Source organism: Dreissena polymorpha, chromosome 9, assembly GCF_020536995.1.
Source record: "Dreissena polymorpha isolate Duluth1 chromosome 9, UMN_Dpol_1.0, whole genome shotgun sequence".
Classification (NCBI taxonomy): domain Eukaryota; kingdom Metazoa; phylum Mollusca; class Bivalvia; order Myida; family Dreissenidae; genus Dreissena; species Dreissena polymorpha.
This window is the reverse complement of record NC_068363.1, coordinates 86,587,945-86,660,033: the sequence shown is the minus strand read 5'-3', so window position 1 is coordinate 86,660,033 and position 72,089 is coordinate 86,587,945. Positions and strand designations below refer to the sequence as shown.

General features: G+C 34.7%; 2 protein-coding genes and 1 long non-coding RNA gene across 19 annotated transcripts; 1 reads left to right on the top strand and 2 right to left on the bottom strand.

Annotated features, from left to right (window-relative positions):
- Positions 1 to 4,634: 4,634 nt before the first annotated feature.
- LOC127846518 (uncharacterized) lies at positions 4,635 to 6,487 on the top strand. Its single transcript, XR_008033537.1, has 3 exons — positions 4,635 to 4,745; positions 5,158 to 5,336; positions 5,963 to 6,487. It is a non-coding gene; the product is annotated as an uncharacterized LOC127846518 (long non-coding RNA).
- Positions 6,488 to 20,151: 13,664 nt separating this feature from the next.
- Positions 20,152 to 27,189, bottom strand: LOC127845080 (kielin/chordin-like protein). 14 transcript variants are annotated; one of them, XM_052375752.1, is made up of 11 exons: positions 26,507 to 27,182; positions 23,993 to 24,109; positions 23,607 to 23,723; positions 23,220 to 23,336; positions 22,834 to 22,950; positions 22,448 to 22,564; positions 22,062 to 22,178; positions 21,678 to 21,794; positions 21,290 to 21,406; positions 21,068 to 21,118; positions 20,152 to 20,445 (listed from the first exon to the last, which is right to left on the bottom strand). In XM_052375752.1, exons 1-11 carry the CDS (start codon positions 26,565 to 26,567, stop codon positions 20,270 to 20,272), a joined length of 1,224 nt encoding a protein of 407 aa, XP_052231712.1. In that variant the 5' UTR covers positions 26,568 to 27,182; the 3' UTR covers positions 20,152 to 20,269. The 14 variants fall into 14 exon arrangements, with proteins under 14 accessions (XP_052231712.1, XP_052231718.1, XP_052231717.1 ...); XM_052375758.1 differs by lacking the exon at positions 21,678 to 21,794 and having other exon boundaries at positions 26,507 to 27,188; XM_052375757.1 differs by lacking the exon at positions 22,062 to 22,178 and having other exon boundaries at positions 26,507 to 27,187.
- A 23,471-nt stretch (positions 27,190 to 50,660) lies between these two features.
- Positions 50,661 to 60,817, bottom strand: LOC127845315 (uncharacterized). 4 transcript variants are annotated; one of them, XM_052376151.1, is made up of 5 exons: positions 60,661 to 60,817; positions 55,789 to 55,936; positions 54,568 to 54,966; positions 52,228 to 52,284; positions 50,661 to 51,419 (listed from the first exon to the last, which is right to left on the bottom strand). In XM_052376151.1, the coding sequence occupies exons 1-4, from the start codon at positions 60,739 to 60,741 to the stop codon at positions 52,259 to 52,261; spliced, it is 654 nt and encodes a 217-aa protein (XP_052232111.1). In that variant the 5' UTR covers positions 60,742 to 60,817; the 3' UTR covers positions 50,661 to 51,419; positions 52,228 to 52,258. The 4 variants fall into 4 exon arrangements, with proteins under 4 accessions (XP_052232111.1, XP_052232110.1, XP_052232114.1 ...); XM_052376152.1 differs by lacking the exon at positions 50,661 to 51,419 and adding an exon at positions 51,472 to 51,551; XM_052376150.1 differs by lacking the exon at positions 52,228 to 52,284.
- Positions 60,818 to 72,089: the final 11,272 nt, after the last annotated feature.

Below are 72,089 nucleotides of genomic sequence, written 5' to 3'. Positions count from 1 at the left end.
GGGCGGGGCTTAATGTTTCGAAAATAGTTCCGAATAAATAAAGAAAATATTGCAGTAACATGCACGTGCTAAAACACGCTCTAAAAGAAATGTAATAAATGTAGCATGTATATAAATGTAATGAAACACCAAATTGTGTATTTGGTGATAAGTGGCATAACCACGCCTGAAAAGAATGTTATTTGTGAAGAAACGTAATTAAGAAAACATTTATAGCATGTCAGCTGTTCAGTGGGATCAATACGCGTGACTTCATTTAGTTTCTACGATTGTTGTTCTCAATGAAAGTGACGTCATTTGAAAAATATTTATCAATGAAAACGACGTCATATGTTTGTACAATTCAATGACATCACAAAATAGTGAACTTTGTACTAAGAAGGGCGGAGTATTAAAAAAATATAGTTCACGTCCAAAAGCTTAAACCAAATCAATCAGAACCGTGTTAGAATTGAAATAATATTTTTCTATGATGGTTTGTTGTCGAATTATCCACAGTAAGGATTATAGATGCGTGTTATCAAATCACTCGTGCTTCGCACTCGTGATTTAATTCCTACGCATCTATACTCTTTACTGTGGGTTATTCGACAACAAACCATGATAGACAAATATTATTTCTTAAATATAACTGGGACACTCAAAGATTTAATTGACATTTCATTCAAATAAGTTATTGTTGTACAGTTGCCAAGACGATTCCATAAACACCATCACGAGTTATTACTTCCAGATTGCAACATTTGTGGCCCCGCTCAGTAAGTATGTTATCGTTCCGTCCTTCATTAAAATTACATCTTGAGATTTATCATCAAGGAGATGGAAACATATTTCAGCATGCTGTAAATCACACCTGAAATGAAAACATACGATTAGAAAAATACTTATATTTCAAAATAGTAAGCATGTTCTACGTTTTCAAATGTTGACTTGCGAACATGGATTTGCTAAAGCCAAACACCAAAACTACTGTATACTCAATATATACTCAATATACCCCAGTAAACCTTCTAGTATTCGGATAGGCTATAATATTAATCAAAATTAAATATGGCTTAATGTCAAGAAACTAAACTTTTATATTCTTATTGTATCGAAAACAGATATATTTTTAAAAAGCAGTTTATGGCAAATTTTAATTCGTTAATTATTATAAACTGAAATATGCAAGCCTTACAGGTTACAATATACTAAAATATTTTGGAGTGCAATGCTATACTCTCTAAAAACATGAACATCATTTATAAGAAGACACAATTCTCTGTAGGAGCACTTGCCATGGCTTTATTTTAGAATGATTCTTTGTGCATGTGGTAGGGAAAAATTGATGTCTAACAGAAATTCACTCTTTTGCTTGAAGGTTGGAGATTACATGAGACTTTGACAGATGGCGGGAAACCCTTCTCAACTGGTACGAAGCCGGTAAATAGATGGCCATAAAACAGTGACCGCTGATTCGCGTCGAGTTCTTTCTTGCATAACGTATGACCCCCCCCCCCTTTTTTTTATTGTTTAAATCATTGCGGCTTGGAATGCTCTTTAAGAAAAGGTATGGTTATGGGGATGTCTATGCGCAAAAGTTTGACATTATTTTTAGTTAAAGTTATTGCTTTCACATTGAATTTGTGTAGGAAATCTTTTAGTATATTGTCACCTAAACTTACTCTAGGTAAAAATGAAATATCATCTGCAAGTGCCAAATAGGACTGGGAAAGCTGATTGTTGGTCATTTCTTAGCAAAAGAGAAGAATATAAGTGCATTAAATGCATGAATTTATATTATTTGACCTGGAATAGTTGTTTTTCAAGTTGACCCCCCACCCTTATATAGCAGAATAAGGGCTAAATTGCTTTCCGACATAAATTCAAAGGCATTTTGGTTGACCGTGAACCGTTAATGTGCAACATGAAGTCAGAATTTAACGTCAGGGACTCCGTGATCCAGACACGCAACAATAGCTTGTGCGTAAAGCATGAACATTCAAACAGAGCCCCATGTCACCGACATGGAATGGCGGACATTTTTACAGTTTGGACAGTGCAGCAGACGCTTAACTGAGCCAGCTTTCATATTTAGTTCAATCATGAACATAACAAGCTTTATTACTTGCTATTATTCATAGAATTACACATAAAATACATAAATGCATTTTCATTTTATACCTATTTCTATTGGGTATTTTGACCTTTTCAGGTAGAGAAAAGTCTGGGACTTAGCCGAGGGCAACTGGAGAAGGGTTGTTGATGGCAAAACAGGTAATAATACTAAATTATTATCATGTACACAAGCAAATAAGCATAGTTATGATGCTTAAGGTGTGAAATACTGTCATAATAAGGTTTGTGGTCACTCAAATCCTTGCCGTCGAGCAATTCCCCGTGCAGTTTGTATTGATACCTACGCGTCCTGACACGTAAAGCTCGTGCTTTGTTGGCAGCGGAAGTTGGCACTTAACAGGTTTATCCTTGTTCCCAAGCATGTATGCAGTACATCTGAGTTGATATGCTACTTGTAACCCTACAATTAGCTTGTGTTTGGTATTGTTTTCTCGCAATATGCTTACAGTCATGGTCCCGGCTTGAAAGGATGTGGCGTCCGACTTAAACATAGGATTGTTGTAGCAAGTGTCCCCTTCATCATTTACCTTAGAGGGATCTTTTTGCCAAAATTTGGCATTTCAGCAACCAGTTTTGTTTTTTATTTGGTACATGCTTCTCTCATTCAGTGATTTAATGGAAGTATTGACCTTATTCACTTGTCTTTGCATACAAAGGTGACATGGATCAATGATATGTGTTGTGTTGAGAATACTGCGGGAAGCTGTGTCCCCAGAAGAAGTACCAGAAACCCCTTTCAGGAAGCTTGCATTGATCTGAGCTGCCTTTCTGCCCCTGTTACAACATGAAACCTCATTTCTAAGCTTATAAGGCTTTCCTACATGTTTGTGTCTTGTTCATTTTAACCTTTCCTTCCATTCTAAACCCCCAAAATGAGCATTTTTGTCTTTGGCTCGGTTATGAAGCCCCATTTTACCAGATTGCCACCATAAAAATAGTCATAAGTACTTATTTTGTGACCAAAATATGAAAATTTGTATTCTCTTTGACCTCTTTATGAGAGCTGGCAGTGAATATTGACCATCTTCTGCAGTTTAAAGGCACCCATGACATTATATGCTAGAATATATCATTGGCAGCTGGTAAACAAATTGGCTCCTAGCACCAAGGCGCTTTGAAGATTTCACGCTTTTATTGGTGCGAAACAACAAGTTTTTGGAAGCTTATTGATTTCTACACTTCAACGTATCTTTGATCTCTCATTTTCACCAATTTGCTTATTGTCTGTGATGAAATTGGATTATTTTTTTTGCTTTGAAATTGACATTTTTGGGGTGATTTAAAAAAAAGAACAAAAAATGCATTATCAAAATTTCTTTGAGTGAAAATATCTAACAAATTCATTCTTTCCCCACCCCGCATAAGCCTCACGTGCCTGTCCATTTGGTTTGTTTTGGTATTTTGTTGCATATATTGAACACAACAACTTTAAATCTTAAAGGGACATTTAAGCTTTAACAGGCCTAAAATTGCCTTCTTCGGACCGAAAACACCCGCGTGTGAAAATATGATATAAAATGGCCAAATGGACAGATAATCCAGCCAAACTTAACATTTTGCTGCAATATGCATATGAAGATAATAATATGCAAGAAAAACACATTTTAATCAGAATAAATTTCTCCTTTCAGTCAAAATATCTCAGTATAAAACCTGCATAACACTAAATATAATGAAAACGAATAACACTTCGATGAATTGCGAACAGAAATTGATATAAAGATGGTAAACAAAACTTTAAAAGATATGTTTTGCTCGAGCAACAAATTGAGATATTTCATCACAAAAAGATGCTAGGAATATTTACTAAAAACCAATATGTTATTTTATATAAAGGAGGAGTGTTTAAGAACCTTTCTTGCCTGCAACAGGTGATAACGGTCTAACAATGACAAAAGATACCGAAGATTGGTATGACACGTCGTTTAGTACGTAAATTATGATGCATATCGTGATTATCTTCAATTTATTATTTTGACTGATATTTTTATAGTAACAAGGCACACTACAATATTATTTCTGAAGAATAGGTGTTAAAACCCATTACCAATCTGACAACGCCATAATTTTATCAAAAAAGGTTATCTTGTTCGATCTTTTTATTAAGATAACGAACAAGAAGATAATTTGCTCATTTAACATATAACCGACTACTATTTTACAATCTACCTCATTTAACTTAAGCGGTTTTAAATGAGTTTTAAAACGTTAAAGAGATTAAAGGCTCGTTACACATGTTTGGTCTGTCACGATTAAGTGTGTGTTTATATTAAAGCCTATAAGACGTTTTATATTGATCTCATTTAAAATGAGATTCTGTTAAAAGCAAACAATTTAATCGATGTCTGTAATATAATGGTTTATATTTTATCAGAATATACATTATGCATCGAAATGATGTCAAACTATATAAATGACAATGAAAAACATAGACAGAACATTAATTTCACAAATATAATGTATACAATTGTACAATAGTGGTTATTACATTGGTTAAAGGAATATTTAAATTTGTACGAAATAAGACGTTATCTAATAATAAAAGGCAACAAAATAATAAACACTGCGGGGAATCACGTCGTTTTATTTTGATATGAAACACGGTTAATGGCGGCGTCATTGTCTCGGTAAGAGTATTATTTTTATTTCTTGTACCTAAATGTTTGATTTTAATTTGCTAAGATGTAGCCTATCATATGCGGAATCGAATTCCGCGTGTAATGGTACCTTACATGTCATACATTACTGAGTACTTTTCTCGCTTACCCTTTGAATTTATTTCAAAGTGAATATTTTTAAATGATAGTTTTCACGGAATAAAGGCGTTGTGTAATATATTTCATAAAATTAACATAGGTCATACCACAAAATTGCAGGAAAAATTCGAGATCTAGAATATGTACGATATTCTTGACGCCTTACCAATCAATGTAAAAAAATAAACGCGTAAATAAAAAATGATATGTTACACGGATTAAAATATTTATGATATGTTTCACGTAACAATTGTTAAAGAGCTAGGTAAATATTTATTTCCAGACTTGGTTTGTGTAGAATATGCGGCAAGGCTTTTCAAAGCGCCTCAGGATTAAACGATCATGAAAGAAAACATACGGGGGTAGCGCCATACAGATGTTGTGGACGGATGTTCTACAGCAAAGCTAATTTTACAAGGCACATATTAGATTGTTTTGTGAAAATTAGGCATTTTCAGAAACGTGAGTTAGACAATTCTTTTGTATTCAAGTACATATGACTGTTACTGTTTATTGCCAATTATTACGACACATTGCAACCAAAATTGTTTCGAAATTGTTAAAATGTTTACGTTACAATTCTTGCAATTGCTGATGATGGTTCTTAAGAAATGTACATACCCATTGACAAAGCATGGGATGTATACTCAATTGGTACAATGTATTTTTGAAAAAGAAAACCAAAAACACCAGGTTAATTTTCGATTGTGTTTATTTTTGGTCATTAATGATCCAAAAAACGTTTGACATGTTAAGGTGGATCTATTTCATGGCGGGACATGAGTTTCAAAACAATACTCAAACTTCGTTGCACCGTTTGTAGTGCAGGATGTGACAAATTGCGTATCTTCTAGAATGGCAAAAGTTAAAAAACATTCGCATTGGATCAAGTTAAAACTACTATCTTTTGCGTCATAAAACGTCAAGTCACTCTATAAAATATGAAATACTTGACCAGCTTTTTAATAGTTTTTACCGCAATATTTTGTATTAAACTACAAAACTTTGAAGCATACAAGTCCGACCTGTACATCTGTTGTTTTTCCTTGTATGTTTTCTTTTGCAAACTGGTGTTTTCTTTTCTGTAGGTGCGCAGCACATAAGGAAACTAAAGAGTTTGCCTGTGAGACATGTGGGAGGTCGTTCGCAATAATGGCAGACCTAAGAGCGCACATGACACAACACCAAGAAGCAACGTTTAAATGTGACACATGCGGACATGAAATGAAAAGGAGAGACCAGTATGATGATCACATGGCAATGCATCTTGGGGCCAAGAAACATGCATGCAAATGCGGGAAGACATATACTCACAAGCCGAATTTGTATAGGCATCAGAAATTGTGCAAACAAGATAACAATACCAATGCAGTTGCAAGCAATAATACGCCATCAACTTAAGAAAAAGCTGAAACGTGTAAACGCTATTTGTGTTTTATGTTGTTTATTTTTATTTGCAAGTTTTTAATTGTGCAACAAATTTTAACACAATGTATAATAAGTGATTTACTTCAAGTGATTGTATAGGTGCATTTTTTACACAGCCATGTCGTCATGGTTATCCTCAGGGAGAGTGATACGCTTGAATTATCTTCTGTTTATTATTTATTATATTTTTGTGATATTCCAACGTTACTTTTATTTACCTGTTCTCATGATTAACACTGTGATTTAATTTAATTATCTGTGATATTGCTGATTTGTGAACACATAAACGCAAATCCATGTTTTTCCTATTATTGATTTGAAATAAATAAATCAAGTTAGCGTTTTGTTATTGAACAATCATTTAGAAACAGCAAATGATAAGACATCTTAATTACGACGGCAGTTTTAATTTGAACAGCTAAACTAAGCCCACACACTTTTGATTGTATAGAATTTAATCTTGCATACTGAGTACAGGACAATGTTACAAAATCCGTTTGTATGCAACAAAATATATAATAACATACAAGCATTAACTTGAACATCTGTTCAACATTTGGATGAATATACATAACCAATTGTCTTTGATATCAAATATCGCAGGGAATTTTTTTGTTCAGAACAATGCACACATTAAACAATATGCTGCATCGGCGGTAAGGTACGATGGCAAAAGGGGACAAAGGAAATGTTTTATTTCACTGTGTCCATCGCGTGCGCATGCGAAAACTATGACGTGCGCACGCGATAGCAATTACGTGCGCACGCCTTAGCTGACCAATCAGAAAAGGTATCAGATCAGAACAGGTTGCGCGTGCGAAAGGAATAATTGACTAATGAAACTTTTCGAAATGTCAGCCCATTTGTAACTAGCGCACTGAGCACATGGTGTGTTTTTACAGCGAATTATATCTGAATAATCACTTATCTGATACCTTTTCTGATTGGTCAGCTATGACGTTCGCACGTGATAACTATCGCATGCGCACGTCAAATCTATCGCGTGCGCACGTCATAGCTATCGCGTGCGCACGTAATAGCTATTGCGTGCGCACGTCATAGTTATCGCTTGTGCACGTATCTCATGTTGGTTGTCGTTTTATGTTCAAACCAATGTACAACTTCAAGCCAAAGTAAAAATGAAATATTTGTCAGTGGGAATTTCTTTTCTTTAACTTGCCGAAAAAATGATTGATCTAAGTCACCATGGGCGGATAGTTCTGCCATTACATCTGGTACAAGTTGTATTATTTCGGCGATTACTTTGTCTTCCTCAGAGCAATACTCCCTGGTATTGATATCATATTTGTCCGCTTCTTTTTATTTTCATCATTTGTTTCAGAAGCAGAATCTGTGTCCGATAGTAAATCTGTCGAGATATCGGTGTAACGGGTATCGTTTTCATGCTTTTCTGTTAGTGGGCCTCTATTAGTCTCTTTGAATAGACTTCTTGGTGTTAAGATCTTGATCTTTTTACACGCTGGTGACGCTCGGTACACTGGTGATCTAAATGGTGATTTAATTGGAGTTTTGGTTTAACTTCGTTTTCCGCAAGTTATTTTGTTTTCAACATGTGATCTTGTTAGCAGCTGGGTGTTTATTGTTTTATGCTTGGTCACAACGATCTTCTTTTTGTAGGCGTTATTTGGCCTCTGTAAGGTAAGCCCTTTTTTTTTTTCGTGTCAATTTCTGAAATGGACAATGATGTACTTATTAATTGCATAAATGGGGGGGGGGGGTAATAATTGTAAACGTTACGTTTTTGTATTTTAAGTACAGTAAGAGTACTATTGATATTGGCAAACTAAAAGCCCGTGGACTATTAATTGTTTTCACGATGTTCATTAATAAAAAATATTTTTACTAGCGCTTCAAACTATTAAAATAATTAGTATTTGTGCTACGTGTATTAATCTAAAGTATTTAAATGATATCAAACCGGATTTCACCAGATACAAGTATGTCATTTATACGAAAAATTGCATGCCTTGTTACATTTACCGGTATCACAAAAATATGTAATAGTAAAAATAGAATCATATTTAAATGTTGCATTATTCTGAAAATATCCGACGTTTAATTTCTCGCCTTTAGACAAAACGTGAAACATATCATACAATTAACGTGAAACATATCATTAATTTGTATTCCGTGAAACATATCATTTTTGTTTTGTGATTTATTATGCAGAAACTGCAAAGTTATCAGACTCTCAGGCGTATTGTTTGTAATGTAAAGAAACCCTGGTGTATATTTAATAAGAACGAGTTTAGTAATGTTGATTTTAATCATATTTGTAAAGAATTCATTTTAATCCGTGAAAACTATCACTGTCATTCATTCGCATGTGTACGAATTCAAACAGTAAGCGAGAAAAGTACTCAGTAATATGATAAAGCATGAATTGTCATTATACATTTATTTTGGAACATCTGTATATAACGTTTTACTGGTATATTATCATTTCATTGAATTCAAATTTGGGTCTCTTGAACATACTTTTTCGATTAAAATTTCTTTAACTAACCCTAGTTTTAAAAAATCTCGGAAATGATAACTTTGAATCCAAAAATTAATACTGAAATATGCAAGGAAAACCCATGACCACGCAAAACAGGTGACGGCGGGGAGTTAGATAATGCATCCACAATTAATTGATTCACTTTTACACATGATACACTTTTACACTCAACAGTTTTGCCAGACAATGCACGTGAATCCTACGGGATTGTTTAGTATATTGAGCACGTGTTGAATCTGTTTAAAAGTAATACATGGAAAAAGCACACACGCATAGAATGTATATTTCTTGAACATATTTATAATTGCACCTTTGGTTATTCAAAACGTAGTAATAGGTGTGTTATCTGCTTGATAAGCATTAGCTCATGAAATCAAAGCGCTGAAGGAACTGAAGTTCTTCGCTTTTGCATAATCTTAGACGCAATTTTCAAAATTATGTTATAGCTTTTTACATCGCAAGTTTGAAATGAAGAAAACCCAATCAAATTTATAAAGAGTGTGCCTTAAAGCACAGGTCGAGATGTGTGTGCACTGTTTATCCTCATATTTATGTTATAAAGATAACTTAGACAAAATAACAACAATATGTCTCTTTTTTCGCAATTAGTTGCTGCACTGGCAACTATCTTTAGTATTGTGGTTATCTTGCTAAAGAATAACAATCCTAGACTCATGTACATGTTGTATTATGTGTATCTAATACTTCATTTATTCTCTAAAAAATATTGAGCAACAATTTTGCCGACATGACAGACTTTTGATGCATCATGTCTTGTTGTGAGCCGGAATTGAATCATTTCCTAGGTCTAATTGATCCACAGTCGCCAATGTGTATTCTGTGTTTAATTGGATTGAGTTGTTCAAGCTTTAAAAAGTTGCCCTGCTTGTAAGTCTGAAGACATTAAAGGAACCTTTTCACGTTTTGGTTAATTGACAAAATTTAACGATTAAATAATTTGGAGAGCTCTGTTGTTGTCGTTGTATTTTTAAATACTACGAGGATTGCTTATATAAAGTATAAAATACATCTCTAATTGTATGATCACGGATGGCCGAATGGTCTAAACGATAGACTTTTAAGGGTAACCTTTTTTTTGTTTTTTTAATTTTATTCTTGTTTGTTTAAATGGAGCTTTTTAGATCCAATGTTTACATTTATCAATATTATGCATTTAATGACAAACTGTGAAAAGGTCCCTATAAGATGTTTTGTAAAAAATGCCACAAGGTAAACATTTAGAACTCATTTGTTGTTTATTTGATTTAAAAGTAATTTGCCTTGTCAGCGAGGTTACTTTGAAGTTATTATCACTTTTATTCTTTTTTTTTTCAAATAATTAATAGGAAAGATAATTAAAGCTTCATTTTGGAAAAACAGGGCTTAATGCAAATGCATGTATTGTCATCCCAGAACCAGAGACTCTCTTTAAGCGAAAAACAACATCAAATCAGAAAGTGTTCTCCTTGATTACTTTGTGCATTGCACAGGCTTATCAGTGTACACAGGCTAATCTGGGACACCTCTTATCGGACATGCATTAAGCCCCGTTTTCCCTGAAAGCAGCCAATAGATTTCAATGACAAGCTGGCCAATGTCGTCCCAGGAGCTGTTAAACACTATTGATTACATACACACACTGCTGTCTGCAGTGTACCAGTGGTAGAGTATAAACGGGCAGATGTGGTTATCGTTTCTAGTGTATTAAAGAGCAGAATGACTTGCAACGCACACTCATAACCTTAGTCCTTAGCAGGCAAAGAACTACAAATGCAACGTACTAATTTTTCAAATCAGCAACTTAACGGTTAAGCATGTTCTATTTAACTGTATGAACAAACCCATGGTGACGACATTATTGTTTTAAGATCAAGTGTAAGGCGTTACATGTGGGAACGAAAATAAATAATCTGACATTCCAATCGCACTTCTTGAAAATATTATTATAACTGTACTGTGACGGAAAAAAACGGTAAGGGTAATTTGAATACGATACAAAAAGTATACATGCAAAGTTCATATAAATATTTTTCGATAAGAATTTATTAACCTGCTTAAGTTGTTATGGCTTCATTAAAAACAGCCCTGTTCACTGTGAAATCTAATATTAAGTGCAAGTTTTGATGAGTATTGTTCATAAAATAGACTTTAGAGTAGTTGGTTCAATATATACTTTGACCCCCGAAAAATTTCTACAAAATGTATTTTGCAGATCATGGTATGGTAGAAAGTACTTAATAACATTTTAAAGAGTTATACCCAAATCGTTGATGTTTTCACTTGGAATTGTTGGTAGTTTTTTTAATTCAACAGAAGATCAAATGTTTATTAACAGAAGCAATTTCGGCATCCTAAAATGCTTTAGTATAGATTAATATTTATGGAAGATAACGAAAGATATCGCAATTTGAACCCATATGATATGATTTATTCTCTCTCAGAATGAATTTTAAAGCAACATGCACCTTTTTACCGTCCAAAACTTCCTTGTTTTGCACTTAAGGAATATTTAAAATGGTTTAAAAACAACTCTATAATGAAAGCATCAAAGCCACGATTTGCATGCCAGTCAGTTTTGCATTTAGTCATACAGTAGAAAACACGCCTTAGATGCATTTATTTATTAGTCTCTCTTAGAAATAGCTTATCACATGAATGGCGCCGGTTGGTTTTCCTTTGATCCGATTTTTCGGGTAGATAATTAGGACTTCAACTTATATTTATAGTTTAACATCGCATGGTAATTTATTAAGTAAATAAAGTTGATTTCATATGAAAGATAAATGTATACAACACGAACAGTTGATTGAATATGTCATTTCGGAAATAAAATTAATTTTGAAGGTGATTCTGTTTAATAGAATTTTTTTCTCAATTATCATTGGGTTACGAATTATTACATACATTATATTATAACGATAGGTCGAAAATATCGCTGCAGCATATATAAACCAAAATATGTTAGTTATTTAAAACGTACATTTTAATGTCAATGGGAATTTAAGTGTACAACCACACGAACCAATCACACGGCAATATTTATTTCGATTACGCAATAATCCTAAGGGGAAGTTCAAAGATGTGCGTGACGTGTGGTTGGGTGCCTATTTATTTTCCAAAGTAAGTGTTGTCGCAAAAAGTGTCCTCTCAGTCGCTTGATCTTTCGTATCAATAGTTGACATTTGTAACTCAGTGTTGACTGAAAATGTCGCGTTTTACAAGGAAAACAAGTACAATATATATGGGCTTATGTTTTGTCATTCCAATTAAATTGATCTCAAATATCATGTCAATAAATCAATTTTTACGAAACAAAAATGTAATTAGCAGTAAAAAGTAGTGATAAATATATTAAATGTCTGCCTATTTTGCAAAAGACTGCATGCTACATTTTGTTAGCTTAGCTTATATTTCATTACGCCCACCATCCACAGATCACAATTAATAAATAACCGCAACAAAATAAGCGTATGCTAAACTTAACCGCCTTTATCCTCATTATTAGGACCTACATTTGTTTATAACATAAATACTGTACGGACAAACTTAAACAAACAATTCATTTAAATATATAGGAAATTTTAGAGTACGGCAAGACTGTGTTACGCATTACACAACCTTTTGTACAACGTTTTGAACCGGTAAATGATAAGCAGATTTACAATAGTTAAACAGCTGTTTAAAGGGGCTTTTTCACAGATTTTTGGATGTGTTGGAGTTTGTCTTTAATTGCTTAATATTGATAAATGTAAACATTTGATCTAAAAGGCTCCAGTAAAAAATCAAGAATACAATTTTAAAAAAATAACCCTCAACAGGGCTCGAACCACGAACCCCTGGAGTAAAAGCCTACACATTTAGACCACTCAACCATCCTACTAATACAAAGAGGGTGTATTTTATACTTTATATAAGCAATCCTCGTAGCTTCACAAAATAATAACACAAACAGAACTCCCAAAATTATTCAATCGTTTCTCATTGCAACGCATTATTATTTTCAGTTTTTTTAATCGTCAAAAGATGCATATAATGGCTATTACAGAACAATGGTAAATGTTTAGTATTACTGTTTCCACACAAATATCATAACAAAAACGAACATTTGCGAATCTGAAACAACTTTTTTTACTTTTGTCAATTTACCAAAACGTTAAAAGGCCCCTTTAATTTCAATCATATATTTTTGTTGAATTCAGAGAGCGATAAATGCTTACGTTTTAATGTATACAGCAGTAATAATGGCATTTGTGAGTAATACAATTACTTCGGCTATTTATTTACGAATATCAAAAAATAAGTTAATGTAAAAGCCCTCATCAGATTACCTAGACATAAACTTTTGTTTAATAAGCCACGCGATGTTTCGAGACGTCACACCTGCATCTCGACTGTAACGCACTATGGGGATCTGCTAAGAATGGTTTAAAAGAAGCGATGAGGTATATGGCTTTAATTCATGACGCATTGAGAGCGCAATTTCTTTAAATACAGGGATCAGACGAACTGATAAATACAAGCACATAATCCTTCAATGCGATAAACACTCACCATTATGTGTGTTTGATCAGTATCTTATCACGCAATACATTGTTTGATCAGTATCTTATCACGCAATACATTGTTTGATCAGTATTTTATCACGCAATACATTGTTTGATCAGTATCTTATCACGCAATACATTGTTTGATCAGTATCTTATCACGCAATACATTGTTTGCATCTGAAGGCACATATGGTGGATGTGAAAAACAAAAAATTTATGCTTTTAATCATAATTTGATAATGAACATAACGGAAACCATTCTAAAATGTTATTGATACGTAAACATAAATATCGACGCTGTGTTTGGTGCGAGAACAGTCAAAGAAGACCATTATGCTTAAAAGACGTAGAAGACGAAAACGTTTAGTCAGTAGTCATTAATAAATCGTATGGTTAAAATGTTACTAATTGCCATTATATTTCACCAACTCTTACGCTGTTTGCTGATCAATTGCAATTCAAGGGGCCTTTTCACAGATTTTGGCATCAATTGAAGTTTTTTCATTAAATGCTTTACATTGATCAATGTAAACATTAGATTTAAAAAGATCCAGTAAAAGAATAAAAGAATACAATTTAAAAAAAAAGAACCACTGACCAGGGAGTCCTTGAGCAAAAGTACTCCGCTTACACCATCCGGCCATCCGTTCTCATACAATGAGGAATGTATTTTATACCTTATATAAGCAATCACAGATTTCTCAAAACTATTAAATCGTTTCATGTTGCAACGCTTTATAATTTTCAGGTTTTTAAATCGTCAAAAGATGCATTTAATGGATATTTTAGAACATGGTAAATGTCCAGTATTACTGTTTCCTCACAAATATCATAACTAAAACGAAAACTTGCGAATCTGAAACATTTTTTTTATTTTATCAATTTACCAAAACGTGAAAAGGCCCCTTTAAATAAGGCTTCCTTTATAAGTTAAAAATACTTATGAAAATTGTTACTTCGTTCGTTCGCTCTGATTTTCTTGAAATAAAAGGTGACAGTTACAGTAGGTCATCCCAAGAAGAACGCAAGTATACGCTTTTTTACTAGAAAGTTTGTCAATCCGTTTATCAGTTGGATTGTGTTGTTGATTATATAACAAATTGCGTATAAAAAACACTTTAAGCACATTCTGGCCTACCATAAATAAATTGCAATGATGTCTTGCACTAATACGCTTGAGGCTATCAAACTTAGATGTGGAATGTTAATCGCCTATCTGCTGCATAATTGAGTTCTTACACACATAACTGTATTAAATAGTCATACATATTCTATGTCAGGATTGTCATACTTGTTCATCCTCCAATAGTTAGTTCTTGTGTATGTTTTACTTGTCAAAAGACAGAATGATAGATTGACAATGAAATTTGATGAAATATGATGATCGTTTTTACACGATAATATTTAGGCACAGAATATCACATTATATGAATCTTCTAAGATTAAGTACGATTCCAAGACATAAGCTCCTGTCATCTAATATCAAATAAAATAATAAAACTAGTTCGTTTTTAAAAATGTATTAATTTTAATGCGCATTTGTGGCAACTGTAAGGTTTCGAACAGTTATTTGATTAATTGGAACTTGGAATGATTCCGTTGACACGCGCTCACATACATATATTTATTCAAAAGCATGATTGTGTTATTAATTGCAAAACAAAGCGCCCAACGTTTTTTAAATCACGTTTACAGATGTGATTTCATGATAACTTTCATTATTACTTGATTTAATGACATTTGCTAATCCGACAACAGTCCCGTTCTGGAGAATGCACAGGACATAAGGGTCCTCAACCTTAGATACAATTCAGTCTAGTTTTAAGGCGAAGTATGGTCCATTTTTATGATTGATATAACAATATGAATACAACTGGATTAATAATGCTACTTTTAAGCAAAGTAACTATACATTTAATTGATAACAATTTGTGTATAAGTTTGCCTGGCGAAAGAAGCAATGCAGTATTTGGTATATAAGATAAACATATACGTTTATATATTATAATCAAAAGTGCTCGTGTGAGCTTTCGAGATCGCTTTTTTGTCCACAATTAGCCAGGCGTCGTCAACATTTATTTTTTTAACACACTCAAGTCCACATGTATTGCCAAATCGTAATGAAAGTCGTTCAGAACATTTGTGCAAATACTATCTCGGCAGAGTTTGAAACTGGGTCAAGTTTATGCAAACAAAGACAATTAAGGACTAAACCCCGAAGATTCACATGTATTTCTTAATCATCAACCTTGCTCAGAACGATGCATTTTCGTTTCCTTTTATGGCTCAATTTTAAAGAGAAGCCATGCGAATACCCTGGACGTAACAAATCTTCATACAACTTGCAGCGACCATTTAAAGGCGAATGCTAGTCTATTTTGATGATTTATATAAAAACATGCATACAACGCAATTAATAATGCGACTTCTGAACAAAGGGAAAAAAACAAACAATGCAGTTTTTGTTATATAAGAGAAACAGTCAGGTATGTTTCTAATTATCAAATGGGCTCATGTGAGCTTTCGAGTTCGCTTTTTTGTCCACAATTTGTCATGCGGCGTCAATATTTTTGGAACACCCTCTGGTCCACATTAATTACCAAATCTTCATGATAATCGTTCATAATATGTGTGCAAATACTATATCGGCTGTGTTTAAAACTGGGTCAAGTTAATGCAAATAAGACCAATTCAGGACTAAACACCCTAAATAAAAGTCACATGTTTATCCCAATCATCAAACTTGCTCAGAGTGATGAATTTTCCTTTTCTTGTATAGCTCAAGCGAGGCCTAGTGAAGACTTGGAAGTAACCAATCTTCATACAACTGGCAGCGAACATTTGTTTCAATGATGTATATGCCTCCCGTACGTTGTAAAACATGACCGCAAGGAGTTGGGGAATGTTGTCCTTATATGACTATAGTAAAACATTTTGAAAACTTTAAAGCCACATGTTTGCGCAATCAACATGAACGTTGCAGACAAAATTTGTTCTAATGACAGCTCAACTCAGTTCGAAAACGATTATGGTCCGTTGATAAAAAATGCCACCAGGAGGCGAGTCCGTTTTCCTTATATCACTACATAATAATCGTTGTGAACATATTGGATATTTTTTCCTATTGGGATAAGACTTTCTCGTGAAATTTCGGCTATTCATTAAGTCCCCATTTATGTTCAGCATCAAAGTAGTGATTGGAGTTAAAACATAATGAAAATTGTCACAAATTATAACAAAGTGCATGGCGTTTATGAGTAATAAGAAGGCGTCATAACAACATGGCTTAAATATATGAACTGCCGTTATTTATTTCGTTATTTGGAATGTCGGTGTATGGTTACACATCATTTGAGATACGATAAACACTAAGTGAGTACCTTATAAAAAACATTAAATGCTTTTAACATTACCAGCACAGTTATATTATACTCAGGTCGTGCGATAATGGGCCTTAAAACATACTCAAACGGTGTAGTTCTAAAGTTAACTCTGCATCCGTAAGCTCTGATGTGATTTGAAAGCGAAAATAGTCCCACTTTTCACACACACGTTCATAGATAAAATGATGAAATCGTTAAGAAAATGTTCAAAACATCAGATTCAAACTAATGTATACAAAAAATGCACTTCGATAATTATAGAATATTTTAAATTAATAACTTATCGTGCGCAGGTGCTTCGTGCAAATTTCATTAGCAAAGATTTTACTTTGAACTTGAATTTCCAGAACCTCGAAAAGTGTCCCGATCCCAATCATCTTCGATTTTACAATTAATGATTTACTTACTGTTAATATACAAAAGGAACATATGGGCTAGGTAATCATTTAATAGATATATTAAAGCATTATTTATAAAAAATATACTGTATGACTTACTGATATTCCAATTTAACAAATTCAATTACAATATTATAAATGCTATCATTATAAATAACATATTTTGTATACCTACGGATATCCACCTTTAGCAACTTTATTTACAATATAATAAATGCCATAATTATAAATAGCATAGTTTGTATCTAACTTGGCTACCACAGTTTCAATGGATCGACCATTTACACAGGCATGGCCATTTTGTAAATACAGACGGATAATAATTAATACTAAACACACGCCATGATACAGACATTTAAAACAGAAGAACAGACTAATTCCCGATGTGCGCAAGTAATTCAATACCAGCTCTGTAAATCATATGCCTGCTTGTAATTATAAATAAACTGTGTTTATAAGCACCATGCAAAATGAATACGCTGTGCAAATTCACAGACACTCAATGTCGCAATAAATGCTACATGTATACGTTTGATCCATTCTCATAAGTTAATATCCTGCCATGCAAAGGCATAATAGTTTTTATTTTCTTGCTAAATGCACGCTTTACACTTTCATATCTCCATTTTTGTAATGATCAGTTATTATTGAAAACATATTATAAGGTAAATTATTAGATGAAAAATAAGTTTAGAATATAAATGTAGTAGAGAAGGTTGAATATTTAATGTGGATCAATTTAATTTATTAATAAGCGGGTTTATGCGTGTTCAAACACAATCCAATTTCAATCAACATTTAATGTTATTTCCTAAATAATTTAACGTATATATATATATATATATATATATGCACCAGCTAACACTACGTTACTTCGTTTACTGTTGCGTACGGTTATCGTGTGCTGCACACTGCACCAGAAGCGGCAATTACCTCGATGATCTGATTTATGCAACCAATTAAGTGCGGATGCGTCTCTGGTTTAACAATTTGATTACCTTAGTGACGACAGAATAAATGTAGGCCCGGCCGATGTTATTATTTCTGTGTGCTGGACAATTTTTTGGGAACGTATTTTCGTTTCATCTTGCCTGTGATGAAGGCTACATCAACCTCGATGCTATTTTTGTGAAAAAGCACAGATGTGTTTTTTTGCAATGATAAACGGCGGTTTACAAACTATATAGAACATAACAGCACATGTTAACATTAACAAAGGCTGACTCCTCTGATGCAGATCATTTGTTATGTTGGAATAATAATTATGGTCATAGTATGCGTGTTTTATGTTTTATTTACTTCATATTTAAAAATCTACTGTTATCATATTGGCAACATGTGACACCTTTAAAAAAGAGCATTTCGCAATGCTTGGATAACATGATCTGTGAATACGTGTTGAAGTCGTTTTTGGCAGCATATGCAGAACCGTCTTCGAATTCATCCAAGAAAATTCATTAGAAAAAATGTTCTGACGGAGTTTCATGAAGATTGGACTATAATTGACGTTTAGAGTGTTTACAAATTTTAACTATAGCCATATAATGCAGATTTACCCGCCCTCCGGCGGCATTGCATTTTAACAAACTGAAACCATTTTCGAAATCATCCAAAATATCATTAGGACAAATCTTCTGCCCCCTGGCAGCCAATTTTTCAAGCAACCGGAACCATTATCGAGATTATCCCAGCTATAATTGGATGATTTTTTTTAACCTAGTTTCATGATGATTTGATATTAAATGTGGCCTCTATAGTTTTAACAAAGTTTTAACTATAGCCATTTAAGGCAAAAATGCCCCGGCCCCTGGCGGCCATGTTTTTCAAGCCACCAGAACCGTTGTCTAACTCGTCCAAGATATAATTGGAACAAAACTGTTGTCCAAGTTTCATGAAGATTGGACAGTAACTGTGCCATCTAGAATGTTAACAAGGATTTACTCCAATCAAATATAGCCATATAAGGATTATTTCCCGTCCCCTAGCGGCCATAATTTTCAAGCAACCAAAACCATTTTCGATCGCGTCAAAGATATCATTGGGACAAATCTTCTATCTAAGTTTCATGATGCTCGGACAATAAATGTGGCTTATAGTGTGTTGAAAAGTTTTTACTTAAGCCATTAAAGGCAACAATGTCCCGCCCCCCAGTTATCAATTGTATTGATTCAATATCAGAAATAATTTTGATTCGAAAATATTAGAAAACATTATTGAACTTCGGTCTGGGAAAACGGGAAATAATGCACGTGAGTCCAAGATAAGCCTGCCCAATCGGCAGAGGCTAATAACTGAGGACACTTTCCAACTGAATTGAATTATTTTTAAACAGACTTCCTTTAAAAAAAAATACCATGCACGCGGCAAGTGTCGTGGCTGATTCAAATGTTTGGATTGCACAGGCTTATCTGAGACGACACCTTTTCCCACATGCATTTAGAACTGTTTTCCCAGAGCAAGGCTCAATGTTAAAAACCTAGCATGGCAATACAGTTTGTTTGAAAATTGGACGATACAATTATTGACATTTTCGTTTTAATTGCTTCTGATACAAATGACTGTTGTCAGTTTCCGGTATCTGTATGTTCGTGAAATATATTAGGCAAAATAAACATCTTGAAATTATATATTTTTAAACACAGCGGGAAATCTGAACTGTTTAAGTTTCTGACAAAGACAAAACCTTAAGTTTCAATTTATTTTCTTTGCAGGACTGTATTAACCATAGCCTGAAACGGGTCCTTTCACTGCGGCACAGCAGGTGCATGCACATTTGCGTATTAGCCAGATATGCACAATACACAATATCCCACATTTTACAGGAGCATGGCAATAAATAGTGTCATAAACTGGGCCTAAAGAAAAATGTGTCACTTACCTAAAATGATGACTATCGCATTGAAATGTGTTTGTAGTCTAACTATTCGTATAAATAATAATAAAACAATGAATGAAATACGTTAGTTATTTTAATAGCCGTAAATAAAACACAAAACACGGTTTCCAAAAACCTATGTTGTTTATTTAAATGGTAACGCGATCGTGATAAAAATGTTCCCTTTTGTTTTAAGGTTAATAAGCAAACTAATAAAACAACAAATTTAAGCTTTCTCGTGTTTCAAATGTGGACACAGTCACTTCCCCAAGTATCCTGAGTAAACCTGCATTGCGGACAGCACGATGTCCTCTTCTTCCCACCGTAACGCCAAACGACACGGCAACAATGCGTGTCTGGACATGGACACGTGGTGGGCAATGGTGTGGGCGGTGGATTGGTCGGAGGCTGATTTGCAACTATTGATGCGTGATAAAACGAAACATACATATTTATATCATCGTAGGGCAATGTCAGGACGAAGCCGCATTACTGGTTTGAAATGCCAATTTAAAAACAGTGGATGTGTATATTAATTCTAAGATATATAACGTACATTCAAAGTACGAAATCATTAATAGTAAAATGGAATACTATTAATAATACAAACTGTTTTATATTAAAATCATTTTTACACAAAATCGAGATTAACTTAAACAAAAGCAATCCAATAAAAAAAATTATAAATATATATGCGGACATGATAATGTAAGGAAATGTATTTCACTATATCTGAAGACTTATTTAAATAAATAAAAAATCAAAGTTTTTTTCATAAAAGCATGCTTTCAAACAGAATATATTAATCGAGACATATTTGCAAATCATATGCAAATGATTTTTTTATATAATTTACCAAACATTTTAAAGAATTCCTTAATATTAAAAAAATGTATATTTTACTAAAACGAGTTTAATGCAGAGACGTTAATCTGCGTAACTGGATTGTCAATAATTGAACTTTAAACTGAAGCAAATGTAATTATAACAAAGCGAACCACTGAAACAATGTATATATTCAAACTGGAAGAACTAACTTACTGGGACAAACGCGTTGAGAACACGTGGCCTTTTCATTGTCACATTTGCAGTCTATTGGCATTGTTGCACAAAAGAAAAATATAAGCCAACATACCCATTTACACTACAGGTTAGGGTAATACTAGATTGTCAATGTAGAAAAATGCAACAGAAGCAAATATAAAGATAATATAAAAACCGACTGATACATCGTTTGCATTTAAAATATAAAAAGTAACTCACTGGGATATGCGCGTTGAGAACATGTGACTTGTCCATCGTTGCATTTGCACTCGCTATAAACGTCTATGAAAGTTTGACCGTCCTGATAGTTGTTTCCTTTGTAGGTACATGGGTTCTCTGTAATTTAACATACATATGCACAAAGTGTAACGTCAGCTGCATCCTTAGTAAAAAAGGTGTTAAAAGCATCTGGGTTTTTTTAATGGCAAGTTGCCAATCTATTAGCATTGTTGCACAAAAGAAATATACAAGCCACCATACCCATCTACACCACATGTTTCGGTTATACTGGATGGTTGATGTAGAAAAATGTAACAGAAGCAAATATAAAGATAACATAAAAACGGCTGATACATCGTTTGCATTTAAAATGTAAAACGTAACTCACTGGGATATACGCGTTGAGAACACTTGACTTTTCCATCGTCGCATTTGCACTCGCTATAAACGTCTATGAATGTTTGACCGTCCTGATAGTTGTTTCCTTTGTAGGTACATGGGTTCTCTGTAATTTAACACACATATGCACAAAGTGTAACGTCAGGTTCATCAAAAGTAAAATATGTGTTTAAAGCATGTGTTTTTTATGGCAAGTTACCAATCTATTAGCGTTGTTGCACAAAATAAATACATATTCCAACATACCCATCTACACTACAGGTTAGGGTTATACTGGATTGTCAATGTAGAGAAATGTTACAGAAGCAAATATTAAGATAACATAAAAACGACTGATACATTGTTTGCATTTAAAATGTAAAACGTAACTCACTGGGATATACGCGTTGAAAACATGTGACTTGTCCATCGTCGCATTTGCACTCGCTATAAACGTCTATGAAAGTTTGACCGTCCTGGTAGTTGTTTCCTTTGTAGGTACATGGGTTCTCTGTAATTTAACATACATATGCACAAAGTGTAACGTCAGCTTCATCATTAGTAAAAAATGTGTTAAAAGCATCTGTCTTTTATGACAAGTTGCCAATCTATTAGCATTGTTGCACAAAAGAAATATATATTCCAACATACCCATCTACACTACAGGTTAGGGTTATTCTGGATTGTCGATTTAGCAAAAATGTAACATAAGCAAATATAAAGATAACATAAAACACGACTGATATATCGTTTGCTTTTAAAATGTAAAAAGTAACTCACTGGGATATACGCGTTGAGAACATGTGACTTGTCCATCGTCGCATTTGCACTCGCTATAAACGTCTATGAAAGTTTGACCGTCCTGATAGATTTTTTCTTTGTAGGTACATGGGTTCTCTGTAATTTAACACACATATACACTGAGTGTAACGTCAGCTGTATCATTAGTAAAAAAATGTGTTAAGAGCATCTGTTTTTTATGGCAAATTGCCAATCTATTAGCATTGTTGCACAAAAGAAATACATATTCCAACATACCCATCTACACTACAGGTTTCGGTTATACTGAATTGCCGATGTAGACTAATGCAACAGAAGAAAATATAAAGATAACATAAAACACGACTAATACATTGTTTGCATTTAAAATGTAAAACGTAACTCACTGGGATATACGCGTTGAGAACATGTGACTTGTCCATCGTCACATTTGCACTCGCTATAAACGTCTATGAAAGTTTGACCGTCCTGATAGATTATTTCTTTGTAGGTACATGGGTTCTCTGTAATTTAACACACATATGCACAAAGTGTTACGTCAAGTTCATCCTTAGTAAAAACTGTGTTACAAGCATCTGTTGTTTAATGGCAAGTTGCCAATCAATTAGCATTGTTGCACAAAAGAAATATACAAGCGACCATACCCATCTACACTACATGTTATGGTTATACTGGATTGTCGATGAAGAAAACTGTAACAGAAGCAAATATAAAGATAACATAAAACACGACTGATATATCGTTTGCATTTAAAATGTAAAACGTAACTCACTGGGATATACGCGTTGAGAACATGTGACTTTTCCATCGTCGCATTTGCACTCGCTATAAACGTCTATGAATGTTTGACCGTCCTGATAGTTGTTTCCTTTGTAGGTACATGGGTTCTCTGTAATTTGACACACATATGCACAAAGTGTAACGTCAGGTTCATCATAAGTAAAATATGTGTTTAAAGCATGTGTTTTTTTATGGCAAGTTGCCAATCTATTAGCAGTGTTGCACAAAAGAAATACATATTCCAACACACCCATCTACACTACAGGTTAGAGTTATACTGGATTGTCGATGTAGAAAACATATAACAGAAGAAAATATAAAGATAACATAAAACACGACTGATATATCGTTTGCTTTTAAAATGTTAAACGTAACTCACTGGGATATGCGCGTTGAGAACATGTGACTTGTCCATCGTTGCATGTGCACTCGCTATAAACGTCTATGAATGTTTGACCGTCCTGATAGATTTTTTCTTTGTAGGTACATGGGTTCTCTGTAATTTGACACACATATACACAGAGTGTAACGTCAGCTGCATCATTAGTAAAACTGTGTTACAAGCATCTGTTTTTTTAATGGAAAGTTGCCAATCTATAAGCATTGTTGCACAAAAGAAATATATAAGCCAACATACCCATCCACACTACAGGTTTCGGTTATACTGGATTGTCGATGTAGAAAAATGTAACGGAAGCAAATATAAAGATAACATAAAACACGACTGATACATCGTTTGCATTTAAAATGTAAAACGTAACTCACTGGGATATACGCGTTGAGAACATGTGACTTTTCCATCGTCGCATTTGCACTCGCTATAAACGTCTATGAAAGTTTGACCGTCCTGATAGATTTTTTCTTTGTAGGTACATGGGTGCTCTGTAATTTGACACACATATACACTGAGTGTAACGTCAGCTGCATCATTAGTAAAAAATGTGTTACAGGCATCTGTTTTCTAATGGCAAGTTGCCAATCTATAAGCAGTGTTGCACAAAAGAAATATATAAGCCAACATACCCATCTACACTACATGTTAGGGTTATACTGGATTGTCGATGTAGACAAATGTATCAGAAGCAAATATAAAGATAACAATAACAAGACTGATACATCGTTTGCATTTAAAATGTAAAAAGTAACTTACTGGTATATACGCGTTGAGAACCATATAGTCGTCCAGAAATGTCAGAACGAAGCCGTTAAAGTGGTTTTATATGCAAATGTTCATGTTTACATGGTCGTGTAGGTTAATTCTATGAAATGTAAATAACATATACTTTCATAGTATCATTAAATTAAATTATACATTAAAGTTTTATTTACACAATATTTAATTTACACAATAACATAGATTTACTTTCATAAAAGCATCTTTAACAGAAATAGGTTTACCAGTACTGATTAAGCTAGAGTATAGATCAAATACCATATATGTGTACTGAAATTACAATACAGAGGAACGTATTTCAATGAAGCAAAATTCTTATTTAGGTAAAACCATACATGACAGTATTTTTGTATATGTGTATTGTATTATGACAGTATAAGAGAAACGTGCTCAAAACAGATCGATCGAGATATATATTCATATTTTATGCAATTTACGTGTAGTAACTTTCTGTCAAATAAATTAAGTATTTAAAATTATTTAAAATGCAGTGCAAACATATATAACTGTAATTTATACTATACGACATGGTATTGTACAAGCGCGTGCTATTACCGGTAGTCGTTGATACAACTGACGCTATTTTCGGACACTTCAATTTTCGTCTCTTAGTTTTCGGAAACCTATATTTTGTGAATATTTTTGGTATCAAAGTTTTCGGACACGAAAACATAGAGTAATTACGGTAAAAGCAGTGTTGAAATATATAAGCCAACATACTCATCTACACTACAGATCAAAACAATAATACCTCTTGGATAACCGAATATAGCGGGCAAATACAAGCATTTGGAGTTCAAACAGGAGCTCAAAACCTCACGATCATCACGGAACTATTCACATCAATGGAGCTCTTATAAATTTGGCAAACCGAGACGGATGCAAATCAGAGAAAAACCTTGTATTTTTTATATGTGATGAAAGGAACCATAAACAATAATAAACCATCTCTCGTAATTGATAACACGATTGATAGACGTGCCATGGTGTATTTAAATAGTAATACAGTCGTCCAAAGATGTAAGAACGAAGCCGAAATAATGGTTTTAAATGCCAATTTACATGGCGTGGTCGTGTAGGCTTCTTCTATGAAATGTAAAATAGTATTACCTTCATAGTTTCATAACATTAAATTATACGTTAACGTTATATTTACACAATTATAAATTTACACAATATATAAATTTTCTTTCATAAAAGCATCTTAAACAAAAATAGGTATACCAATACTGAATAATCTAGAGAATAAATCCAATTATATATCTGTGTACTGAAATTACAGGGGAACGTTTATAAATGTAGCAAAATTCTTATTAAGATTAACACATACGTGACAGTATTATTGTATATGTGTATGATAGTATGACAGTATAAGAGAATCGTGCTTCTAAACGGAACAGATCGATGAAGATATGTTTGCATATTCTAAGCAATTTACGCGTTTTTCGAATTTTTACCAGTTTGTGTAGCTTCCCTATAAATTCAAGTATTTATATTTCACTAAAACAATTGTTAGGAAGACACGTTCATCCTGGGCACTGGATTTCTTATTTTAAACATTTTATCAGAGGAAAATATAAATATAAGACAAAACTACTGTCACATCGTTTATATGAATGCTGAATCAATCAACTTATTTTGACAATTTTTTAAATAGCCACTCAAGTGTTGATGTCGATTTACACTTTGTATAACATTTACATAGTGGGATAAACTCGTCAATCTTGTTTAAGTTGACTATTTATGAATTACAAATTCTTACATATGAACATACGTGTTTTTGCAATGCTTGATACAAATATAAACACGATTACTTTTCAGAACACTACACTTCTTTTATCGATGACATACTCTGTAATTTAAGGTCAATATTTAGACTTGTCCTTAAGACCAATTGTGATAATTATGATACATTAAATCAATAGATTTCGTAAACGCTTTCCATAAAAATGCTCTAAAATCTCGTACAAAGCAATGACTGTATAATCAACGCTGTCTTCATCATACACATTATACGCACTTTCCAAACATTCAACAGTGAGACTTAAAATGACATTCCATTTCAAAGGTAACTTAAGCAAATATAAGTTACACATTTTACTTACTGGTAGCCGAAGCCCGAAAGCAAAGGCTCGCTAATAAGAAAACGATTTGTATCGGCGTCATCTGAAACAAAAACCAGTGTCAATTTATCGCTGTTTTTCCGTCACCACACATCAGCTCGGAGTCATGGTAATAAGAAATTAAAGCATGAAGTAGTTGCTCTGAATTTTTAATAACTACGCATAAAAATGTCAATGAACTGTTCATTGACCGATTAATTTTATTACTTGCATGAAAAACCGCAAATATTAACACCATAGTATCAATATTGATGCAAAGGAATAAATAGAAATAAAGTAAACCTTCAGATGCACTATAGCATGAGAAACAATCCTTATAATACACTGCGGTCGTTTATTTGATGCAAATAAAACCAATCTCCAAACAGTGAGACAGAAAACACACGCTCTAAATAACACAATCATGAAAAATTCAAACGCACAAACAGGAACAAAACTGCTCTCACCGCATTGGAAAGGTAAATGAAAAGCACTAGGGGTTTAAGCTGGGTTTTTGGAGCTTGAAAACTATTTGAAATTGTGTATATACATTAACAGACCAAACCTTACTGACTAAGCTACGTGTTGTACTAATCTTTGTATTGATGTGAAAATAAAACTATTTTAATAATAAAAATATTAAATAAAAGTAAGTTTACTAGTTTACTAATGAAGAACATACAAAATTGAAAATCAAACGGGCAATGTATGGAATACATGAATGATTTCATGTAACCATATGTGTTATTTGGGACAGACAACCACAAGTTCTATGAACGAACTTGAAAATAAACATTTTAAATAATTGTAATGTCAAGTTTAGAAAAACAACAACAACATGAATCAAGTTTAATTAAAACAAGATAATCGCGTTACCTTGAATACCAGACGGCTCCTTTTATTAACATCGAACTTAAGACAAAAAACTGTGGAATATCGCTATTTATATTTTAGCGGCGTTTCAATTGCTTCATACTATGTCATCATCAAGCTGTTACCAAAAACATCAAGGGATTTCAAAAATTACATTATTTTTGTAATTCCACTTCTTATTGTTCTTGTTTACACGGAATATTACACGTATTCTTAAAATCCTTATTGTGCTATAACCAGTAAAAATATAAGTACACATAAGTGATATGCGCACTGTTAAAGATGCTTACCTTCGTGAAGTGCCCGTCTTGCGACCGTTGGCATAACAGTGAATTGTCGATTGAACCAAACAGTCCTCGGAGTTGGAATCTCAATAACATAATAAGTGGTCGCGCAAAGAAGGAAAATTGGGATTTTAAAATAAGCTGTTAGAGTGCCTACCCACTTTAAACTGTGTAAAACTATAATGATGACAGCAGTTGCAAGCGGTTTACACGGTTTACCGCTAAATAGGAATACATTTGCTGGAAAGCTAACTTTATTCGAGTCGAGACCAGAAGTTTATTATATCCATTCGCATCCCTGTTGTTACAAGATATATGCAGATGTAATTTGAAAAAAATGTTTATACGAATGATACTACCGTAAAAGTACTGGTATTACAAAATTGCATTTCATATATTATAATGATATTCCAACTTGAAAATAAAATAAGTGAATGGTAGTGAATATAGCGAATAAGATAAATAAGTGGCTGTTAATACATGTACATTCCGTCCATGTGATCTGCAACATGTGCTCTTATAAACAATCGATTGAAAGAATTACAATTCCTTATCAGTGTACCTGTATCAAATGAGAATTACGTAAAACAATAAATTGACCGTTCGGTATTTCATTGTTTTGATTGATATTTAGTCATGTCTTAGATGCGTATGTAGTCCTTTTCCATACGTTATGCACTTCGAAGCAATAATGAAAAATGCTCTCCTGATGCAACTGGAGCTTACTTTAATAGTTTATCTTCTAAATGAAAGAATAATTCAGAAACATATATTCGTATTGCACTAGAATGTTTCTTACTATTTTTGGACAAAACCACCACAGTTTTGTTAACGAATTCTTTCAAATGTACATACAGGATGCTGTATTGTTAGTACTATTTGAATAATGGTTGAAATGTAATGTAAAACAACATTAATAATAGTTAAAAAAAAGGACCACTTTGTCTACATTTGAATCACGAAAAAGCTTAAATATGGTGTTTTATTAGTTTACTAATTAACCTTAAAACAAAAGGGAACATTTTTATCACGATTGCGTTACCATTCAAATATAAAATATTCAACATAGGTGTTTGGAAACCGTGTTTTGTGTTTTATTTACCGCTATCAAAATAACTAACGTATTGAATTCATTGTTCTATTATTATTGATACGAATAGTTAGACTACAGACACATTTCCATGCGATAGTCTCCATTTTAGGCAAGTGACGAATTGTTTTTACTTTAGGCCCAGTTTATGACACTATTTTTTCCATGCTCCAGCAAAATGTGGGACATTGTGTATTGTGTATATCTGGCTATCCATATGCATATGTGTATGCACCTGCTGTGCCGAAGTGAAAGAACCTGTTTCAGGCTATGGTTAATACAGTCCTGCAAAGAAAATAAATTGACTCATAGCTCAGCAATGTAGCACAGCCAAACGATTTTATATATTGACAATAGACTGTGCGTGGTCTATATCACCGCACTATGGAGTATCCTAAGTCCGGATTAGGCATTTCGTAAAAAGGGCATGTAAAAGAGCTTTTAATAATGCTGTGCTTTATAAAACATCAGGCATTGCTCATCATCAGTCGTGATGTTGAGGTTAAAAAGTAATGAGCATAAGAATACATAGGATTAAGAAGTAATCCGTCTATTATTTACAATGTGTTGACAACTAATGATGGGATTATGCAATTTTACCGTGTGTAATATGTGTTATGTCTGGTTCATTACGTAAATATAATGTTAACAAAAACACTCCTGACTTGCTAACACATGCGAAGAGATTTGACTGGTTCCGAGCATAGGTCATATTAAATCTCTGTCACTTTTCAAACCACGCGCTGATGGTACGTAAAATACTTATGTTATTTTATATGATTTATGTTCGCTTTTCTCTTCGTCATTTCTCACGCCAATCCATATATAAAATACCTATTTTAATAAACATTTACACTGATTTTCATACACTTATTAAACCAGTTACAACAAATCGCTAGAGTAGATTTCAACCGATGCGCAGTTTAACTGCCGCCATAACATTCGAAGTAATGCTGGTCGATTCAAATATTATTGCCAGTAATTTTTATTTAAAATAATTTTATTTTCTTCAATATTATCAATAATATCAACTTTCTGACAATCTTGATTTAGATTCTGATGAAAATGCCACTGACGTAGCCGACTTCTTAATCTCGAGGGTTTCAAAACATAACTTAACCCATGCTGCTCGTTCTGACTTTCTTGCCATTTAGCGTCAGTATCATACATACTGACCAAAAAGATGAAATGGTATTTCTCAAAACACCACTCAATCATGAAGTCTTAAATATTGTTGTGGGTTGGTATTAACACGTTGGTGTTGAAATTTAGATTAAGTCTATTTGTGAACGCCAGTGTAACCAAGATGTCGTTGAGATTTCACATCACGTTAATATTAATGGTTTGCAGCTTTCTAAGAGCTCCGGTGTTCAAATAAGACACATTTAAGGTAGATTTATAAAACCTGCTGTTACCGAGCCTGTTGTTATTGGCTTGCATTTTTTTTACCTAAATGTGTATGCCTAGATACTACAGTTTTGCATTTTAGTGTTAACCATGTAATATAGTGTCTTTCTGGTTGATTTCAATGTCGATTTTCATTAAGGTCAGTATATAAAACTTTAAAAAAAACGGTTTCTTTCAATAATATTGTATTCAATTTAATAATATTGTTCATGAGAAAATGTTCATGATGAAACACTGTAGGTTAAACAATTCCCTGTAGATTGGATCAAGACTTTTAAAGCCTTGAAATTTAACAATAACATACACATTAATATCATATAACCTGAAAGTAAACCATGTTCTCACGCAAACTTATTAACAGGATGTGTTCCAGTGGCCCAATAAAATTACTTTACACATGTATAGATATTCTCTATGCAATATATATGATAAAAATGCTTTGAAAACAGTTAACATCACAGATATAAATAACTTACAAAAGTTATGTTTTCTTCTCTTTCACAGACACACACACATACAGTATATATCAACATACCAAATGTGGTTTGGGCTTTTACATCAGTATGTCTGCCTCTCTTTTCTCACTGACTCGTGATGGTTAAAACTGCAACATTAGATTCATGGTGCACAATAGAAAGAGTGAGATTAATGCATATAGGACATCTAAATGGAAAAGCTCAGTACTCTCCCAAATACAGGTTTATACACAAAACCTCAATACAAAGTATTTACAAACAGAGTATTACCCATTTGTAATCAATTCAAAAGTATATGATCAATAAAAAATGAATTGCATGTCTAATACACTTAGTACTAACCTGGTAAGAATAAATACAAATGAAGAAATAAAAATCTGCAGCTCAAGCAAAAAACTTACTGCTGACACTTTGACTATCTCTAACTAAACTAAACTTGTACCTTTAAACTGTGTGCGTTTTGTTTGCTATTGCATATTTTCCCTCGCAGGTGGACCATTGAGCCTATGTTGGTGGTCAACTGTGAAACTCATGACGAAGCGTCCAATTACGGGGGTCTTTGAAAAACAGTTGGCTAAAGGTTTTAACTGGACAGGGAGCGGGAAGATGTCATTTCAGTCAATGAAGCTAATCTAAGTAAGACGCTTTATTACAGCATAAAGTACTTGTCAGCCATAGTGCATAGTGCTAACAGTTAATCAACATTTAATCGCACTGTACATTTGAAAAGTTAGCAATAATACATATATTTGAAAAAGAAAGTAAATATATTGTTTTGTTATATTAAAAATATTAAGATATTTATAACTTTAATTGGTCATGGATTTAAACATGAACTATTTTAGAAGCCGTTGAGCTAGTCTTTCCGAAAACAACGAACAGTGAAACAAAGTTTTTCATCAAAGAATGGCTCCGAGATACCAGTAACAGTGAGGGTGGGCGTAAACAGCGCATCTAGCCATCAATAATGACATCAGCCATGACCATACTACTCTACAGATTAGTTAACTATTTACGTGACTGCTAATATCGTTAATAGCAACAACTAATTAGGTGTACAATTCAAATCTTAACTAATAAAACGTATGACTTTTATTGTGTAAACCTTGATTAGACTGCCTTTGTTTCATTTTTATTTTCTAAAATATTAAGGCGTTAAGTTTGCAATAAGCTGTGCTTAAGTGTTTTCAAAATAACATGAATGTTTGTTTGTTTCAATCTTAACATGAGAAATAATCACAAACAAGAGATGTGTTTGTCAGAAACACAATGCCCCCTAATGCACCGCTTTTTTATCTTTGAACTTAGAGGATGACCTTGACCTTGACATTTCACCACTCAAAATGTGCAGCTTAATGAGATACACATGCATGCCAAATATCAAGTTGCTATGTTCAATAATTCAAAAGTTATTGCAAAACTTTACTATATTAAAGTTTTAAATTTTCGACCTTTGACCTTGAAGGATGACCTTGACCTTTCACCACTCAAAATGTGCAGCTCGATGAGATACACAAGCTTGCCAAAAATAAAGTTGCTATGTTGAACATTTTTAAAGTTATTGCAAAACTTTACTATATTTAATTTTTAAAATTTTGACCTTTGACCTTGAAGTATGACCTTGACCTTTCACCACTCAAAATGTACAGCTCCATGAGATACACATGCATGCCAAATATCAAGTTGCTACGTTCAATATTTCCAAAGTTATTGCAAAACTTTACTATATTACAGTTTTAAAGTTTGACCTTTGACCTTGAAGGATGACCTTGACCTTGACCTTTTATCAATCAAAATGTGCAGCGCTATGAGATACACATGCATGCAAAATATCAAGTTGCTATGTTCAATATTTCAAAAGTTATTGCAAAACTTGTATATATTAATTTTTTTTAATTTTTGACCTTTGACCTTGAAGTATGACCTTGACCTTGACCTTTTACCACTCAAAATGTGCAGCTCCGTGAGATACACATGCATGCCAAATATCAAGTTGCTATGTTCAATATTTCAAAAGTTATTGCAAAACTTTACTGAAAGGTTCATGTTTTGGGACAGAATGACAGAATGACAGAATTACAGAATGACAGACAGGCCAAAAACAATATACCCCTGATCCATCGATCCGGGGGCATAAAAAGTGTTACCTTGTCGGGCTAAAATCAGTGTCATTTCCGTGGATTAAAATTTTACCGTTATGACCACTAGGCCTTTCTGACGTTTAAAGAAGTCTGCCTTTATCCATTCCGTATTGTTACGCAATTGAAAGGATTTAAACATAACCAGCTATTCTACAAAAAAATGAAAAGAATTAATAGAAACTATCAATTCTTAAGTATTCAATCGTCTCGGGTGTGTAACGCTTTATTATTTTATCTTCACTTGGAGACTTTTCTAACGCAACACGTATTCAAATCAATATAGTTCCCTTATTTTTTAACATATTTTGTTGAGATTTAGACTCAGACTGATTCAACGCATATCTAATAATCCAAGTAAATTTAATCAAAGTGATCAATGATTTAATATCAAACATGTCAAATAAAAACAAGAGCACCGCCTTGCGGGTGCAGACCGCTCATCTATTTTCTTTTTAAAGGTGAAGGGACTCTCATTTTCAATCACAAAGGAGGGAGGAGTGGAGTGAAGAGGGGTGTATAGTGTGGGGTTGTGGACATTTATTACATTATCTTCCAAAAAAGCGAAAAAAAAAAATTTTTTAAAAATCGGGGGGGGGGGGGTTGGGTGCGATGGTTGGACGGTATTTCAAACATAACCGTTTAAAAAAAAAAAATGGGGGGGGGGGTATAGTGTGAGGGTGTGGTGATAATTTGTGAGATGATTTAAAAAAAAAAAAAAAAAAAAAAAAAAATCAAAAAAAAAAATTGGGGGGGGGGGGGTGGGTGGGGGGGGTGGGGTGGGGGTATAGTGTGAGGGTGTGGTGGTCATTTGTGAGATGATCTAAAAAAAAAAAAAAAAAAAAAAATAGGGGGGGGAGGGGGGGAGAGGGCACGGGGGATGGTTTGGGTGAAGTCTATTGTGGTATGTCAGGTAAGAGTAGTTTCATCAAAGTATCAATCAAATCTAATCATAAATAAAGAAGTTATGGCAATTTTAGCAAAATTTAATAATTTGACCTTGAGAGTCAAGGTCATTCAAAGGTCAAAGTAAAATTCAAGTTGCCAGGTACAGTAACCTCATGATAGCATGTAAGTATTTGAAGTTTGAAAGCAATAGCCTTGATACTTCGAGTGGATCGAAACACAAAATTTAACCATATATTAAAAGTTACTAAGTCAAAAAAGGGCCATAATTCCGTAACAATGACAACCAGAGTTATGCAACTTGTCCTTTTACTGTACCCTTATGATAGTTTGTGAGTGTTCCAAGTATGAAAGCAATATTTATGATACTTTAGGGGTAAAGTGGACCAAAACATAAATCTTAACCAAATTTTTAATTTTCTAAGTATAAAGGGCCCATAATTCCGTCCAAATGCCAGTCAGAGTTACATAACTTTGCCTGCACCGTCCCCTTATGATAGTTCATAAATCTTGCAAGTATGAAAGCAATAGCTTTGATACTGTAGGAATAAAGTGGACCTAAACACAAAACTTAATCAAATTTTCAATTTTCTAAGTATAAAAAGGGCACATAATTCTGTCAAAATGCCAGTCAGAGTTACATTACTTTGCCTGCACAGTCCCCTTATGATAGTTAGTAAGTGTTGCAAGTATGAAAGCAATAGCTTTGATGCTTAAGGAATAAAATGGACCTAAACACAAAACTTAACCAAAATTGTCAATTTTCTAAGTATAAAAAGGGCACATAATTCTGTCAAAATGCATGCCAGAGTTATCTAACTTTGCCTGCCCAGTCCCCTCATGATAGTAAGTAAGTGTACCAAGTTTGAATGCAATAGCATTGATACTTACTGAGAAAAGTGGAACTAAACGCAAAACTTAACCAAAATTTTCAATTTTTTAAGTATAAAAAGGGCACATAATTCTGTCAAAATGCACGCCAGAGTTATCTAACTTTGCCTGCCCAGTCCCCTCATGATAGTAAGTAAGTGTACCAAGTTTGAATGCAATAGCATTGATACTTTCTGAGAAAAGTGGACCTAAACGCAAAACTTAACCGGACGCCGACGCCAACGCCAACGCCAACGCCGACGCCGACGCCGACGCCGACGCCAAGGTGATGACAATAGCTCATAATTTTTTTTCAAAAAATAGATGAGCTAAAAATCATTGAAACATTAAAATTCGCATATCGTACATCGTGAAATAATAATGTGAAATGTACAACGCATTAACTTTTACGTCTTAATGACCGACCGGCTTGTAAAATTGTGCTCATACAAGGCATATTGTTTTTTCTAATTAATGTTTAGTTTTCATTGTGTAATAATTCACCTAGAATGATGGAATTGAAATTAATTTGGAATTATATAGCGCGCTGTACTACCTTGACGATTTTTCGAACGCAGCATTCGTTAAACTTAAGTATCTCAGTTATGAGTAAATGTTTTTGATTTTGATTGTACATGAGATTGTTTGACTACACGTACTACATGTACAAGCAAACGATAAAATAATTCATCCATGACGATCGCATGCTTCAGCAAGTGGTAAAAGTAGCGTAAAACATGCCGATTGCGTTGTTGCGCTCCTGAAATTTAATACGAGACATAATGATTTTTAATGTAATGCTATGTTTTCTTGGTGTATCAACCCTCAAATGAAGAAATTGAAATAAAATTAGAATCATATCGCGTTTCACCATTTTCACGCGCAAAAGATGAAACCACACCTACCCCACGCGCAAAAGTGTCTGATTGTCACGTATGAATGATTTTATCACAATATTGCACAGCATATAGGCAAATGACCACATGTGAAATTTTAAATAAAAATCTTAACTAATTACTGATATATTCATGTTTGAAAAGTGTTGCGTTAGAAAAGTCTCCAAGTGTATTTCAATGATCACTTTTCACCACAACGTCATTACAAAGGACAGCAGTGAACTAAGCGCTCTTATGAAAAACTTAGTATTGCAGCTAAAACAAGAAAAGCTCAGCTCTGTCATCTTAAGAATTGAAAAGGTCGAGAGCGAATTATTTGACAAAGAAATGGAAAACAATAGACTGTCACAAATAATAAACGACATGAAATGCTAACTGAACAAGCCGAAAAACGAAAATGAACATCTACGCAAACAACTAAAGCAGCAAGAATCGAATTGTGAAATGAAAATAAACGAATTAGAACATTACAGCCGGCGAAGCAACGTCAATATAGATGGCATACCCGATCACGATAAAGAAAGTGCAAACGAAAAAGTTTAAGAAACGCTAAACCGAAACATCCCCGACCTTCACTTGTTAGAACGCGATATTTGCATAACATACAGAATAGGTAAATTCGACAATAGAAAACTTAGAAGACCCATCGTTCTGAAGTTGATCTCCCGCAGAAAAAGAAGCAAATAATGCAGAGCGCGAAAATCTTGCGAAAACAAAAAACACCGTTATACATTAACGACCACCTCACAAACTGAATAACCACGCACTTGCTTGCTTGCGAAAAAAAAAAGACATATTAACATAAACTTGGTATCGCGACGGCGTCATCTATTTCCGTGACAACAATGAAATGGTACATATAGTGACACATAGCCAGTACAAATGCTGTATAATCTTGCCATGGCCGAACGAGTTAAATAATTTCGACCAAGAGAAGTAACCTTTCGAATTATGTGAAGTATACAAACATTAAACAATCCGTTTGAAAAGTTTTATTCAATCGACACCACATCACGAGAAACACAGGGAAAAATAACGTTCCTTCTCATATAGCGAAAACCCATCTGTGAAACCGCAATGACTTTTTTTAGAATACCACCACAGCACGAAAAACACGGGATACAAGAACGTTCCTTCTCCTATAACGAAGACTGACCTGTGAAACCGCAATGACTTTGTTTTGAAAATAAAAAAACCTCACTAAATAATATAAATTAACAAATGTTACTTCGAAGACTTTGTTTTCGAAAATAAAACACCTCACTAAATAATATATATTAACAAATGTTATTCCACTCTTAAAACACCCACATACTCGCTTACACACTAACGCATAAGAGCAAAGACATGAAAACATACCTAAACATGAATTCAATAATAAACAGGCACATACGCACACGATCTCACACATACATAGAGGCACACAACACACAAACTCACGCACACACACGCACGCAAGCGCGCGCGCACACACACGCACGTACACACGCGCACGAACACACACGCACACGCGCGCGCGCGCACGCACACATGCAAACACACACGCACACACACTTTGTGTTTCTGGATGTAATAATAAACGGATAATACACGTTTTCGAGGCGCAGCACGAGGGCAGGAACGGATTTTGAGAGCGCCCGCAGATGATCATGTCCGAGAAAATGTGCATTTCCGCTATTATTGCATAAACAAATCGCACATAACAAAATAAATTAAAATAGCATTGAAAACAATATGTTTTGTTCATTCGATTGTTTCATATGACGTCATACCGCTCAATGTTGTGTTTTACATATACCTCACTCGGAAATGACGAGGCTCATCCGTGTCTGAGACTAAACAAAGTAATTTTTATTAAAAAGGCATGAACACCCTGCAAAAACATTAGAGCCGAATGTGCAGAAATTCGCAGAAACACTAATACATTTTAACACTTTTTAACACTAATCAATAATATATTTAAACACTTTTTATCACTAATCAATGGTTAACAAGGGACAAAATTGTTACAAAACCAGGTTTTTAATTTGAAAAAAAAGTCTGATAAAGGGAGACAATAAAAAATGTGCATAGTTACCCCCCTTGTGTAAAATTCAATCTATTTTTACTCGTGGCGACCTTGATTTCAATTTGAAAAAAAGTCTGATAAAGAGAGACAACTCAAAATTAAAATGTGCATTGTTACTGATAGTTATCCCCCTTGTTTCAAAATCAATCTATTTTTAGTTGTGGCGACCTTGACCTTGGAGATATTGACGTAATTGTTTCGCGCAACACACCGTCCAATGATGGTGAACAATTGTGCCTAATAATTTTAAAATCTCACTATGAATCTCACAAGTTATGGCCCGGACAAGCTCATTTATGGCCATTTTTGACATTTTAACCAAAATTTTGACCTTGACCTTGGATATATCGACGTAATTCTTTCGCGCGACACACCGTCTAATGATGGTGAACACATGTGCCAAATGATTTTAAAATCTCACAATGAATCTCACAAGTTATGGCCCGGAAAAGCTTGTTCCGCCCGCCCGCCCACCCGCCAGCCCGCCCGCCAGCCAGCCCGCCCGCCAACATTCGCCAATCTAATAACCAGTGTTTTCCTTCGGAAACTTGAAACTTGAGTCTTAAAATAGCAGGAAAAAGTGTGGTTTACCAGAAATGAAAAATATAAATTTGATAAAAACTTTTTGAAACAGTGTAAAACATCACTTGAACAAACACATTAATATATCGTAATCTATATATTATTAACAAACGTTAAAAAATTCAAGGGATTTTATTAAAATGTTTTCAATATTTCTGTATCTTTCATATTTATTTGTTTAAATTATCATTTCTGGCCCACCATACTTTTTCAAGTGTACTATTTCTTGACTCGAGTTGTTTACATTTGTTTCTTGCACAATAGTATCCTTTTTTCAGTGTTTCTATTGTGTTATATTTAATAATACTCTAACATTATCTTCTACAGTAGTGTAGGCTCCAGCTGGTGTCAATGGATTATGAACAAAATAAGAAAATAAGGACTTATATCGCCAATGAAAAAAGTTGAATATATTAAAGGTGAAAACATGTGATTTTTTACTCTTTTTGAAAGATTCATTAAAATTGGTTCATGTATCACTGTAGTATATGTTATTTTAATTGTGCACATTGTTCCAAACTTTATATAGAATGTTAAAATAAGGATTTATTGTTTTACTTTACCCCAATTTCATGGTTTATCGCGCTAATTTTCCCAATTCAAATGGCACAGGCTGTAACAAATAAAAGCAAAAAATCACTGTTGTGTTACTCTTAGAGCATATTTTTATCTAAAAAATTGAATAATACAGACAAAAACACAATGAACGCAAATCAAAATTGACCCCAGCATTTTTCAATTTGACTCTTCAAAATTTCAGTCCAGGGGTCATTGACTCCTGGTTTTTAAAATCTATTGAAATCCCTGACCCACCCACTTCTGACCATTTCAGAAAGTGATATGTCCTAATGCCCTACCTGATTATAGTATACATTTAAGACTATCAACATAAAACATTAAAACATAATAAAAATTTCATCCAATTACTTTGAACACCAATACAATTTACCTAATAATTCATTTGTTATTTTGAAGCGAATGACACAATTCAACAAGATGCGTTTGTGAAACACAATGTCCCCCTATATGACGTTTGACTTTGTAGGATGACCTTGACCTTGTGAAGGATGACCTTGACCTTTCACCACTCAAAATGTGCAGCTCCATGAGATACACATGCATGCCAAATATCAAGTTGCTATATTAAATATTGCAAAAGTATTCATAAAATAAGCGATTTGGGCCACATATATTTGACCTCTGACCTTGAAGGATGACCTTGACTTTACACCACTCAAAATGTGCAGCTCCATGAGATGCACATGCATGCCAAATATCAAGTTGCTATCTTCAATATTGCAAAAGTATTTATAAAATAGGCGATTTGGGCCACATATATTTTACCTTTGACCTTGAAGGATGACCTTGACCTTTCACCACTCAAAATGTGCAGCTCCATGAGATACACATGCATGCCAAATATCAAGTTGCTATCTTCAATATTGCAAAAGTATTCATAAAATGAGCGATTTTGGTCATATATATTTGACCTCTGACCTTGAAGGATGACCTTGACCTTTCACCACTCAAAATGTGCAGCTTCGTGAGATACACATGCATGCCAAATATGAAGTTGCTATCTTCAATATAGCAAAAGTTATTGCAAAATGTTAAAGTTGGCGCAAACAGACCAACAGACAGACCAACAGACACACACCAACAGACAGGGCAAAAACAATATGTCCCCCACTACTATAGTGGGGGACATAAAAAGAGGTCGGAAAACGAATATTTCTAGTCGTCCGGAATATACTCTACGACAAGACGTGGACGAGCAATATAAGTGCCTGATATTTCTTACTATTTACCATTTCAAAAACTCTGTCGAAAACATCTTTTAATGTTGAATTCGATAAATAATATAATTTACGCCTCAAAAGAGATGCCATTTTTGTTACATGAAGTTGAATCATTTCATCAAAATGAATTAAAAATGCCGGCTACTTTACAACAAAGGGAGATTATCATGAAAAGTGTTGTGCACTGGGACGATTCGGTTGGACCACGGTACTGTATACGTTTGCGCTTAAAGCTAGCAACGTAAACAAGAACCAAACGCACATGAAATTCCAGTTTTAATATGATAATAGGTGCTACCTAATTTACGGGCAAAAGCTTAGATATTTGATTACAATATATTTTAATAACTATATGGAAATTATTGTGTACAAAACATTACAAGACAAGTACAAGTGATGCATCCAAAAAAGTTAATCTTATTTTTTGCTTGATTAAAAAAGTGTTATATATATATATGCGAATCTCAAAGATTTAATATCTTATGGTTTTGTTCTTTTTTAGCCTCTGAACTTCAAAGCTAGTCCAGTGGCTTTGCTTAGTGGATATGGCGTCCGCAATTGAAATATGTCATAAATTTAGGTATCTCAAAGGGTTTTAATTTCCTTATGCCAAATAGTGTCGCTTAGTTGAACTTATGTTGCCACTAAAAAAACTAGCCGTTTTGTAGCAATTCATAAATTACAGTCTAAACTGCATACACTTAGTTTTTTTATGTATAGTAATGATTTCAATGCAAACAAACAAAATGTTATCTCATCCATACTTTTTATACATTTTAATAACACATAAAACCAGCATGTCAGTTATTGTCTTTCTAGGCGTAGTCGCTAGCAGAAGCATGTAAAATATGTTAACATAATTATTTAGTACATATATAAAAGGTATATGGTAATGTATGGCGATTAAAAACACTTCAATCACTTATTTGCATGTATACAAATAATAACACAATAAAAAAACTAAAACGCAGTCATTAACTTGCAAGAATATTTACGTTCATGTACTAACAAAGTGACGTTATCATTTTAAAAACTGAAATCAATGGCTTATGTATCATAAAACATAAAAATACATGTATGAAAAACAAGTATAATACAGCACAGTATTCAGTTTGCTCAAAACAGAAGACGTTTGCCCGATGTCAAGAACAATGTACTTGTCAATGTAGATCGGTTTTATCATTTAAGTAGTATTTGATATTGATTTAAATATTTAACTTTTATTCGAAAGTGAGTACCTTTAGTTATGTTTAGCGGGTATCGAACCTCCGAACTTAATTGTCTATTTATCAAACATTGTAAAAAAGAATACCCCGTACAAATCAGGCTGGATTCACCAATGAGTTCTTAATTACAGCGACTCATGATCGACGCAACGTACAATGGGGTCGTGGTGAGAAATCACAAAACGTCATCAAACGCGCCTCACGGAATACGGAACTTTAAATAAGTTTGAGGTGAACTCCGAGGTTCGGCTTACAGACGCTATCATGGATAGCAAGCCCATTGGTCGCCTGGTACCGTAACTTCTGCAGAGACAACACGACTGGAACGCAAACCCTCGTGGTTGGAATTAGAGCTTAAAAGATTCGTGTATTAATCGGAGATAATGTGACTGATTAATAAATAAATATTAATATGTGTATTTTTAAGTTTTAATTATTCATATTTCATGTTATCTGTTTTACAACATTCGAAGAGGTTGTATTCTTTTTTTATATCAATTATAAGTATCGTCTACATCGTATTAGTTAGTAATCTCAGTACTTACTGTTCTTAAACGAATTATGACCTCGTAATCGTTAACACACACACCAGAAAACTGACTTATTTACTCGTTTATTTATGTGTCAGATAAAACACGCTGGTAATGCGGATACTTCGATAACAGATGGCACTTCGATAACAGAATACAACAAAAGCCACGCGCGAGAGATAAGTTCCTCAGTTTTATCAAAAGTTATGTCCTAAAGATTAGTTTTTGGGACAAGGCACATGATCGAGTTGATAAATGGTGCATCCCTTTATATCGGGAAGGAAAAAAAACACGGTAAAATGGTAGATCTGTGCCCCAAATATAGAAAGTTCGGTCGAAAAATAGCATAAACGGGGTAAACAGTAAACATTTCAACACAATAAAACTACTTAGGAATATTGCGTGAAATTGTTTACTATTCCAGCATGTGGAGTAATCAATTTGCTTCAAATTATGAAATTTTGATAGTATTCAATGAAATATAAACGAAGAAAGAGCATTTTTAAGGTGGTATTCATGAAGTTGCGGATACTTTGATTCCCGATAAGGACGCTTCGGATAACAGAGACTTTCAACAAATTGGGCACTCTGATAACCGAGTTTTATCTTCTACCAGAAATGCATTTATGAATATTATGGCTATTCTTACCAAACATTTTGAAGTACGAATCAATTTAAATTGTCAAGCGCGACACAGTGGGAATCTATGCATAACGTTATTACATACACATGTGAAATATAACCATTGGCGATGTTTGTTTTCAAAAATATCATTATTATTAATTTATACAATTAATATTATAAGAGCAATGTTTAAATGAGATTCAAATGCGTGTTTCTGGAGTAATATATTTCAAGTGACAACCGGAAAAAAATGTCTACATAATGAACTTGTTTTTGGTGGTTCAGAGAAATGAAAGTACAACGGATCATGTGTATTAACACGATTGTGTTTAATTTGAATTATAGCAGGTCTCTAGATAACGGGAGCAAAGGGATCCTGTTAAAAGCGGCAACTACACATTTGTTCGTCATAAAATCCTAGGTAAAGTAACACCATACTTGAATAAGATGCCAATACAAAACTGTCGCTACTTGCATAAAAACTGCGCATTAATTAATAAAGTATATACTGGTAAAAACTGATGAGAAAAGCGAATGAGAGTTAATAATGCAGTATGCATGTGTCTTCATGATTGTCACATCTTGTTTTGAAAATTAAAAATAAAAAACATGAAAAAAGCAGAAACAATACAAACAATCATGCTTAATTACATTTAAACCTTATCTCAGTAAAATCATATTGAGCTGACTAAGTGAAACATCAAACCAAAAAGTTATTAAAGGGGCCTTTTCCCCTTTTGGTAAATTGACATTTAAAAAAAAAATTGTTTCAGATTCGCAAATGTTCGTTGTAGCTATGATATTTTTTAGGAAACAGTAATACTGAACAGTTACCATGCTCTAAAATATCCATTATATGCATCTTTTAACGATTAAAAAAAACTTAAAATTATATTTTTTAAAGCGTTGCAAGGCGAAACGATTGAATAATTTGGAGAGATATGTTGCTGTCGTTATATTTTGTGATACTACGAGGATTGCTTATATAAAGTAAACAATACACCACTCATTGTACAAGCCAGGATGGCCAAGTGGTCTAAGTGATAGACTTTTGCTTCAGGAGTCAGTGGTTCGAGTCTAGTCGAGGGTAACTTTTTTTCTTTCTTTAATTTTATTATTATTCTTTTTTTACTGGAGTTTTTAAGATGTAATGTTTACATTTATCAATATAAAGCAGTTAATGACAAACTTAAATACATGGCAAAATCTGTTAAAAGGCCCCTTTAACGAAAATATTTATTGTTGTAATTTAAGTGTCGCATACTTATGCTTTAAATTTAGATATTTTATGAAATCTTGTGTGCGTCATTTGTGGAAAGAAACAAATAAAAAGTAACATTCATTAACTCCGATTCGCTCATCCTGTAATATATAATTATGTCATGTATATCCAAGTTCATATGCAGAATAAGTTGTGTTTATATTCATAAAAATGAAGGGTTTACACAACTTCGACACCACTTTCGTGTGATTTAATCGACCGCCTGTTCCATTATTGCTTATTTTTTAATTTACTGACATTGAGCCAAAACAAAAAGTTCCACTTGAATTTCGGACCTGCATCGCTGCGGATATTTATCTCTAAGTTACAGTTTTAGCAGAGTGATGTTTCATGATATGCTATCTAGTATACTAGTATTGTAAGTAAATGGCCTTAGTACCTTCATTAGGACATGATTATACATGCTTTAGATCAGCCGTTCCGCTACAAAGAATGTAATTTAAAATTGTTTAAGCTCGTGTACTACGCGAAAATCCATATGCTGGGTGACTCGAAAACTGGAAAATGTATGGTCATATAGACTGTACTCATCAGACATATCGAATTATTTTCACATTTATCTTTAATATTTATACAAAGTCATAATCATATTCCAAAGGAATAAATATATTTCGGTAATTCGTTTTTAATTTATGCCAATGCATACATTTTTATTTATCGCCTGCTTACTATAACAGTATTCCACAGCGAATTCCGCATTTCTGATTCACTAAATGTGTGTTATATCTGGTAAAAAGTGTCGAGTAATCTGGAATGCAAGTGCCATCGTCATTGAGTTGATCGGTAAAAGAAGTGTCCATGAAAATTTGGCATCCGACTCTTTTAACATTTGAATTCCTGAAATACGTTAGTAAACTAAAATGTAAAACGTTGTAACATTAATGGACATATTGATCTTTTATTTGGAATAGTTGGCACGCTCTTGATTTATTTCCAAGTATTTTTATTGTGTTGAAATACGTACTGATCATCTAAATCATGATGATTATCGCTGGAATTTTATCATTTTTTGTATAAAATCCAACGTTTTTCCACGAATTTCTTTCTTCGCAATTTGAAGTACCATACCATTAATCGACCAAGCAATGTTTCGTGTCTGAAAACCAAATAAACAAAACATACATGCAAAAAACTGAAGAACTCGCCGCTCGCGCGTGGCATTTGTTGTTCTCTGTTATCGAAGTGCCATCTGTTATCAAAGTATCCGCATACCCGGGGTGCAAAATGTAACTAAAATCAATTAGTAATCAATCCTTGCTAAAATGCGCATAAAATGATAAAGACATTTTTTCGGAAAAAATACTATTAATAGTGCAACGTAATCATGGTCTTTAAACTCAACTCAACTCTACATTTATTTGATGACTGGAGAAGGATTTCGTATTTTCAAGACGTCTGCAATTTTTATGCACAGGTGATATAAATAAGTGAAAACATCATTTTAAAGGAAAAATAATCAAATTATAACAAAAAATCATCTTCTCTGAAAAAAAGTTTTACTACCAAATATATATATAACAAGGTATTCAACTCGAAATGACCAGAAAACACGGTGCATCGCTTTGAACAGCCATAAATTTTGCAGCGATTTTCACGAACTTTGTCTTATTCAATGCAGAAATGAATTTCCTTTTTGGAAATGTGCATAATCTTGCAATATTTTAACAAATGCTGGGTCAAATTTTAAGAAAGAACACGATACACAACTTCACGTTATGAATGATGTTACATTTTGGCAACGTCTTTTGCTGCGCGGGTAGGTCGGCATACCAGGAGGAAACCAACACGTGTTTGGTAAGACGACTACCAACGAATATCACCGGGAGCGAAGATTGAAACCGAGTCACCGTGGCAACAAGCGCGTATACTAACCACTACGTACGCTAACTGGATAACAACACATGACATTATATGCTGAGATGTCCGCGCGTTTCCATTCGGGTGTCTACCACCTGAAGCCCATCGTCCGTTTCGCGTTCAAATCCTTTTTAAATACATATTGGCTTCAAATTTTGACCGAGCCTATCTATTTCTGGCGCCTAAAATATGATTTGACGATGAGAAATAGAAGACACAACTAAAAATATTATTGTAGGCAATAAGTTGGTTTTCAACTTTCCTTGGACAAATCTAACGTTGTCGTAATAAGTTTAAGACACCGGCATCATATCATCAGCACCATCAGTTTAATAAATAAATTCATCTTATAATTCGCACTGATAATTTTTCCCGCCAATATAGAATTACATCACCACTAGAGCAAGATACAAGGCATCGCCTTCGGACGTTTTATGACACATTCTAACCCGACTCGTTTTGTATCACTTGACAAACCAATCGTGATACATCGGCTATCTCGGATTCCTCCGTAAGATATGAAATAAATCGTCTGCTGATCCAGAGTGTTGACAAACTAGAGTCGGTGAAGGTTACATTCCACTAAATCATCCTTTATATCTCAATGGTCTATTTACAACATTTGTGTGCATTGCATCGGGGACTATAGGTCACAATATACTAAATAGTTTCCCTATATAATTCAATGTAAAAGCGCCATCTTTAAGCGAAAATAAATGCAACATTTTGCACATAGAGACCCCCATACCCATACCTTTTCTTAAAGGCCATTCTAAGCGGAGCCGATTTGTGCAATAAAAAGATATGTCATGTACGAACCAAGAAAGAACTTGTCAAAAGTCAAAATCGACTGTTTTTGCAACTTTTTTTCCGGCCGTTTTATAGTGAAATGTAACCTTTTTCAGTGCAATGTTTTCCTTTAGTCTCTATGGTAATCATATTTCAGGGATTTAGTAGTGAGCACATATCCATGCCCTACTACTTTCTCCAAAAGATAAAGACAGAACACTAGTTTTAAGTGCAAAGCATGGCTTCCAATCAACTATGATATTTTTTTAGAGAGTACAGCACTACATGAAACGGTTATTTAGTATACTGTAACCTATACGTTGAAAAAATGAACATTTTGGGTGCGTGTATTTAAGTACTGTGCTTTTGTCGAATTCACTGCATAATCCCTGGTTTCGGAGTGTCTGAGCACAAAGAACTCATGGTAAGCTCTATTTGAAAGTTTAGCTCGTTAAAACTCTAGGGGCCACATTGTTTCAAACAATCTTGACTATTTATCCGGATAATATATATGCTGAGTTTGAGTCAGTTTTACGTGTATCAAAAAACTAGGGAACCAGGTAAAATATTAGAAAAAACTTGTTACAACTACAATGCCCCAGATAAGCTGCGTATATGCGTCTTTCACCCTATTTAAATGTTTAAAAACGCAAAGAAATACAATATCATGCGTATTAAAAACGCAACCAAATAAACGTTTACGCAAATTTAACGCGTACGATACAATAGCTTCGATCGAAAATGCTTTTCTAGTTTTCGGTATGTTCTTTTTAAGTCTTAAGCATCAGTATCGTAACGCGGCGATGCTTTCATTCAGAAAGCGCCTGGACGACGGTGCAGGAAAACAGTCAAAGTTATTCAAAAGCTCTGCGGACTAGATTTTATAGTTAAATAAAGTGTCTGAACAAATCATTTACAACTCCATACATGTGTTTTCATTATGACTTAATCCGTCGCTCATTGTGCATGTATTTGTAAAGCGCCTGTACTTTCAGTTTCTATTACGATGCGAAATAAAAATGTCTAAGAGAGGTCGAAAGCAAGCTTTTTCCAACCAATATAGTAAGAGCCAATAAATGCAGAATCATTTGTCCTTATCGATTTTGTTATGTTTGACAGAAACAAAGATGTCAGTGAACATATGTTATAATTAAAATAAGATAAGGCAAGTGTATACTGGTAGTTCTTTGTCGTATAAAATAAAGAGAACATTACACTAAACAAAATTGTACCAAGAGTATGTATTCGTCACGATAGTTCATATCACACTACGGCACAATCAACTCCATTGATACAAATCTTGAAAACTTGACTGACGTAAGACTCTATAATCTTTTTATTTATGTTTAATATAGGATAGCTAGGATAAATGTCAAGCTAAATAGTGTAAGACATCTTTTGTTGTTGTAATTTCACGTAATTTCACGGCGTAATTTCATGTTTATCATGTTTTTCAACAATTTTGTTTAGTTCAAACTGAAAGGAAAAGAATTAACAGGAAAGTATAGGGCACATATAATAGCAGATAAGTGCTTAATTCGGGTAAGTTTAATTCGTTAGTGGCAAAATTCCAAGGTTGTTTGAAAACTCGACTACGGACGTCCGAAGCTGACTGACAACAATTCTCTTACTCACACTATTTCCAGATGAACAAAACGTGAAATAAATATAGATGATTTGAAAAAGCTTTGTAGAGGACAACTGTATGATTGCCCAACACATTACAAATCCTACTCTTTGGGTTTCAGAAAAAATATAGGTCTCATTAAATATATTAACCATTATCAATCATGTGACCTAAGGCGTGGCCAGTTTGTGTCCAGTAACATAATTAGAACAATCAAAGTACAGGACATCGAAGGTCTATCTGATGATACATACCAAATACCAAACATATGAAACTTAGGGTTGCAAATATCAATATAATATATATTACATATAATTTTTTATTTTTCAATATAAAACCTAGGCTCCTTGCAGTTTCAGAGATTGTGGTTTATAATTTTTGAATCTGCATATTTAGCGCTAATACCTATTATATTCAGCGAAGAGAACAATTTAAACAACATTTAAGGAAAGTTACTCAGTGGGGCTTTATTAAAATCTGCACAGGTAAAATTAAGGGAATATTTCGTTTAACTGTAAAGTTTGTGCACTTCCCACAACGACCAAAAAGCTATCCAACAAGCTCACCCTGTATATGAGCTAAAACAAGATAGCAGTGATCATATACAGTTATAAAACTGTTTGGCGTTTTATGCCCTCGGATCGAATGATCGGGGGTATATAGTTTTTGGCCTTTCTGTCTGTTTCATTGTATGTGTCTGTCTGTCATTGTATGTGTCCCAAAACTTTAACCTTGGCCATAACTTTTGCAATATTGATGGTAGCAACTTGATATTTAGCATGCATGTGTATCTCATGGAGCTGCACATTTTGAGTGCTGAAAGGTCAAGGTCACCCTTCAAGGTCAAAGGTTAAAAAAAATCAAAGCGGCGCATTAGGGGCATAGTGTTTCTGCCAAACACATCTCTTGTTTGGAAATGTTGTGTGTACCAAATCTCCAGTAACGCGTATTTTGGAGCACGGTGGTAAATAAAATAGACAATTAACGAATACATAAAATGTGCAATTTATATATGTGGCTTAATAAAACTAGTAAAAGAAAATTGTATTAATATTCAAAAGAACCCTTTTGTACAAAGATTTTTAATAATAGATTAAAAACGTGTACATATCTGTTTCGCAATAACTGATACTTATTCTTGACAATGACGTCAATAACACTTTTTACATTCAGATGTATAATTACATGGACCAAATCACTTAAGTAAATTATTGCAACACATCTCATTATGCACTCATTAACGTTCAATTAAACCACAATGTTCAAATGTTCACGTCTACTGGTATTTATATTATTGAGCCAGAAAGTGATTGCTTACTCCGACGTCAGACGTTCCTTCAGATTCTATCCGCTGTGCGTGTTTTGAAGACATATGAAGTTCCAGTTCATCCAACCGAATCAACTTATGAGTACAATATTTACATGAAAACGCTTCAATGTCATGAATTCTAGCCATGTGCCCAAACCAATTGACCCTCGTTGAAAAGTGTGTTTTACATATTGCGCATTGGAAACGCTTGATTTTGTTGTGCCGATCAATGTGGTCTTGAAATTTTTCGACAATAATCTTATCACAAATCGGGCATTTATTTATGAAAGAACTTCCATCTGCAAGGGCGATTTCTGCATGATTGTCACGCAAGTGTAGACTTCGAGTATAGAGTTTTTTAAATGTTGCGGGACAATACGCACATTTGAAATCATTTTTGCGGCTAGGCGGCCGTTTATAAAAATGGGTTTGTCTGTGGCTCCACAGTTTGATTTTACTGTTAACCTCGATTCCACACCTATCACAAAGATATCGATCATTTTGTGTGTGCAAGGATTCGTGTCTCTTAGGTAATCTTAGCGTTTTGCATTTCTTGTTACGATGCTGGCATTTGTAATGTTGAAAACGACACTGTTCGTGCTTTATTAAGTGACACCGATAACCATAGGATTTGTTGCAGAATTTACATGGGTGCGTTGTTTTGTTGTGCACTCGACTCACGTGACTGTTCAACAAATCCTTCGTTGTGAATGTTTTCATACAGATACATGTGTAGTACATTTCAATATCGCCTCTTGAACTTTTCTCCCACCGATTGGCACTTTAAATGTCAGAGTCCAGTTTAATTGCTCCTTTTTGGCTCTCTCCCGAGGCATCTTACTCTTTCCAGTTTTGTAAAACGATTTTTTTAAACGATGATACTCTTCGTGCCTTAGTAATTCATACATAAAACTAAACGTTTTGTCGCAGAATTTGCATTGATATTTTTTTTTTGTGTGCATTCGCAAAAAGTGCTGCTTCATATTATTCCTGTTGTTGAATATTTTAGAACAAATACAACATTTCACATGTGTTGCTTCAACTGTTTCCTCATCAATGTGCGGTTCTAATATTGATTCATTTGTTTCCGAATTTTCTGGAAGGCTTTCCGCCATGTGTTTTGTTACTAAACTGCTTGATGGAATTGACACTTTCCTGTAATGACAAATATCTCATCAGACTTCTTGAACGCCCATGAAAAGATATTCCGTCTGCAAATCTTTCCAAACTATATGGATCGAGATTAGATTTGCCGGACTAATACTATCTTAATTTATACATACTTTATACAAAGCCAGTGCGTATCTTTTCTAATTGGTTTACCTCAATTAACCTAATTTAATACATAAATCAACAATATATGGAATCTTATGATACATAGTTTCTTAAACATACTAACAAACTACGATCTGACTCAATGCATATTATAAATAAACAAACTCTGATTTAAAAAACAACAATATAATTTAGCCGTATTCAATTAGGGAATATTATGAGATCATATGAATAAATATATAAAAAGAAAGAATGAACACTGAATATAATTAGGCTATGACAACATAATTAACAAACAAATATGAACACTCTCTTATCTTAAATCCGTGTTAGCTCTCTTGAAACACATTCAATAATTTAAACAAATGAAATAGTGGGTACGCTCAAAATCCTGTTTTGTTAAATTCTGCAATACACTTTATTAGTAAACTTGAAAATTAAACAGACACAACTACATGTAATAACAAAAAAACTCCATAGGGCTAATTTTTTATCAAACACGTGACTTCTAGGGTCAATTTTTGATAAATGAGGAATTCATTTTTAATCTGGCGACTAATATCAGTTATATACTGCTCCAACTATGAACATTTTACGTCATGTATCTCTTTATGTCGACACCAGCTGTCATAAAAAACAATAGCTGGAAATTGCAGCTATATTCAAAACTCGTGCCCACTTTTGTGAGTCTAGTAAGTACCAGTAGCGCCCATTAGCACTTAAATCTCATGTGATCTACAAAGGTTTAGGAATTCTTTAAACGTTTTTTGAAATGTTAATTTTGTTCATGCTTCAAAGATTGTACCTGTTCACTATGGTGTAGGTCGCCTGCCCCTGTTCCGTCGGTCTTAGCTTTGTTTCTTGTACATTCAGAGAAACAAACACTTTGCAATCTGTTTATCTTAACATGTGACTCTGAAAAGCTTTCATGAACATCAGTTGTATCACTGTTCGGCTCACTGTTTCGGGTATCTGTTAGATCTTTGTGTGCGTTTTTAAATTGAGTACCTTTAAACAGAGAACACATAATGTCCTATTAATCACATGGCCGAATCTTCTGCACACACAGCAAAAGCACGAACATATAATAACACACTAAAGTTGGTTGCTGCAACTGGTCAATAACATAACTCTGCTACCCTGTTGTAAATAGGAAATTCTGTCAATTAATGGTGAAATATTTTGATCAAGTTTCAACAAAAACAGAAAAACAGTACATTCGAGATTGTTTTAAAGCCTTTGCGTTGACCTTGTTTTGACCTTACATTACCCAGTTACGAGCTCTGTCACATCATTACAATAAATCTTTTCGGCAAGTTGCATAAAGATTGGGCATACTAGTACATGTGACTTCTAGAGTACCAGTATTTACAAGTTTGACTAAAATTCGACTTACTAGCTAGTGATTTAATTTTAAATATATGTTAAACCAATGTTTTGAACATGTTTTATAAAGGTTTGGTCAATAGACACCACATTAGACAGAAAAAATATGTTAATGACGAAGCTACCTTATCAGGATGTTTAAATGTAACATCGTATAACAACTTTTACTTTTTTAATTAAATGGAATCTGTTAAGACCCTGTATAGCCATAAAGCCAGATAATTTGTCTGGCTGGAAAAAGTTTTTCCTTAATTCTTTTACTGTTCAACGTGTCAAAATGTTTCCAATGATTAAAAAAAACATTGCCTATGAATCAGATGGGTAATCATCATAATACACAGAGTACCTGTTATAAGAAAGTTATGATTGGTATTAACAACTGCATCTATATAAAACCACCTTTTAGATATGTGGTCTCTAAGAACCTTACCTTTGATCTCTTGACTCCAACATCAAAAGCTTTAGTTTATCACCAATCGGAATCCCCCTTTTTAAATATAAAAGCTATACAATAAGTCGTTCTCAATGCAATTAAGATACCTCGTGAGAGAGCAAGCTTATTAAGCCCAGAATAATGGACGGACAGGAAACGCAATATTAATATCTTACTTGAGTGTGAGACATTATGATTCACACAAAACAAACTAACTCCTTCATAAATGTATTTCCTTTTGCCAGTGACACTCACAACTAGCAAGATTGTTATAGTTAACTTTTAACTAGCGCTTTGCCGCAGACGTGACGTATACCCCCACATGCTGCATTGACACAGAATATTTTGCATGCTGCCTTACAAAACAAGAGAAGCTAATTTAACTCTTTCAGTGCTGGAACTGAATTTTGAAGGCCTTTGCAAACAGTTTTGATCCAGATGAGACGCCACAGAACGTCGCGTCTCATCAGGATCCAAACTGTTTGCTATTCTGATAGTATTCTTTGAAAACAAATGAAGACAATGCTAATTTTAAAAGTTCAGCAGACGACATTTTAGCAGATGACAAATTTCCCAGCATGCAAAGGGTTAAGGCGATTTTTAAGAAGTATTATGCCATTATCATTTATGGACATTTTGACCTTTGAACTCTTGAATTCTTCAGCATGACACGCTGCCCAATCAATGACTGTGAACAAAATAAATGTACAAAGTCATTTTAAAATCTGACAATGAATGACATAGTTATGGCCCAGACAAGTTCATGTATGGCCATTTTTGACTTTTGAACACCAAGTGTGACCTTGACCATGGAGATATCGACATAATTTTTTCGCATGACACACCGTCAAATGGTTGTGAACAAATGTACCGAGAAATTTTAAAACTCACAATAAATGACATAGTTATGGCCCGGAAAAGATCATTTATGGCCATTTTTGACCCTTTGAATTCAAAGTGTTACCTTGACCTTAGTGATATCGACGTCATTCTTTCGCATGACCTACCGTCCAATGATTGTGAACAAATTTACCGAGTAATTTTAAAATCTCGCAAGAGATGACATAGTTATGGCCCGGACAAGATCATTTATGGCCATTTTTGACCTTTGAACTCAAAGTGTGACCTTGACCTTGGAGATATCGACTTCATTCTTTCGCATGACACACCGGCCGATAATTGTGAATAAAAGTACTGAGTAATTTTAAAATCTCAAAATAAATGACATTGTTATGGCCCGGACAAAATCATTTATAGCCATGTTTGACCTTTGAACTCAAAGTGTGACCTTGATGTGTAGATATCGATGTTATTCTTTCGCATGACACACCGTCCAAATATGATAAAAAAATGTGCAAAATGATTACAAAATCTCACTATGAACAACATAGTTATGGCCCGGACAAGCTCATTTATGGCCATTTTTTACCTTTGAACTCAAAGTGTGACTTTGACCTTGGAGATATCGATGTTATTCTTTCGCATGACACACCGTACAATTATGGTGAACAAATGTGCCAAATGATGTTAAAATCTCACAATGAACGACATAGGAATCGCCTGGACAAGCTCATTTATAGCCATTTTTAACCTTTGAACTTAAAGTGTGACCTTGACCTTTGAAATATCGACGTAATTCTTTCGCATGACACACCGTCCAATTATGGTGAACAATTGTGCCAAATGACTTTAAAAGCTCACAATAAATGACAAAGTTATGGCCCGGACAAGCTCATTTATAGGCATTTTGACCATTGAACTCCAACTGTGACCTTGACCTTGGAGATATCGACGTACTTCTTTCGCATGACACACCGTCCCATTATGGTGAACAAATGTACCAAGTCATTTTAAAATCTAACGATAAATGACATAGTTATGGTCCGGACAAGCATTTTAACCTTTGAACTCCAATCTGACCTTGACCTTGGAGATATCGACGTACTGAATGTACCAAGTCATTTTAAAATCTAACATTAATGACATAGTTATGGTCCGGACAAACTTTCGGTTTAAAACGCACTTAATGACCCCGTGACCTAGTTTTGACCCGGCATGACCCATATTCAAACTTGACCTAGACGTCATCTAGATACAACTTCTGACCAAGTTTGTTGAAGATCGGATAAAATTTTGGGACAGACCGACCAACAGACCAACAGACAGACCAAAAAAGTGTCTCCTATATAGCGCCAATTACCAATGGTAATGGGGGTATAATTATCATTATTATGCAACATGTATTAACATTTGCTTGAAATTACGAGCTAACACAGTGCTCACTGTAATTAACCTCAAAGAAAAGTAAATCTATATACATGTACATAAAATACTCACAGTATGTTCTAAATTCTTTTCCAATATCTGGATTGTCAACAAGAAACTTGGCACCATGGCTGGTCCCACAGCAAATGACTTCTGCTGGTGATGATTTCTTTGCAAACATCACAAAACCATGCATACCATTTTTCTCAAAGAGTTTGCATCGAAGTGATGCATTGTGCAACAAACACTCTACATTATCTCCATTTTGTAACTGTTTGTTGCCGGTCAGTTTCTCACATGTCTGAGCTGCATGTCCATTTCTTTCATCTTCAATATCACCAATATTGTTGTGTTCATCTTTTATCTCAACTTGTGACTCTGACGTGCTTGAATTAACATCAGCTGTTTCACTGGTTATCTCACCATTGCAGGAATCTTTCTGAACAACTGTTGCAGTGTTAAATTGTATACCTAGAAAAATGAATTGATTGTTTAAGTCCTGTCCATTTTTTGCAATCATGAAAGTAAGCCAATGCTTAAAATGTAATTGATTACATCTTTTGGTATAATTTGAAGTATGCAATTTAATACCTGCACTTGACAAGTGTAAGGATATATAATAAAGAATGTAAGTAGAAAAAATCATCAAATGAAACTGATTGATGATCTCTAATAATGCGTTTTGTATTGGTAAATTCAACCAGATACATGGAAGTTGTACATAACACATTGTCTGGTCATGGGAGATTATATTCATAAGTGTTATGACGTTCTTAACAGCCTTTAATAAGATTACAGAGAGATGAATATATATCAAGGACAGGCAGACACACACATATTCCCACCTAAAACACACACAATTACTCTCTGACAGATATTCTTACTGCTATAAAATATGCCCAACTGTAAGTGCACAACAAAGTAAAAAAAATGCTTTATACTTTACACTGATAAATTTCCTAATTTCAACTGACTTATTCATTAACATAACAGTATTTATAGTAAAATGTTAGCACAGTAGTGTTGTGTCTCTCATTCATGTTGAAGCATTTTTCAAAGTGAGTTTTTTCAACTTATAATAATGTTGAAACTGCCACTTTGAATTAAAAACTACAATGTAACTTATACTAAACCATAAAACATTACAATAAAACTGAGCTTTGCAATTTGCAAAATCTTAATGATACATGAAGATCGATTGATTATAAAAGTATGAAAAATTAGTGAGTGCATATTATACTTTGCACAAGAACCATTCATAAGTTCGTCAAAAAAAAATATAAAAACACTTACAAAATCTACCAAATGCTTTTGCGATGTCTGGATTGTCGATGAGGAACTTTTTTAACAGTTTGGTTCCGCAGCTTGTAACATTATCTGGGGCTGCCTTCACAACAAACATCAAAAAACAGTGCACATCACTGGCTTCAAACAGCTTGCACTAAAAAAAGAAGTACCCAATTGAAATTAGCCTCTCATCTCATTCCATGTAACCAGACATTAAACTTTCCAAAAAGACCAATGGACAAATATGTTTTAAGGAAAACTATTTCAATTGGTACGTCAGTCAATGTGGATCCTAAAAAAACATTATAGTTGGTTAGGTGTTTCATAAAACCTCACTGCAAAGATTTTTACTTATGTACTGATATATCATTTCGACAAAATATAATTGTTCAGAGAATTATGAAGTATTAGGTCAACAAATGTAGCAAAACCTGGACCTTGCCCATTGAGCAAAGGAAAACACCGCATAAATATAAACTATTGAGGCCTGAAATGAAGGCACTAAACACCAATTCAGAAAATATGTATTTGCACATTGACAATATAATATTATGCATATTTAATTATGAAAGTTAAATATTTCAGATGTATTGAATAACTAATCATTTAATTTTACTTTATTAACCTATTGAGAAAATAAGTCTCCATTTAACTGTAACAACAATTTGCAAATAATGGCCATCACAGTCCACAGATTTAAAGATCATAGAAAACATGAAACTTGGGACAAAGATATGTCTTCTTAAATGCTCTGAGCTTTTCTGAGTTCATATGTACAGCTCAGAGTTTCCCTAATAAAACTGAATTCCACGTCAAAAAAAAAGTATCAAGTTTGCCTATACAATCAAATTCAATCAACCTAATACATTGTAACAAACGCAATACCTATTCACATTGACATCAATTTGCGTGTTTTTTGTGAATAAATGCTCAAAACCAACAGTTGATAAAAACATTATCAAACCAAAAACCGGAGTTTTGAATTGACGATTAAATATTTCTTACGGAGGTGTTGGAGATAGTTGGTGTAGCACGCTTGGTTGATCAGACACAAGATCTATCTTGCCTAGAATGCCAGAGATAGTCCATGTACACATAAGCATATTTTCAAATTTGAAATACTGGGTGTTTTCAATTACAAAACAGGTATTCATTTTGGTGAACCGTTGACGTGTTTGAAACTTTGAATTATAACATTATTCTGTGAGCGCACTGCATCAAGTAAGTTGTTTTAATTTGAGAATTAATGATGTATTAAAGGGGTCATCCAACAGATTTTGGCATGTATTGAATTTGAAGCATGTTATTAAATGCTATATATTGATAAATTTAAACATTTGACCAAAAAATCTCAAGTAAAAAAAAAGAATACAATTCAAAAAAAGGAAAAAAAGTAACCCGCAACATAGCTCAAACCACTGACCCCTGGAGTCCTGGAGTAAAAAGTCTCCCGCCTAGACCACTCGACCATCCATGCTCATGCTAAGAGCGGATGTATTTTTTACGTATATAAACAATCCTCGTAGTTTCCCAAAATATAACTACAACAACAGAACTTTCAAAATTATTCAATCATTTTACGTCGCACAACGCTTTAAAATTTTCAGTTTTTCAAATTGTCAAAAGATGCATATAATGGATATTTAAGAGCATGGTAAATGGTCAGTATTACTATTTCCTCAAAAATATCAAAACAAAAATGAAAATTTGCGAATCTGAAACAACTGTTTTTAATTCTGTCAATTGACCAATCTGTTTGTGTTTATTCAATAAATTAATTTCATGCCAGAAAATAGTTAATATTGCTCATTTTACCAATAAAAAGCCACATGGAATCCCAGCGGCAGAGATTCCAGGAAAAATCTTGTTACCAGTTACTAATTCCTAGCGACCCAGAGGGTCAATTGCAAGGAGTTGGATTATTGCAACTTGCTGTCAGAAATGATATCATATTAAAGCATTCATACTCAAGAAGACTGTGACAGCTCTGGCAACCCTTTGGGTTACCAAACTGAGGGTTGAATAATGGCAGATACCCCAGTCATTTGCTCAAAACAAAGGCAAAAGGGATATATTTTTATTTCTCCAGTAAAATTACCTGAATATCCCCCTCTCAATGTAATTTTTACTTGAAAACCAAATGGCTAAAGATGCGCAAATGGGGCTCTTCAGGTGCAGTAACCATCATCAGAGGTGATGAAGAGAGGCATATGTGGAGGGATCAGTGCAATCAAATAAGCCATTGAATTCAATATATTAATGATTAATATGCGAGTTCAGTCTTTGGTCTTATTGGTACTTGATATATTGTTATTCAATAAATATTTTTTACTTGTTAAGTGACACAAGACCAAAGACTGAACTTAGTAGGAATAATGACGGGACGTCATTTTCCAGACGGGGGTAGTATGAGACGGGGTTTCTATTTTAACAGTTAGTAAAATGTAACCTTCACAAAGAATTTACATGTCAGTAGATGTGGAATAAGACTGCGCAAGCGTATATGTCCAGTGATTTTTTTGCTAAAAATTACAGCCGATTTTTGGCTGCTTCCCAATTGCAAAAATCAACGTTTTTCCCCAAAAAGCTGACCAAGAATTCCCAAAAAAGCCCAATTTCAAAAAAAAAAATATTTACTTTTTTTTTAAGAAAGAAGTCTCTTATGACTTTTGATTTCTTGATTCTAGATCTCAACTTTTTATTTAAACATCCTACAAAATATATAACTTCAATTAAGTCCTGTTTGTCAATAAATAATTCCCAAATTTGCCACTTTTATCAATTAAAACAATCACAATTTGGCAACACTCCTTTTCTCAAAATGGCTAGAAAAACCCTGAACATGCACTTTAAAACAATTTTAATTCTGTTACTTATAGTCATATGTATGCTATAGTCTGGTTGAGTCGTGGGTAATTTTGATAAAGTTGTTACATCACAAATATTTTATAAAAATATGACTGACTATGAATCATTATGAAAATAATAATTAACCTTTCTTGTTTAAGATTTGTTGCTTTTTTCCATATGTTTATCGTCTTTTATCATCAAAATAATCGACTGTGTTGATAGTGTAATACTACCATCATGAAAATAAGCTTCCGGTTGATTCGTGGGTTCTGATTGGCGGCCAGAATTTCAAGATTTGCATACTATAAATTGCCTTTAAACTGACCTTGCAGGACAGGTTAATTTCTTGTGAAAAAATATCAACAGACGATGAAGCATGGTAAATACTTCTAAATAAACATTTTTGTGTTATTTTGAAACACAATATGAACACTACATAAATGAGGAAATATTTCATACCGACCTATCAAGTTATGATGAATTACACTATAAACTAGTTTTTAGGGCTGTCACGATTCACCGGTATACCGGTATATCGCGGTGCATGTCGTGAAAAAAATCGCACCGCGGTACGGCCTTGCCGCACCGGTTTTTTTAATATTATTATATTAGCACAGATATAAATACATTACATAGTTATTTTGATATAGATATCATTTTGAAAAATGTAGAAGCGGTTCAAAAGGGCTAAATAAATAATCCGTTAATATCCAGGTCAAGCAAGCGCTTCCACTTGTAGATGTTTAACTTCCACGTTTAAAATACGGCGATGTATGGGTCCGTACCTTTTTTGGAATTAGGGACAGATTTCCTTTGCAAATAAGTTCATAATTATCCAAAAGATGTTTATTTTATTTCTTATTTTTTTTTCTTTAGTATATCGATCGTTCAAAGCATGGCACTTCCGAATCATGTTATCTTAAGATTCTGAAAGTCGAGGAAGAGTCAGAACGCTACGGATTTTCAATACTGGGCCCGCTGACTCCGCATTTTGAACATGCCCTTGAAGCGTTCAATTTACACAGATCGTAGTCACAGCTATTGTAAACAACATGGCGGACATTTTAGAAAAAGACGCGAACAATAACAATGACTACTTCTATCAAGTTTATTACAGTTTCTTTTACAGTTTCTAGTCATACTATGATACCAGTGTTTTCTGATTATTGAGTTTAATAAAGTTTGTAAAACTTGTAATTCTGCTGTTTTCTTCACAGATACATATTCTGTAAAATATCGCGGTACGTACCGCGATACAGTGTTGCCGTACCACGATATACCGCGGTACGCTCACGGCGTATCGTGACAGCCCTACTTGTTTTTGACACATTTTTGATCAGAAAAAATGGTGACCGTGTCAAAACATTTTTCCGCAACGAACTGCATCATATGCGAACATTCTATCGCAAGATTTCAGGCGATTTCTATACCCACGAATCAAACATAACCCACGACTCAACCAGTAACAACCATATAATGCTTTATTTTTCCCAATTTCATGGTTTATCGCACTAGCCACTATTTTTCCCAATATAATGGTTTATCACGCTAATTTTCCCAATTCAAATGGCACAGGCTGTAACAAATAAAAGCAAAAAAATCACTGATGTCATGCGCGATATTTGCGCTGAACGATTCAAGATTTCAAAGCAGCAAGACGTGCTGACTTTCTTTATTTGTCTCATTTTTTATTAATAAGTGAAGCAGCAGCAGCCAGTTTGTAGCAGTATTTATGCAGCAATGTTAGAAGGGCCAACCCTTAAACACCACTGAGAGAGGTAGAGCAAAAGGGAGAAAGGCAATCAAATCCATAGTTTGGTTGTGAACCTTAGCTAGGTCTGGAACCATATCTCATTTGTAAATCACATGTGTTACCTTGTGAACATAAAACTGTAAAAAGACCACCAGTCTTTGTTACCCCCTGACCCCAAGAAAGACATTTGTTTTATAGGTATTTGCATATGTCAATTGTTAGCTGAAAGAAAACAGAAAACGGTATATGTACTCCTGACAATCCATACTATTTACCAGTTCGAAAACTCTGTCCAATACATCTTTTAACGTTGAATTTAACAAAAAAGGCTTTTTACGCCTCGGGCGGTATGGCATTTTTGTTAAATAAAGTAGTTTCGAGCATTATTTACTTTTTTCAAAGTCAGCAAATTTACAAGAAAGGGAGGCAACATTATTAGTAGGGCTGTCACGATACGCCGTGAGCGTACCGCGGTATATCGTGGTACGGCAACACTGTATCGCGGTACGTACCGCGATATTTTACAGAATATGTATCTGTGAAGAAAACAGCAGAATTACAAGTTTTACAAACTTTATTAAACTCAATAATCAGAAAACACTGGTATCATAGTATGACTAGAAACTGTAAAAGAAACTGTAATAAACTTGATAGAAGTAGTCATTGTTATTGTTCGCGTCTTTTTCTAAAATGTCCGCCATGTTGTTTACAATAGCTGTGACTACGATCTGTGTAAATTGAACGCTTCAAGGGCATGTTCAAAATGCGGAGTCAGCGGGCCCAGTATTGAAAATCCGTAGCGTTCTGACTCTTCCTCGACTTTCAGAATCTTAAGATAACATGATTCGGAAGTGCCATGCTTTGAACGATCGATATACTAAAGAAAAAAAAATAAGAAATAAAATAAACATCTTTTGGATAATTATGAACTTATTTGCAAAGGAAATCTGTCCCTAATTCCAAAAAAGGTACGGACCCATACATCGCCGTATTTTAAACGTGAAAGTTAAACATCTACAAGTGGAAGCGCTTGCTTGACCTGGATATTAACGGATTATTTATTTAGCCCTTTTGAACCGCTTCTACATTTTTCAAAATGATATCTATATCAAAATAACTATGTAATGTATTTATATCTGTGCTAATATAATAATATTAAAAAAACCGGTGCGGCAAGGCCGTACCGCGGTGCGATTTTTTTCACGACATGCACCGCGATATACCGGTATACCGGTGAATCGTGACAGCCCTAATTATTAGGTATATGTTAGCGATTTGAGCCTAGCGCACGCGACAAAACGCGCATTTATAAATTACAAGATAAGTATTGATGCAAAGCATCAAAGGGCGTCGGGAATTTCATTGTAAAAGGCACTCAATAAAGTTACATGGAACGATTTTTTTCTACTGTAAATATTAATATATTGGCCGATTATTTTAAACAAAATAGAAAAAGATACTGGTATAACCATTATCTATGATTTTGTGTTATAACCCCCAAATAACCATTATCTATGATTTTGTGTTGTAACCACCAAATATTTCATAGTTCATTTTATTTACATTGGTTTCCTTTTTTTACTGGCATCCGTGTGCAGTTTTCATTAATGGAACATAACTGTGTAGGTTTTAAAAAATATGCTTCATCTTGTAAGCGTATATTTCATATTTTTCTCAACTTCAAGGGGAGATGATTCTGAACTTATTCTTACGTTGCTCATTTACGATAGGGGTTGAGTACTCATTGATATGAAAACACTGTAAAAGTTTTAATGTGTTTACGACCCCCCCCCCCCCGCCCCCACCCTCTCACACATATATTTCATGGGCATAATATAAACAAAAAATGGTAACAATAAAAGAGCATATTTGTTTAAACTAAAAATGTCTACATCAAAACAAAAAGTTAACATAGAACACAAATAAAATAAGTTGATTTTACTGCGGCTCGAACCTTGGGCCTCTCACATGTGAAGCGAGCGTGTAACCACTACACTACGGAACCGCTTGAAAAATCACCTTCTAACTAATATATTAATAAGCTATTAATAGTCGGTTTAAATGTAAACCCGGAAGTTTAAACGCTGGATAGTGAGCGGGGTTAAAGGTCCATACCAAAGGGTCCATACCACTGACAAGATAAGGGTCAGGCCTGCGGCCTTCTATATGTGGTTCTTAAAAAAACCTGTAGGAGGACTTGATAGTAATGAGACTGGGGTGCTGTGATGGTGCTTCTCATTGATAAGCGGCTGCTTCGTTTGCCAAGACTTATTATTACAATTAATAAAACGTGTCGCGCTTCGCGCTCTATAGCGCCTTTATTAGTAACTAGGTTGTTGCTAGGATAGTGGAACAAAGAAGTTTTGTTTTTATACAATACCAGAAAGTTTCACCGGTTCGCGTATTTGCCCAGTCCCTGTGATCTTTTATTATTGCCCAGTCCCTGTGATCAGCTATTTATTTAAACAATTAGCTTTGCATTATTGGCAATAAATGTTCTAGTAAATGTAATACGCACAAATGCAGTACTTATTTACACTAATTTCCAAAAAAAAATCAGCTTTGTGCACGATATCTGACAACAAAAATATATACATTGATCCGTAAAATAACTTCTCCTCCCATAAGCGAAAAAAAAAGTATTGCATACTAGTCGCCGCACTTCAGTGCGACGCCAATAAATTAAATATGAAACGTATATGAATATTACAATAGTAAAACAATACCTGAAGAAATCCATACAGTTGTTGCATACATGAAGAACTGTTGCTCTACAGTGAAAAAATGAATTTGATCACTAAGTAATATATTATACAAACACCTACGCTGACGCGAAATTGTAGGTGTGGAGCACACTTTTGTTTTTTATCGGTTCTCATGCAATGTCAAGTCCATCTGAACCCACGTACTCACGAAAGGAACATGAACACCTGGCGTTAGTAGATGTGTATTGAATTAATGCAAATGCTTTCTTCTGGATATCTGACTTCGAAACAAATAGAAACAGACTGTTGTCCTAGAAGGAACCATGCCAAACAATGTACCTTTAACCTGCGCAGCCCCACTGTCTTGGTGCTCATCTAATTTCTAATAACTACAAGGGACGTTGCTTATGATATAAAATATCACTATAAGATTTTTTTGCAGCATTATCTGCACAATTATCAAAAACACATCCGACACCCATAACCGCCAGCTAAATATTGAAGCTGCTCGTCGATGGGAGCAGGACTAGTTAATGAAATTCCACCCTAGAAATGCAGCATCATCAGCATTACCCAAAAAAGAAATCCTAACATTATCTCTCATTAACTACATGATCACATCCTTGAAAAAGTAAATAACGCCATATATATAGTTCTAACACTCCAAAGTAGCATCAAATGGGATAAATATATTAACTCAATCACAAATAATTCAAACCAGGCAATAGGATTTCTTCGCCGAAGCTTAAAAATTAGGTCATCAAAAGTTAAAGATCGTGCAAACAAAGCAATATTTAGGCCTATATTAGAACCCCCCCCCCCCCCCCCACCACTCCTCCCCTATAACTGGCTGGGACCCACATACAATAGCTAAAATAAATCAACTGGAAAAAGTACAAAGACGTGCAACCAGACGTAACAAACAGATATCACAACACAAGCTTAGTAACTTATATTACAGACACCATGAATTAGCCCACTCTTGAAACACACATAACAAAATTCGGTCTCATCATTCTATATAAAATTATCCAACATGTTGTTGCCATCACTCCTCCTGATAATTTCATTATTCCGGTCGACATCCGATCCAGACTCAACAGTAACCATTGCTTTAGGATAATACAGACCTCAAAAGACTCAGAACAGTGGATTTGTATCATTAAACGTGTGATTTCTTTGATGGATTTCCTTAATCGCAAAACACTAGGACGCGGTATAAGGAATTACTCTCATTATAAAGCTTCTGAATTTTCATTGTGACAATTGTTAAGTCTAATGCGATAGTGAGTACCGTTTGTTACTTTCGTTAAGCGGGTATCTAACCTGCTATTTTGCTTGTTAATTTAACAAGTACATTTATTACCCTGTTAAAATCCGACTGGTGTCGCCAATTGCGTTCTTAATTATGCCGATTATCGATCGATGCTAGAAAGGAGTCGTGGTGAGAATGCAGATTGTGTGACCAACAGCAGCTCAAGACGCGGACCACAGTACTTTAAATACGATTTGTTATGAACTCCGAGGTTCTACTTAGGGATAGTAAGCTAGATAGCAAGCTCTGTGGTCACCTAGTGCCCTAACGGCTGCAAGAACGCAAACACTAGTCTTTGAAATCAGCGCTGTAAAGATTCGTTAAAAAATCAGACATACTATTAACTAATTAATCAAACAATCATGACGAAATGTGAAATGTTGGCTCCAATTGAAGGCATTAAAACGACTAAATATTAATTAAGTTGTACATCGCACTATTGTGAATTTGAATTCGTTGGTTGGTTGTAAGTGTTATCTACAAGACAACATATTAGTTTGTAATTTCGCTACTTATTTTCCTTAAATTAAGTATGAGCCCACGCCAGTAAACAGACAATGAATTGCTCGTTAATTAATGTTTCAAATAAAATGTTACTAAAATAAATGAGAATCAACCATGAATGCATATACAATCATGGAAACCAATTATTGGGAAAATATAATAAAATTAACTAATCAAAGAACGAAGAAATGTAGTTATAATATAATATGTTCTTTAGACTGTACGCATCTGTACACATTTTTGTTACGAAATAAGGTTTCGGTATTTTCAAGGTACGTACAACATTTATTGAAGAACATTTCCCATCGTCACGTCATGGCTCTCGTCGTTATGATAATTTGATAATTTCACAAAATGAATAATAAGCCAATCACTACCAAATACAATTTGAGGGGCGCACAAAAATGTTCTTTATGGACCGCGGGAGAATATACGGCAAAATACTGCACCCTAAACACGTCGAGTCACAAACAGACGTAACTACGGAATAATATGAGTATTTCGAAGTTTATTCCGCACTTGAGGCTGTATTATGTGTGCAACAGGAGTGTGTCCCATCACACCTACATACTGAATTTACGAAAGTCGCGAAAATTTGGAAGACGTTTGAATTAAAGCTGCAACTTCTAGCTATGTATTTTTATAATTAATTAGTTTCCATTTTGGTGAGGTCTTGTGCGGTGCGGGCAAGCTGGAGTACCTGGACGAAACCCTACATATCCGGCTACCAACCCAGCTCACATGCGCCGGGAGCGGGGACTGAACACGGGTCGCTGTTTACCAAACAGCCATCCATGACGTTTTTAATGCTATGTCAGCGCGTTTACTACTTGGCGTCCACCTACCCAAACCCACACTGCTCGACGTTCATCGGCCGCCTTTTCAACGTTCATGTAATTTTTTTAATAGAAATGGGCTTCAAATGTTATCCGTAACCTATTTATTTCTGATGCTTATCATTCTATACATATATGGTGACGTCACTACGTTATTGTCAGTAAGACCGGCGCGCTTGATCCAGATACACCTTTAAGACTAAACATACCATATGCAAAAATGATCATCCGAGAAAATCATGCTGGAATCATATTCCATTAATGTACACGGATCCGTACCGTCAACTCGGACTTGCATACACAAGCATGATTCCGACGAGATTGTCCCTAATATTAAATTTTCACTATGCATCCTACAGAGACTGTTGCGCCGGAATGATTATAGAAATTTGTATGTAGGTCCGTCCGGATAACCAGGACTTTCGTACCCTATTTCGGTACGATCCCGGCCCAAATTTTCCCCGATGGCCATTTCTCATAATGCAACCTATGAAGCAGAGGCGTCGGAGCTAGGGCGGCGGACGCCGCCCAAATATTTTCGGCAAAAAAAATAATTTCGTCAAAGACCTTTTTTCATTTGTTTATTATTTCAATACCCGTATATTTGAAAATATCTTTACCATAAAGCAAGGTTTTCAGGCTTTCGCGGTTATGACACGTGTATTGTTGATTGTTATCACCCGTCCGCTGTAATGTACGTGTCAATTATGTTGTTAATTGATCGCTCTCTTTTATAACGATAATCCCTTTACGCCAAGTCGCAAATGAATTTGTCCAGTATAAGGAAACACGGATGTCTACATTTGGAAAATTTAAAGTGTGATGACCTTTTGGTACCTATATGGTTGCCGGCTAGTGTTCAGTATTCAATTTAAAAATGACCTTGTGATACCTGTATGGTTGCCGTTCAATGTGAAAATAAAAAATTATATAGAAAAAGTACCATAATGTATTGCGATAGCGTTAACATTTAATTGTCCTGTGATATTATAGTTGTATGTTTCATGCGAAATAGTTATATTTTTACTGTACATACATGTATCAAAATACATCAAATAAAACTTATTACTAGCATCTTAATTTGACCTTTAGCAGTTTAATCAGTATTGACGTTGCATGATCCCTATTGTTGTGTCGCCTGCTACAAAGTACAAACTGCGACATATAGGGATCACTTCTCCATCGTCTGTCTGTCTGTCACAAAATTGTGTCACTCAGAATATGCCTGCAATAGACGTGTATAAGGTCAGGTATCAGGCATAAAAACGCACCAGAATGCACCAGTTGATTCTAAAATTTGAAAAAAAAATCCGGGGGAAGCCCGGACCCCACCAACGGGAGGGGGATATCCCCTCCCATACCCACCCCCTCCGCCGCCCCAATGTCAATTTGCTTCCGACGCCCCTGTGAAGGCTACATACAAAATATGCAAAATGGCCATCGTGAGATATCGCGCCGGAATGGCAAACGCGGTTTGTAAATATTCTTTGCAAACTGAATGAATATCAAATAAATATGTGAATATGTACCAGCGCCAAAGTGACCGTCAGATCATAAATCGTCTGTCCATTGCTTCTGTTAGTAGTGATTGGAACATAATAAACATCTGCCACAAAACACTCTCCTCAGACTTTTCACAATCATCTTTTGCTAATAAATTGTTAGTTCTTTTCAATGTCGCTTTTCCAACATAAGCTTTCCTCTTTAAAATGGCATATAATAATGTAAATTAAAACGGCTTTTGGATTTTTTTCTTCCGATATATTTTGTTCAAAATCAACTTGTGCTCTGCTTCAGGTGTATCAATTAATTTTGAATGGACATTTTTTAAGACACTGGTTTTATAAAGATTACCATACTGATCCTGTCTCGTTAAGATTGATTTTTTAACATGTTTCTTCTAGAGTGGTTACACGCTTTTTCTAAAATTTGATTTCATAAATGTGGTTGCAAGAGTGATATGATTCTTACATGTGGTTCCTAGAGTGGTACGAGTGTTTTTCTATATTTTTTTACCTAGTGAGCTAGGTTTTCGACGAACATGACCCAGATAAAACTTGGCCTAGATATTGTCATGATAAACATCTGAGCAAGTTTATCAAGATTCTGTAAGATTTTGCAAGTTCGCCGTGGCGTAACGGATAGGGGGAGCGTTCCTCCCCAAAGACACCAAATACTGGTTATGCGCCCAGGAAACGGACTCGAGAGCGTTTATATAAGCCTGAGGCTTTCGATGCAATCGAGCTAAAATAAAAAGGTTTAAACTGTTCTATTATTACATTTTTTACTATGAAATAGACTATAGCCATCACTATTTATATTGTGAAACAGACTACGGCTCCCGCCAACGTTAACCCTATACCCTGTTTTCTGATGCCGCACTTCTATATTAAACGTCTAAGCAGCAGCACGTGTTGTTATTAACATTAGTTAATGCTCATTGGAGTTGACGTTTATATATGTCACAAACACAATAGTGTCATAAATATAAAACATGGTGTCAGAACGGAATTATGTACCTATGAAAAATCGGATAACTTAAAACGAGTAAACTTATTTGTAAACCTACTGACAATTACAAAATGGCTCTATCTGGAATAACACCACCAGTTATGGACTGGGACAGTTCAAACCTACCATCCACGTGGGAGATACCCAGCACAGAGGGAAGTTCAGTAAAAAGTCGATCAAGACCAACCATCGTATAGGAGAGCACAGCAAACAGCCCCTAATCGTGGAAATGGACGGGATCGACGGTGCGAGCGCTGCGGCAACCCGCCGCACAAAGAACGGACACAGTGCCCCGCATAGGGAGAGACATGCAAAAGGTGTCACAAGAAAAACCATTGGAGACGAATGTGTAAATCAAAATACGTTTACGATGTCGATAATAGTGACAGTGACAGTGAAATTACACAGGACGATGATTCGTGTGATTCGTGGATACAACCCTAATCCATAGATACGGTAAGTCAACGACAATCGTCCGCCCACTCCTCTGCTCCCAATAAGGCATTCGTAAACTTAAGCATCGGTCCCAATTTTCAGAACATACAATTCAAAATTGATACCGGGTCAAGCGTAAACACAATCTCTCAAAAACATTCCGAATCGCTCAATATCAAAGCCCCATTAAAAGCCTCTGACACAAGACTTACTTCCTACTCAGGCGATAACATACATGTATTAGGCAAAATAAATCTCAAATGCAAATACCGAGCATCAGAGACGCAGGCTACATTTTACATTGTGAATAACGCACAGCCCCTGATGGGTTTACAGACTTCGCTTGATTTAGGTCTGTTGAAATTAACATACGAGGTCAATGAACAAACGGACAGTCCTATCACTAAGGAATATGTCATGTCTGAATACGGCGAACTGTTTAAAGATATCGGAACTCTCCCGGGCAAAAGTAAATTGCACATTCGCGAAGATGCGATTCCGGTGGTAACGCCACCAAGATGCATACCGGAAGCCTTAAAATCTCGCCTCAAGTCCGAAATTGAGGAAATGGTCAAAGACGAAATTATAAGGCCTGTATCGGAACCGACAGACTGGGTCAATCCAATCGTGGTTGTTGAAAAACCCAGTGGCAAATTACGGATCTGCCTAGATCCAAAACAGCTCAATAACGCGATACGACGTCCGCATTATGCAACGTCTACACTTGAAGACGTTGTCGCAAAATTGTCAGGCGCAACGTGTTTTAGCTTACTTGATTTAACACACGCATACTGGAGTGTGGAACTAGACAAGGAATCGTCGTACCTTACCACATTTGCAACACCGTTTGGAAGGTACCGCTACTTGCGCCTTCCGTACGGAATTTCTGCTTCTAGCGACATATTTTGTCAAAAAGTTAACGAAATATTTGAGGGAATCCCAGGTATTCACCCGCTCGTTGACGACATTCTAGTCTGGGGTCGCACCCCCAAGGAAAATGATCAAAAATTGACAGAGGTATTGATACGAGCACGCAAATGCGGTATCAAATTCAACCCTTTAAAATGCACAATCGGGGTAAAGTCAGTGCCATTCTTTGGTCACGTGAATACTGACACCGAATTACAAGCTGACCCGAAGAAAATTGAGGCAATCTCGAAATTGCCGACCCCAGACAGCCGCGAAAAGGTCGAAACCATGCTAGGGCTCGTTAATTACATGGCAAAATTTGTGCCAAACTTAGCCGAGGTCACCGCACCCATATGGAGCCTCCTTCAGAAAGAGGTAGAGTTCCTGTGGGACGCCCCACAGGAAATAGCCCTGTCAAAGGTTAAAAACATCATCACCCAGTCGCCAGTTCTATGGTATTATGACCCGAACAAACCCCTGATACTGGAAACAGACGCGAGCAAATATGGGTTAGGCTGCCGTCTTATGCAAGACGAGAGACCAATTGCGCTTGCCAGCAAATCATTAATGGACACGGAAATTGGTTACGCAGTCATTGAAAAAGAACTTCTCGCGATTCTTTTGGGTTGAAACGATTTCATCAATTCACGTACGGTAGAGAAGTAATCGTTCACTGTGATCACAAGCCAATTTCGTCAATAATGAAAAAAACACTGGCTGCTGCACCGCCGCGACTATCAAGAATACTTCTTGCAATGTCCAAATACCAGGTCAATGTACAGCACGTACCCGGCAAAAAAATCCCTGTGAGTGACTGCTTGTCAAGACACGCGTTGCCAGACACATGTCCCGAAAAAAAATTAAAAATTAGAGTTGACGTTTATATAAGTCACAAACACAATAGTGTCATAAATATAAAACATAAACTAAGATTCTAAAAGAAATGTGACTTCTAGAATGGTAACAATTTTATATCAAGATTTTATCTCATGATAGCAGTCACATGATCAATGACGCAACAATGCCGTCACGAAATTCTTGAGGTCATCATAGATCGTTCTCGACTTATTCACTCCAGAGTCGAAGCCGTTTTTTAAACGTGGGAACATTAACATGTCAAATTTAGAAGAAAAACTCAGCAGATTGATAGAACGCGTGGACTGTCTTTTAGACGAGATCAAAAGCTCGAAAGTCGACAGCGCAGAAGTGCGCACTTTGGATGGTGTAATGTGCCTCCCAATGCGGGCCACGTTGGCACTGGCATTCCGCTCTACACACCGGGCGCTGCTAGATTAGGAAGTCGGATTTGAAAGGAAACTTTCAGGCTTTGAGGGATACTCTAAGCAAGGTGAAGCTTCCGGTAGAAGTTAGATTAAATGATTGCTAAAACTTTATTTTATGATGCATGCGACCGAGATTCCAACATTACCAAGATATTTTCAATATAATGATTTCAACCGAGTTTCACCAATATTTAGTTATAAAAATGTTATCTAAGGTGGTGTCATATTTTTTCTAAGATTTTACCTAGATTCGAACTTGGCTTATATATTGTCGACATAAACATTCGGACAGCTTTTCATCAAGATTAACCCCCGCTCTCTCAGAGCTGCGACTTTACGACGATCATCCCGATCAAGCCACGATCTGAAGGTTTGGATCGGAGTGGATCGAGGTCGATCGGTGTCTAAATCGAGCAATTTGGCTCTTTGTGGTTTCTTGTTGGCCACGTTCCCGCTACGCTTGTTTTGAGAATGTTCAAAATAAGCGTGGCGAGAGTGTAGAGCTCTCCGATCATAAAGACTCTATCGCGATCATACTGCGCTTATGAAGACTCCACTACGTTGAATCTAGCGATTTGGCACGATCGGCCCGTTTTCGGCCACGCGTTGATCGTAGTAGAAGCGGCGTCTTTGTGTGAACGAGGGGGGGGGGGGGGGGGGGGGGGGGGGGGGGGTGTTGTCATAAATGTTGCTTCTATTGTGGTAATACAACATTAGATTTGAGCCATACATACAAATGTGATAAACAAGGGACAAAATTGTCACAAAACCAGGTTTTCAATGTGAAAAAAATCTGATAAAGGGAGAAAACTCAAACTGAACTTTTGAAATGAACAAATAAAATTAACCCCCTTTGTAAGTTTGTTTTTAAAAAAAATCTATTTTTAGTCGTGGCGACCTTGACATTGGAGATATTGACGTGATTCTTTCGTGCGACACACCGTCCCATGATGGTGAACAAATGTGCCAAATGATTTTAAAATCTCACAATGAATGACATAGTTATGGCCAGGACAAGCTCATTTATGGCCATTTTTGACCTTTGAACTCAAAGTGTGACCTTGACCTTGGAGATATCGACGTAATTATTTCGCGCGACACACCGTCCAATGATGGTGAACAAATGTGCCAAATGATTTTAAAATCTGACAATGAACGACATAGTTATGGCCCGGACAAGCTTGTTCCGCCTGCCCGCCAGCCAGC

Bases quoted from the DNA above. Each gene is read 5' to 3' on its own strand.
- LOC127845080 (XM_052375752.1), bottom strand. From the start codon at position 26,567: ATGACGCCGATACAAATCGTTTTCTTATTAGCGAGCCTTTGCTTTCGG. The intron at 22,179-22,447 runs GTGAGTTACTTT...GTTAAATTACAG, and splicing joins TTCTCAACGCGTATATCCCA to AGAACCCATGTACCTACAAA. The intron at 20,446-21,067 runs GTAAGTTAGTTC...ACGCATCAATAG, and splicing joins TTCTCAACGCGTTTGTCCCA to TTGCAAATCAGCCTCCGACC.
- LOC127845315 (XM_052376150.1), bottom strand. From the start codon at position 60,741: ATGCCATACCGCCCGAGGCGTAAAAAGCCTTTTTTGTTAAATTCAACG. The intron at 55,937-60,660 runs GTAAATAGTATG...TTCTTTTTTTAG, and splicing joins TGGACAGAGTTTTCGAACTG to TGCAAGCTGTTTGAAGCCAG. The intron at 51,420-54,567 runs GTGAGTATTTTA...CTCTGTTTAAAG, and splicing joins AAAAGAATTTAGAACATACT to GTACTCAATTTAAAAACGCA.